This window comes from Salmo salar, chromosome 10 (assembly GCF_965601325.2).
Source record: "Salmo salar chromosome 10, fSalSal1, whole genome shotgun sequence".
Lineage (NCBI taxonomy): Eukaryota > Metazoa > Chordata > Actinopteri > Salmoniformes > Salmonidae > Salmo > Salmo salar.
Window position 1 is genome coordinate 56,503,661 of NC_138300.1, and position 72,089 is coordinate 56,575,749.

Sequence of the window (72,089 nt, forward strand, 5' to 3'; positions counted from 1 at the left end):
CAGTAGTCCATCATGACTTAACAACAGTAGTCCATCATGCCCTAACAACAGTAGTCCATCATGTCCTATCAACATTAGTCCAACATGCCCTAACAACAGTAATCCATCATGCCCTAACAACAGTACTCCATCATGCCCTAACAACAGTACTCCATCATGCCCTAACAACAGTACTCCATCATGCCCTAACAACAGTACTCCATCATGCCCTAACAGTAGTAGTCCATCATGCCCTAACAGTAGTCCATCATGACATAACAGTAGTCCATCATGACTTAACAACAGTAGTCTATCATGCCCTAACAACAGTACTCCATCATGCCCTAACAGTAGTCCATCATTCCCTAACAGTAGTAGTCCATCATGCCCTAACAGTAGTCCATCATGACATAACAGTAGTCCATCATGACTTAACAACAGTAGTCCATCATGCCCTAACAACAGTAGTCCATCATGTCCTATCAACATTAGTCCAACATGTCCTACCAACAGTAGTCCATCATGCCCTAACAGTAGTAGTCCATCATGCCCTAACAGTAGTCCATCATGCCCTAACAGTAGTCCATCATGCCCTAACAGTAGTCCATCATGTCCTAACAACAGCAGTCCATCATGCCCTAAAAACAGTAGTCCATCATGTCCTAACAACAGTACTCCATCATGCCCTAACAACAGTACTCCATCATGCCCTAACAACAGTACTCCATCATGCCGTAACAGTAGTCCATCATGCCCTAACAGTAGTCCATCATGCACAAACAGCAGTTGTACAACATGTCCTAACAACAGCAGTCCATCATGACATAACAACAGTAGTCCATCACACCCTAACAACAGTAGTCCAACAAGTCCTAACAACAGTAGTCCATCATGTCCTAACAACAGTACTCCATCATGCCCTAACAACAGTACTCCATCATGCCCTAACAACAGTACTCCATCATGCCCTAACAACAGTACTCCATCATGCCGTAACAGTAGTCCATCATGCCCTAACAGTAGTCCATCATGCACAAACAGCAGTTGTACAACATGTCCTAACAACAGCAGTCCATCATGACATAACAACAGTAGTCCATCACACCCTAACAACAGTAGTCCAACAAGTCCTAACAACAGTAGTCCATCATGTCCTAACAACAGTAGTCCATCATGCCCTAACAATAGTAGTCCATCATGTCATAACAAAAGTAGTCCATCATGCCATAACAACAGTAGTCCATCATGCTCAAACAACAGTAGTCCATCATGCCCTAACAGTAGTCCATCATGCCCTAAGAGTAGTCCATCATGCCCTAACAACAGTAGTCCATCATGCCCAAACAACAGTAGTCCATCATGACATAACAACAGTAGTCCATCATGACTTAACAACAGGAGTCCATCATGCCCTAACAACAGTAGTCCATCATGTCCTATCAACATTAGTCCAACATGCCCTAACAACAGTAATCCATCATGTCCTATCAACATTAGTCCAACATGTCCTACCAACAGTAGTCCATCATGCCCTAACAGTAGTAGTCCATCATGCCCTAACAGTAGTCCATCATGCCCTAACAGTAGTCCATCATGCCCTAACAGTAGTCCATCATGTCCTAACAACAGCAGTCCATCATGCCCTAAAAACAGTAGTCCATCATGTCCTAACAAAGGTAGTCCATCATGTCCTAACAACAGTAGTCCATCATGCCCTAACAATAATAGTCCATCATGTCATAACAAAAGTAGTCCATCATGCCCTAACAACAGTAGTCCAACATGCCCTAACAACAGTAGGCCAACATGCCCTAACAACATTAGGCCAACATGCCCTAACAACAGTAGTCCAACATGTCTTAACAACCGTAGTCCATCATGCCCTAACAGTAGTCCATCATGACATAACAGTAGTCCATCATGACTTAACAACAGTAGTCCATCATGAATTTAAAAAAGTAGTCCATCATGCCCTAACAACAGTAGTCCAACATGCCCTAACAACAGTAGTCCAACATGCCCTAACAACAGTAGTCCAACATGTACTAACAACAGTAGTCCATCATGACCTAACAACAGTAGTCCTTCATTCCCTAACAACAGTAGTCCATCATGACATAACAACAGTAGTCCATCATGCCCTAACAACAGTAGTTCATCATGCACTAACAACAGTAGTTCATCATGCCCTAACAACAGTAGTCCATCATGTGAAAACAATAGTAGTCCATCACGCCCTAAGAACAATAGTAGTCCATCACGCCCTAACAACAATAGTAGTCCAACATGTCCTAACAATAGTAGTCCATCATGCCCTAACAACAGTAGTCCATCATGTCCTATCAACATTAGTCCAACATGTCCTACCAACTGTAGTCCATCATGCCCTAACAGTAGTAGTCCATCATGCCCTAACAGTAGTCCATCATGCCCTAACAGTAGTCCATCATGCCCTAACAGTAGTCCATCATGTCCTAACAACAGCAGTCCATCATGCCCTAACAACAGTAGTCCATCATGTCCTAACAAAGGTAGTCCATCATGTCCTAACAACAGTAGTCCATCATGCCCTAACAATAATAGTCCATCATGTCATAACAAAAGTAGTCCATCATGCCCTAACAACAGTAGTCCAACATGCCCTAACAACAGTAGGCCAACATGCCCTAACAACAGTAGTCCAACATGTCTTAACAACCGTAGTCCATCATGCCCTAACAGTAGTCCATCATGCCCTAACAGTAGTCCATCATGCCCTAACAACATTAGTCCAACATGCCCTAAAAACAATAGTAGTCCAACATGCCCTAACAACAGTAGTCCATCATGCACTAACAATAGTAGTCAATCATGCACTAACAATAGTAGTCCATCATGCACTAACAATAGTAGTCCATCATGCCCTAACAACAGTAGTCCAACATGCCTTAACAACAGTAGTCCAACATGTCCTATCAACATTAGTCCAACATGCCCTAACAACAGTACTCCATCATGCCTTAACAGTAGTCCATCATGCCCTAACAGTAGTCCATCATGCCCTAACAGTAGTCCATCATGCCCTAACAGTAGTCCATCAAGGCCTAACAACAGCAGTCCATCATGCCCAAACAACAGTTGTACAACATGTCCTAACAACAGTAGTCCATCATGACTTAACAACAGTAGTCCATCATGCCCTAACAACAGTAGTCCATCATGTCCTATCAACATTAGTCCAACATGCCCTAACAACAGTAGTCCATCATGCCCTAACAACAGTACTCCATCATGCCCTAACAACAGTACTCCATCATGCCCTAACAGTAGTCCATCATGCCCAAACAGCAGTTCCACAACATGTCCTAACAACAGCAGTCCATCATGACATAACAACAGTAGTCCATCACACCCTAACAACAGTAGTCCAACATGTCATAACAACAGTACTCCATCATGCCCTAACAGTAGTAGTCCATCATGCCCTAACAGTAGTCCATCATGACATAACAGTAGTCCATCATGACTTAACAACAGTAGTCTATCATGCCCTAACAACAGTACTCCATCATGCCCTAACAGTAGTCCATCATTCCCTAACAGTAGTAGTCCATCATGCCCTAACAGTAGTCCATCATGACATAACAGTAGTCCATCATGACTTAACAACAGTAGTCCATCATGCCCTAACAACAGTAGTCCATCATGTCCTATCAACATTAGTCCAACATGTCCTACCAACAGTAGTCCATCATGCCCTAACAGTAGTAGTCAATCATGCCCTAACAGTAGTCCATCATGCCCTAACAGTAGTCCATCATGCCCTAACAGTAGTCCATCATGTCCTAACAACAGCAGTCCATCATGCCCTAAAAACAGTAGTCCATCATGTCCTAACAAAGGTAGTCCATCATGTCCTAACAACAGTAGTCCATCATGCCCTAACAATAATAGTCCATCATGTCATAACAAAAGTAGTCCATCATGCCCTAACAACAGTAGTCCAACATGCCCTAACAACAGTAGGCCAACATGCCCTAACAACATTAGGCCAACATGCCCTAACAACAGTAGTCCAACATGTCTTAACAACCGTAGTCCATCATGCCCTAACAGTAGTCCATCATGACATAACAGTAGTCCATCATGACTTAACAACAGTAGTCCATCATGAATTAAAAATAGTAGTCCATCATGCCCTAACAACAGTAGTCCAACATGCCCTAACAACAGTAGTCCAACATGCCCTAACAACAGTAGTCCAACATGTACTAACAACAGTAGTCCATCATGACCTAACAACAGTAGTCCTTCATTCCCTAACAACAGTAGTCCATCATGACATAACAACAGTAGTCCATCATGCCCTAACAACAGTAGTTCATCATGCACTAACAACAGTAGTTCATCATGCCCTAACAACAGTAGTCCATCATGTGAAAACAATAGTAGTCCATCACGCCCTAAGAACAATAGTAGTCCATCACGCCCTAACAACAATAGTAGTCCAACATGTCCTAACAATAGTAGTCCATCATGCCCTAACAACAGTAGTCCATCATGTCCTATCAACATTAGTCCAACATGTCCTACCAACAGTAGTCCATCATGCCCTAACAGTAGTAGTCCATCATGCCCTAACAGTAGTCCATCATGCCCTAACAGTAGTCCATCATGCCCTAACAACAGTAGTCCATCATGCCCTAACAACAGTAGGCCAACATGCCCTAACAACATTAGGCCAACATGCCCTAACAACAGTAGTCCAACATGTCTTAACAACCGTAGTCCATCATGCCCTAACAGTAGTCCATCATGACATAACAGTAGTCCATCATGACTTAACAACAGTAGTCCATCATGAATTAAAAATAGTAGTCCATCATGCCCTAACAACAGTAGTCCAACATGTCCTACCAACAGTAGTCCATCATGCCCTAACAGTAGTAGTCCATCATGCCCTAACAGTAGTCCATCATGCCCTAACAGTAGTCCATCATGTCCTAACAACAGCAGTCCATCATGCCCTAACAACAGTAGTCCATCATGTCCTAACAAAGGTAGTCCATCATGTCCTAACAACAGTAGTCCATCATGCCCTAACAATAATAGTCCATCATGTCATAACAAAAGTAGTCCATCATGCCCTAACAACAGTAGTCCAACATGCCCTAACAACAGTAGGCCAACATGCCCTAACAACAGTAGGCCAACATGCCCTAACAACAGTAGTCCAACATGTCTTAACAACCGTAGTCCATCATGCCCTAACAGTAGTCCATCATGCCCTAACAGTAGTCCATCATGCCCTAACAACATTAGTCCAACATGCCCTAAAAACAATAGTAGTCCAACATGCCCTAACAACAGTAGTCCATCATGCACTAACAATAGTAGTCCATCATGCACTAACAATAGTAGTCCATCATGCACTAACAATAGTAGTCCATCATGCCCTAACAACAGTAGTCCAACATGCCTTAACAACAGTAGTCCAACATGTCCTATCAACATTAGTCCAACATGCCCTAACAACAGTACTCCATCATGCCTTAACAGTAGTCCATCATGCCCTAACAGTAGTCCATCATGCCCTAACAGTAGTCCATCATGCCCTAACAGTAGTCCATCAAGGCCTAACAACAGCAGTCCATCATGCCCAAACAACAGTTGTACAACATGTCCTAACAACAGTAGTCCATCATGACTTAACAACAGTAGTCCATCATGCCCTAACAACAGTAGTCCATCATGTCCTATCAACATTAGTCCAACATGCCCTAACAACAGTAGTCCATCATGCCCTAACAACAGTACTCCATCATGCCCTAACAACAGTACTCCATCATGCCCTAACAGTAGTCCATCATGCCCAAACAGCAGTTCTACAACATGTCCTAACAACAGCAGTCCATCATGACATAACAACAGTAGTCCATCACACCCTAACAACAGTAGTCCAACATGTCATAACAACAGTAGTCCATCATGCCCTAACAACAGTAGTCCATCATGCTCAAACAACAGTAGTCCAACATGCCCTAAAAGTAGTCCATCATGCCCTAAAAGTAGTCCATCATGCCCTAAAAGTAGTCCATCATGCCCTAACAGTAGTCCATCATGCCCTAACAGTAGTCCATCATGCCCTAACAACAGTAGTCCATCATGCCCTAACAACAATAGTAGTCCAACATGCCCTAACAACAATAGTAGTCCAACATGCCCTAACAACAGTAGTCCATCATGCCCTAACAATACTAGTCCATCATGCCCTAACAACAGTAGTCCATCATGCCCTAACAACAGTACTCCATCATGCCCTAACAACAGTACTCCATCATGCCCTAACAACAGTACTCCATCATGCCCTCACAGTAGTCCATCATGCCCTAACAGTAGTCCATCATGTCCTAACAACAGAGGTCCATCATGACATAACAACAGTAGTCCATCACACCCTAACAACAGTAGTCCATCACACCCTAACAACAGTAGTCCAACATGTCCTAACAACAGTAGTCCATCATGTCCTAACAACAGTAGTCCATCATGCCCTAACAATAGTAGTCCATCATGTCATAACAAAAGTAGTCCATCATGCGCTAACAACAGTAGTCCATCATGCTCAAACAACAGTAGTCCAACATGCCCTAACAACAGTAGTCCATCATGCCCTAACAGTAGTCCATCATGCCCTAACAACAGTAGTCCATCATGCCCTAACAACAATAGTAGTCCAACATGCCCTAACAACAGTAGTCCATCATGCCCTAACAATAGTAGCCCATCATGCCCTAACAATAGTAGCCCATCATGCCCTAACAACAGTAGTCCAACATGCCCTAACAACAGTAAGTCAACAAGCCCTAACAACAGTAGTCCATCATGCCCTAACAGTAGTAGTCCATCATGACTTAACAACAGTAGTCCATCATGACATAACAACAGTAGTCCATCATGACATAACAACAGTAGTCCATCATGACTTAACAACAGTAGTCCATCATGCCCTAACAACAGTAGTCCATCATGTCCTATCAACATTAGTCCATCATGCCCTAACAACAGTAGTCCATCATGCCCTAACAACAGTACTCCATCATGCCCTAACAGTAGTCCATCATGCCCTAACAGTAGTCCATCATGCCGTAACAACAGTAGTCCATCATGCCCTAACAACAGTACGCCATCATGCCCTAACAGTAGTCCATCATGCCCTAAGAGTACTCCATCATGCCCTAACAACAGTACTCAATCATGCCCTAACAACAGTACTCCATCATGCCCTAACAACAGTACTCCATCATGCCCTAACAACAGTACTCCATCATGCCCTAACAACAGTACTCCATCATGCCGTAACAGTAGTCCATCATGCCCTAACAGTAGTCCAACATGTCCTAACAACAGTAGTCCATCATGTCCTAACAACAGTAGTCCATCATGCCCTAACAATAGTAGTCCATCATGTCATAACAAAAGTAGTCCATCATGCCATAACAACAGTAGTCCATCATGCTCAAACAACAGTAGTCCATCATGCCCTAACAGTAGTCCATCATGCCCTAAGAGTAGTCCATCATGCCCTAACAACAGTAGTCCATCATGCCCAAACAACAGTTGTACAACATGTCCTAACAACAGTAGTCCATCATGACTTAACAACAGTAGTCCATCATGCCCTAACAACAGTAGTCCATCATGTCCTATCAACATTAGTCCAACATGCCCTAACAACAGTAATCCATCATGCCCTAACAACAGTACTCCATCATGCCCTAACAACAGTACTCCATCATGCCCTAACAGCAGTACTCCATCATGCCCTAACAACAGTACTCCATCATGCTCTAACAGTAGTAGTCCATCATGCCCTAACAGTAGTCCATCATGACATAACCGTAGTCCATCATGACTTAACAACAGTAGTCTATCATGCCCTAACAACAGTACTCCATCATGCCCTAACAGTAGTCCATCATTCCCTAACAGTAGTAGTCCATCATGCCCTAACAGTAGTCCATCATGACATAACAGTAGTCCATCATGACTTAACAACAGTAGTCCATCATGCCCTAACAACAGTAGTCCATCATGTCCTATCAACATTAGTCCAACATGTCCTACCAACAGTAGTCCATCATGCCCTAACAGTAGTAGTCCATCATGCCCTAACAGTAGTCCATCATGCCCTAACAGTAGTCCATCATGCCCTAACAGTAGTCCATCATGTCCTAACAACAGCAGTCCATCATGCCCTAAAAACAGTAGTCCATCATGTCCTAACAAAGGTAGTCCATCATGTCCTAACAACAGTAGTCCATCATGCCCTAACAATAATAGTCCATCATGTCATAACAAAAGTAGTCCATCATGCCCTAACAACAGTAGTCCAACATGCCCTAACAACAGTAGGCCAACATGCCCTAACAACAGTAGTCCAACATGTACTAACAACAGTAGTCCATCATGACCTAACAACAGTAGTCCTTCATTCCCTAACAACAGTAGTCCATCATGACATAACAACAGTAGTCCATCATGCCCTAACAACAGTAGTTCATCATGCACTAACAACAGTAGTTCATCATGCCCTAACAACAGTAGTCCATCATGTGAAAACAATAGTAGTCCATCACGCCCTAAGAACAATAGTAGTCCATCACGCCCTAACAACAATAGTAGTCCAACATGTCCTAACAATAGTAGTCCATCATGCCCTAACAACAGTAGTCCATCATGTCCTATCAACATTAGTCCAACATGTCCTACCAACAGTAGTCCATCATGCCCTAACAGTAGTAGTCCATCATGCCCTAACAGTAGTCCATCATGCCCTAACAGTAGTCCATCATGCCCTCACAGTAGTCCATCATGCCCTAACAGTAGTCCATCATGTCCTAACAACAGAGGTCCATCATGACAAAACAACAGTAGTCCATCACACCCTAACAACAGTAGTCCATCACACCCTAACAACAGTAGTCCAACATGTCCTAACAACAGTAGTCCATCATGTCCTAACAACAGTAGTCCATCATGCCCTAACAATAGTAGTCCATCATGTCATAACAAAAGTAGTCCATCATGCGCTAACAACAGTAGTCCATCATGCTCAAACAACAGTAGTCCAACATGCCCTAACAACAGTAGTCCATCATGCCCTAACAGTAGTCCATCATGCCCTAACAACAGTAGTCCATCATGCCCTAACAACAATAGTAGTCCAACATGCCCTAACAACAGTAGTCCATCATGCCCTAACAATAGTAGCCCATCATGCCCTAACAATAGTAGCCCATCATGCCCTAACAACAGTAGTCCAACATGCCCTAACAACAGTAAGTCAACAAGCCCTAACAACAGTAGTCCATCATGCCCTAACAGTAGTAGTCCATCATGACTTAACAACAGTAGTCCATCATGACATAACAACAGTAGTCCATCATGACATAACAACAGTAGTTCCATCATGACTTAACAACAGTAGTCCATCATGCCCTAACAACAGTAGTCCATCATGTCCTATCAACATTAGTCCATCATGCCCTAACAACAGTAGTCCATCATGCCCTAACAACAGTACTCCATCATGCCCTAACAGTAGTCCATCATGCCCTAACAGTAGTCCATCATGCCCTAACAACAATAGTAGTCCAACATGCCCTAACAACAGTAGTCCAACATGCCCTAACAACAGTAGTCCAACATGCCCTAACAACAGTAGTCCATCATGACCTAACAACAGTAGTCCTTCATTCCCTAACAACAGTAGTCCATCATGACATAACAACAGTAGTCCATCATGCCCTAACAACAGTAGTTCATCATGCACTAACAACAGTAGTTCATCATGCCCTAACAACAGTAGTCCATCATGTGAAAACAATAGTAGTCCATCACGCCCTAAGAACAATAGTAGTCCATCACGCCCTAACAACAATAGTAGTCCAACATGTCCTAACAATAGTAGTCCATCATGCCCTAACAACAGTAGTCCATCATGTCCTATCAACATTAGTCCAACATGTCCTACCAACAGTAGTCCATCATGCCCTAACAGTAGTAGTCCATCATGCCCTAACAGTAGTAGTCCATCATGCCCTAACAGTAGTCCATCATGCCCTAACAGTAGTCCATCATGCCCTAACAGTAGTCCATCATGCCCTAACAGTAGTCCATCATGTCCTAACAACAGCAGTCCATCATGCCCTAACAACAGTAGTCCATCATGTCCTAACAAAGGTAGTCCATCATGTCCTAACAACAGTAGTCCATCATGCCCTAACAATAATAGTCCATCATGTCATAACAAAAGTAGTCCATCATGCCCTAACAACAGTAGTCCAACATGCCCTAACAACAGTAGGCCAACATGCCCTAACAACAGTAGGCCAACATGCCCTAACAACAGTAGGCCAACATGCCCTAACAACAGTAGGCCAACATGCCCTAACAACAGTAGTCCAACATGTCTTAACAACCGTAGTCCATCATGCCCTAACAGTAGTCCATCATGCCCTAACAGTAGTCCATCATGCCCTAACAACATTAGTCCAACATGCCCTAAAAACAATAGTAGTCCAACATGCCCTAACAACAGTAGTCCATCATGCACTAACAATAGTAGTCCATCATGCACTAACAATAGTAGTCCATCATGCACTAACAATAGTAGTCCATCATGCCCTAACAACAGTAGTCCAACATGCCTTAACAACAGTAGTCCAACGTGTCCTATCAACATTAGTCCAACATGCCCTAACAACAGTACTCCATCATGCCTTAACAGTAGTCCATCATGCCCTAACAGTAGTCCATCATGCCCTAACAGTAGTCCATCATGCCCTAACAACAGCAGTCCATCATGCCCAAACAACAGTTGTACAACATGTCCTAACAACAGTAGTCCATCATGACTTAACAACAGTAGTCCATCATGCCCTAACAACAGTAGTCCATCATGTCCTATCAACATTAGTCCAACATGCCCTAACAACAGTAGTCCATCATGCCCTAACAACAGTACTCCATCATGCCCTAACAACAGTACTCCATCATGCCCTAACAGTAGTCCATCATGCCCAAACAGCAGTTCTACAACATGTCCTAACAACAGCAGTCCATCATGACATAACAACAGTAGTCCATCACACCCTAACAACAGTAGTCCAACATGTCATAACAACAGTAGTCCATCATGCCCTAACAACAGTAGTCCATCATGCTCAAACAACAGTAGTCCAACATGCCCTAAAAGTAGTCCATCATGCCCTAAAAGTAGTCCATCATGCCCTAACAGTAGTCCATCATGCCCTAACAGTAGTCCATCATGCCCTAACAACAGTAGTCCATCATGCCCTAACAACAATAGTAGTCCAACATGCCCTAACAACAATAGTAGTCCAACATGCCCTAACAACAGTAGTCCATCATGCCCTAACAATACTAGTCCATCATGCCCTAACAACAGTAGTCCATCATGCCCTAACAACAGTACTCCATCATGCCCTAACAACAGTACTCCATCATGCCCTAACAACAGTACTCCATCATGCCCTCACAGTAGTCCATCATGCCCTAACAGTAGTCCATCATGTCCTAACAACAGAGGTCCATCATGACAAAACAACAGTAGTCCATCACACCCTAACAACAGTAGTCCATCACACCCTAACAACAGTAGTCCAACATGTCCTAACAACAGTAGTCCATCATGTCCTAACAACAGTAGTCCATCATGCCCTAACAATAGTAGTCCATCATGTCATAACAAAAGTAGTCCATCATGCGCTAACAACAGTAGTCCATCATGCTCAAACAACAGTAGTCCAACATGCCCTAACAACAGTAGTCCATCATGCCCTAACAGTAGTCCATCATGCCCTAACAACAGTAGTCCATCATGCCCTAACAACAATAGTAGTCCAACATGCCCTAACAACAGTAGTCCATCATGCCCTAACAATAGTAGCCCATCATGCCCTAACAATAGTAGCCCATCATGCCCTAACAACAGTAGTCCAACATGCCCTAACAACAGTAAGTCAACAAGCCCTAACAACAGTAGTCCATCATGCCCTAACAGTAGTAGTCCATCATGACTTAACAACAGTAGTCCATCATGACATAACAACAGTAGTCCATCATGACATAACAACAGTAGTCCATCATGACTTAACAACAGTAGTCCATCATGCCCTAACAACAGTAGTCCATCATGTCCTATCAACATTAGTCCATCATGCCCTAACAACAGTACTCCATCATGCCCTAACAACAGTACTCCATCATGCCCTAACAGTAGTCCATCATGCCCTAACAGTAGTCCATCATGCCGTAACAACAGTAGTCCATCATGCCCTAACAACAGTACGCCATCATGCCCTAACAGTAGTCCATCATGCCCTAACAGTACTCCATCATGCCCTAACAACAGTACTCAATCATGCCCTAACAACAGTACTCAATCATGCCCTAACAACAGTACTCCATCATGCCCTAACAACAGTACTCCATCATGCCCTAACAACAGTACTCCATCATGCCGTAACAGTAGTCCATCATGCCCTAACAGTAGTCCAACATGTCCTAACAACAGTAGTCCATCATGTCCTAACAACAGTAGTCCATCATGCCCTAACAATAGTAGTCCATCATGTCATAACAAAAGTAGTCCATCATGCCATAACAACAGTAGTCCATCATGCTCAAACAACAGTAGTCCAACATGCCCTAAAAACAGTAGTCCATCATGCCCTAAGAGTAGTCCATCATGCCCTAACAACAGTAGTCCATCATGCCCTAACAACAGTAGTCCATCATGCCCAAACAACAGTTGTACAACATGTCCTAACAACAGTAGTCCATCATGTCCTATCAACATTAGTCCAACATGCCCTAACAACAGTAATCCATCATGCCCTAACAACAGTACTCCATCATGCCCTAACAACAGTACTCCATCATGCCCTAACAACAGTACTCCATCATGCCCTAACAACAGTACTCCATCATGCCCTAACAGTAGTAGTCCATCATGCCCTAACAGTAGTCCATCATGACATAACAGTAGTCCATCATGACTTAACAACAGTAGTCTATCATGCCCTAACAACAGTAGTCCATCATGCCCTAACAATAGTAGTCCATCATGTCCTAACAACAGTAGTCCATCATGTCCTAACAACAGTACTCCATCATGCCCTAACAACAGTACTCCATCATGCCCTAACAGTAGTACTCCATCATGCCCTAACAGTAGTCCATCATTCCCTAACAGTAGTCCATCATGTCCTAACAACAGCAGTCCATCATGCCCTAACAGTAGTCCATCATGCCCTAACAACAGTAGTCCATCATGTCCTAACAACAGTAGTCCATCATGTCCTAACAACAGTAGTCCATCATGCCCTAACAATAGTAGTCCATCATGTCATAACAAAAGTAGTCCATCATGTCATAACAAAAGTAGTCCATCATGCCCTAACAACAGTAGTCCAACATGCCCTAACAACAGTAGGCCAACATGCCCTAACAGTAGTCCATCATGACATAACCGTAGTCCATCATGCCCTAACAGTAGTCCATCATGACATAACAGTAGTCCATCATGACATAACAGTAGTCCATCATGAGATAACAGTAGTCCATCATGACTTAACAACAGTCGTCCATCATGCCCTAACAACAGTTGTACAAAATGTCCTAACAACAGTTGTACAACATGTCCTAACAACAGTTGTCCATCATGTCCTAACAAGAGTAGTCCATCATGCCCTAACAATAGTAGTCCATCATGTCCTAACAACAGTAGTCCATCATGTCCTAACAACAGTACTCCATCATGCCCTAACAACAGTACTCCATCATGCCCTAACAGTAGTACTCCATCATGCCCTAACAGTAGTCCATCATTCCCTAACAGTAGTCCATCATGTCCTAACAACAGCAGTCCATCATGCCCTAACAGTAGTCCATCATGCCCTAACAACAGTAGTCCATCATGTCCTAACAACAGTAGTCCATCATGTCCTAACAACAGTAGTCCATCATGCCCTAACAATAGTAGTCCATCATGTCATAACAAAAGTAGTCCATCATGTCATAACAAAAGTAGTCCATCATGCCCTAACAACAGTAGTCCAACATGCCCTAACAACAGTAGGCCAACATGCCCTAACAGTAGTCCATCATGACATAACCGTAGTCCATCATGCCCTAACAGTAGTCCATCATGACATAACAGTAGTCCATCATGACATAACAGTAGTCCATCATGAGATAACAGTAGTCCATCATGACTTAACAACAGTCGTCCATCATGCCCTAACAACAGTTGTACAAAATGGCCTAACAACAGTTGTACAACATGTCCTAACAACAGTTGTCCATCATGTCCTAACAAGAGTAGTCCATCATGCCCTAACAACAGTAGTCCAACATGCCCAAACAACAGTAGTCCAACATGTCCTAACAACAGTAGTCCAACATGTCCCAACAACAGTAGTCCAAACAATGTGTCCTAACAACAGTAGTCCATAATGACATAACAAAATTAGTCCATCATAACAGTTGTCCATCATGTCCTAACAACATCAGTCCATCATGACATAACAACAGTAGTCCATCAAGCCCTAACAACAGTAGTCCAACATGCCCTAACAACAGTAGTCCAGCATGCCCTAACAACAGTAGTCAATCATGTCATAACAACAGCAGTCCATCATGTCCTAACAACAGTAGTCCATCATGCCCTAACAACAGTAGCCCATCATGCCCTACCAACAGTAGCCCATCATGCCCTAACAACAGCAGTCCATCATGTCCTAACAACAATAGTCCATCATGCCCTAACAACAGTAGTCCATCATGCCCTACCAACAGTAGCCCATCATGCCCTAACAACAGCAGTCCATCATGTCCTAACAACAATAGTCCATCATGTCCTAAAAACAGTATTCCATCATGCCCTAAAAACAGCAGTCCATCATGTGACAACAACATTAGTCCATCAAGCCCTAACAACAGCAGTCCTTCACGCCCTAACAACAGTAGTCCACAATCAAATAACAACAGTAGTCCATCATGCCATTACAAATGTAGTCCATAATGACATAACAACAGTAGTCCATCATGCCCTAACAGTAGTCCATCATGCCCTAACAACAGTAGTCCATCATGCCCTAACAACAGTAGTCCATCATGCCCTAACAACAATAGTGGTCCAACATGCCCTAACAACAGTAGTCCATAACATCCTAACAACATTAGTCCATAATGCCCTAACAATAGTAGTTCATCATGCAATTACAATAGTAGTCCATCATGCCCTAACAACAGTAGTCCAACATGCCCTAACAACAGTAGTCCAACATGCCCTAACAACAGTAGTCCAACATGCCCTAACAACAGTAGTCCAACATGTCCTAACAACAGTAGTCCATCATGTCCTAACAACAGTAGTCCATCATGCCCTAACAACAGTAGTCCATCATGCCCTAACAACAATAGTGGTCCAACATGCCCTAACAACAGTAGTCCATAACATCCTAACAACATTAGTCCATAATGCCCTAACAATAGTAGTTCATCATGCAATTACAATAGTAGTCCATCATGCCCTAACAACAGTAGTCCAACATGCCCTAACAACAGTAGTCCAACATGCCCTAACAACAGTAGTCCAACATGTACTAACAACAGTAGTCCATAATGACATAACAACAGTAGTCCATCATGACCTAACAACAGTAGTCCATCATGTGAAAACAATAGTAGTCCATCACGCCCTAACAACAATAGTAGTCCATCACGCCCTAACAACAATAGTAGTCCAACATGTCCTAACAATAGTAGTCCATCATGCCCTAACAACAGTAGTCCAACATGCCCTAACAACAGTAGTCCAACATGCCCTAACAACAGTAGTCCAACATGCCCTAACAACAGTAGCCCATCATGCCCTAACAGTAGTAGTCCATCATGCCCTAACAGTAGTCCATCATGACATAACAGTAGTCCATCATGACTTAACAACAGTAGTCCATCATGCCCTAACAACAGTAGTCCATCATGTCCTATCAACATTAGTCCAACATGTCCTACCAACAGTAGTCCATCATGCCCGAACAGTAGTCCATCATGTCCTAACAACAGCAGTCCATCATGCCCTAACAACAGTAGTCCATCATGTCCTAACAAAGGTAGTCCATCATGTCCTAACAACAGTAGTCCATCATGCCCTAACAATAGTAGTCCATCATGTCATAACAAAAGTAGTCCATCATGCCCTAACAACAGTAGTCCAACATGCCCTAACAACAGTAGGCCAACATGCCCTAACAACAGTAGGCCAACATGCCCTAACAACAGTAGGCCAACATGCCCTAACAACAGTAGTCCAACATGTCTTAACAACCGTAGTCCATCATGCCCTAACAGTAGTCCATCATGACATAACAGTAGTCCATCATGCCCTAACAGTAGTCCATCATGCCCTAACAGTAGTCCATCATGAGATAACAGTAGTCCATCATGACTTAACAACAGTAGTCCATCATGCCCTAACAACAGTTGTACAAAATGTCCTAACAACAGTTGTACAACATGTCCTAACAACAGTTGTACAACATGTCATAACAACAGTTGTCCATCATGTCCTAACAACAGTCGTCCATCATGCCTAAACAAAAGTAGTCCATCATGCCCTAACGGTAGTCCATCATGCCCTAACAGTAGTCCATCATGCCCTAACAGTAGTCCATCATGCCCTAACAACAGTAGTCCAACATGCCCTAAAAACAATAGTAGTCCAACATGCCCTAACAACAGTAGTCCATCATGCACTAACAATAGTAGTCCATCATGCACTAACAATAGTAGTCCATCATGCCCTAACAACAGTAGTCCAACATGCCTTAACAACAGTAGTCCAACATGTCCTATCAACATTAGTCCAACATGCCCTAACAACAGTACTCCATCATGCCCTAACAGTAGTCCATCATGCCCTAACAGTAGTCCATCATGCCCTAACAACAGCAGTCCATCATGCCCTAACAACAGCAGTCCATCATGCCAAAACAACAGTTGTACAACATGTCCTAACAACAGTAGTCCATCATGACTTAACAACAGTAGTCCATCATGCCCTAACAACAGTAGTCCATCATGTCCTATCAACATTAGTCCAACATGCCCTAACAACAGTACTCCATCATGCCCTAACAACAGTACTCCATCATGCCCTAACAGTAGTCCATCATGCCCAAACAGCAGTTCTACAACATGTCCTAACAACAGCAGTCCATCATGACATAACAACAGTAGTCCATCACACCCTAACAACAGTAGTCCAACATGTCATAACAACAGTAGTCCATCATGCCCTAACAACAGTAGTCCATCATGCTCAAACAACAGTAGTCCATCATGCTCAAACAACAGTAGTCCAACATGCCCTAACAGTAGTCCATCATGCCCTAACAGTAGTCCATCATGCCCTAACAGTAGTCCATCATGCCCTAACAACAGTAGTCCATCATGCCCTAACAACAATAGTAGTCCAACATGCCCTAACAACAATAGTAGTCCAACATGCCCTAACAATACTAGTCCATCATGCCCTAACAACAGTAGTCCATCATGCCCTAACAACAGTAGTCCATCATGTCCTATCAACATTAGTCCAACATGCCCTAACAACAGTACTCCATCATGCCCTAACAACAGTACTCCATCATGCCCTAACAGTAGTCCATCATGCCCAAACATCAGTTCTACAACATGGCCTAACAACAGCAGTCCATCATGACATAACAACAGTAGTCCATCACACCCTAACAACAGTAGTCCAACATGTCATAACAACAGTAGTCCATCATGCCCTAACAACAGTAGTCCATCATGCTCAAACAACAGTAGTCCAACATGCCCTAACAGTAGTCCATTGCGCCCTAACAGTAGTCCATTGTGCCCTAACAGTAGTCCATCATGCCCTAACAGTAGTCCATCATGCCCTAACAACAATAGCAGTCCAACATGCCCTAACAACAATAGCAGTCCAACATGCCCTAACAACAATAGTAGTCCAACATGCCCTAACAATAGTAGTCCATCATGCCCTAACAACAGTAGTCCATCATGCCCTAACAACAGTACTCCATCATGCCCTAACAACAGTACTCCATCATGCCCTAACAACACTACTCCATCATGCCCTAACAACAGTACTCCATCATGCCCTCACAGTAGTCCATCATGCCCAAACAGCAGTTGTACAACATGTCCTAACAACAGAGGTCCATCATGACATAACAACAGTAGTCCATCACACCCTAACAACAGTAGTCCAACATGTCCTAACAACAGTAGTCCATCATGTCCTAACAACAGTAGTCCATCATGCCCTAACAATAGTAGTCCATCATGTCATAACAAAAGTAGTCCATCATGCCCTAACAACAGTAGTCCATCATGCTCAAACAACAGTAGTCCAACATGTCCTAACAGTAGTCCATCATGCCCTAAGAGTAGTCCATCATGAGATAACAGTAGTCCATCATGACGTAACAACAGTAGTCCATCATGCCCTAACAACAGTTGTACAACATATCCTAACAACAGTTGTACAACATGTCCTAACAATAGTTGTCCATCATGTCCTAACAACAGTAGTCCATCATGCCTAAACAAAAGTAGTACATCATGCCCTAACAGTAGTCCATCATGCCCTAACAGTAGTCCATCATGCCCTAACAACAGTAGTCCATCATGCCCTAACAACAATAGTAGTCCAACATGCCCTAACAGTAGTCCATCATGCCCTAACAATAGTAGCCCATCATGCCCTAACAACAGTAGTCCAACATGCCCTAACAACAGTAAGTCCATCATGCCCTAACAACAGTAGTCCATCATGCCCTAACAACAGTAGTCCATCATGCCCTAACAACAGTAGTCTGTAATGACATAACTGACCATACAAAGCCTACTCAAGCACATATGACATGGAGTAGGGATGGGGGGGGGGGGTCATACATACAGTAGAGTATCGCAATATCATTTTTGAATATATAATATTGATTGTATGACTCCAAGTATCAATTCTGCCCCCCAAAATAGCTTTTTTTGCTAAGTAGTTAAAGTTAGCTAGAGATTAGTCAGCTGTTCTACCTGCAGCAAAAATCCGTTATTTCCCCTTCTATAGCTTGGCATCAATCTTCTTTTTCTTATTTTGTTTTCAGCACTTTAATTACCATGACTGATCAAAACTCCTGTTCTCATGACTCTCTCGTGAACCCTCTGTACCAGTCATGGTGAGCAATATGTTTGAAACATCGAATCGAAATAAAAAATGACATTGAGACACAGTACATATAGAATAGCAATACATATCGTATCGTAAATATCATGATAATACTGTATTGTGAGGTTCCGCGGTAAGTTGATAATACTGTATTGTGAGGTTCCGCGGTAAGTTGATAATACTGTATTGCGAAGTCCATGGCAATTCCCAACCCTAACTTGTGCTTGGTGGCAAATCAGCTTTAAAATTTGCCACATTACACCTGGTGCTGTGATCTTCCTACTGTGGATTGTGATCACATTTATATTACATTACATTTTTATTCAAGAACTGAATGTGTACTCTGTAGGACCTACACTACATGGTCAAAAGTATGTGGACACCTGCTTGTTGAACATCTCATTACAAAATCATGGGCATTAATATGGAGTTGGTCCCCCCCTTTGCCGCTATAACAGCCTCCATTCTTCTGGGAAGGCTTTCCACTAGATGTTGGAACATTGCTCTGGGGACTTGCTTCCATTCAGCCACAAAAGCATTAGTGAGGTTGAGCACTGATTTGGGGCGATTAGGCCTGGCTCACAGTCGGCGTTCCAATTCATCCCAAAGGTATTTGATGGGGTTGAGGTCAGGGCTCTGTGCAGGCCAGTGAAGTTCTTCCACACCGATCTCGACAAACCATTTCTGTACGGACCTCGTTTGTGCATGGGGGCATTGTCATGCTGAAACAGGAAAGGGCCTTCCCCAAACTGTTGCCACATAGTTGGAACCACAGAATCATCTAGAATGTCATTGTACGCTGTAGAATTAAGATCTCCCTTCACTGGAACTAAGGGGCCTAGCCCGAAACATGAAAAACAGCCCCAGACCATTATTCCTCCTCCACCAAACTTTACAGTTAGCACTATGCATTAGGGCAGGTAGCGTTGTCCTGGCATCCGCCAAACCCAGATTCGTCCGTTGGACTGCCAGATGGTGAAGCATGATTCATCACTCCAGAGAACGCGTTTCCACTGCTCCAGAGTCCAATGGCGGCGAGCTTTACACTACTTCAGCCGACGCTTGGCATTGCGCATGGTGATCTTAGGCTTGTGTGCGGCTGCTCAGCCATGGAAACCCATTTCATGAAGCTCCCGACTAACAGTTCTTGTGCTGAGTAGTGAATGTTGCAACTGAGGACAGACGATTGATACAGGCTTCAGCACTCAGCGGTCTTGTTCTGTGAGCTTGTGTGGCCTTCCAATTCTCAGCTGAGCCACTCCTAGAAGTTTCCACTTCACAATAACAGCACTTACAGTTTACCGGGGAAGCTTTAGCAGGACAGAAATTTCACAAACTGACTTGTTGGAATGGTGGCATCCTATGACGGTGCCACTTTGAAAGTCACTCAGCTCTTCAGTAAGGCTGATGGAGATTGCAATACTGTGTGCTCGATTTTATACACCTGTCAGCAACGCGTGTGGCTGAAATAGCCAAATCCACTCATTTGAAGGGGTGTCCACATACTGCTGTTATGTTCTAGTTCCTTTCTGTGGGAACTAACTTGTATGTATTTTCCTAAAAAATTGCGAAGCATTTTAAAATGATATAAAATGCAAAACCACTTGCATTTGCAGTCTTACCTTACATCATTTGGAACAAGATATTTCAATTTCACCAGTGTATTTTGTGCAACCGTTTGGCTAGGTTATGAATTAGATTGGCATAGAAAGAAACTGTAAGGCTGTGCTGTATCTGTGTACTTAAAGACCAGAAAAGGCCTTGTACTGAGGGGACTTAACAAAGGTCTTGTGATGGAAAAACAAGATGGCGGGCTGGTGATGTGATGCGGTTAAGGTTTACCTTAAAGCCAGGGCGTCCTGAGGAGGTTTTGAAGCCTCTCAGTTTTCCGCTAGTGTGCTGGGCCCCTGCGGCGGGGAGGGGGGGACGGGGGGTGTTTAGCAGTCAGTGTCTGTCTCCTGGCTACTCCCATCCAGGCATCAGCTTTGACAGATCCCCTTAGCACGGTAGTGTCCCAAATGGTACCCTATTCCTTATATAGTGCACTACTTTTGACCAGAGCCCTATGGGGAATAGGGTGCCATTTGAGACGTAATCAGTGTCTAACCTCCATATACGACTACAAGGTCAGCCTCCTGAAAAGAGGAGGGATTACGGCTAGTTGTGACACTGACACACTTTGTATTTTCTCAGAATATTGTATTTGAGTAGAAGAAAATGATATGAAACGGAAAGTCAAAATGAAAGTAAAATCTATAGCTAAATGCAAGCGTCGCTATTTGTTACAATGCCAGACGTGAATCAATCGCTCCAACTATAACAGCTCACTGACATATTGCAATCACAAAGACAACATCATTTAAAAGATGCACCACAGCCTCCCTAGCAACATCATTTAAAAGATGCACCGCAGCCTCCCTAGCAACATAATTTAAAAGATGCACCGCAGCCGTCCTAGCAACATTATTTAAAAGATGCACCGCAGCCTCCCTAGCAACATCATTTAAAAGATGCACCGCAGCCTCCCTAGCAACATCATTTAAAAGATGCACCGCAGCCTCCCTAGCAACATCATTTAAAAGATGCACTGCAGCCTCCCTAGCAACATCATTTAAAAGATGCACTGCAGCCTCCCTAGCAACTCATTTATCACCTGCTTTACTTAAAGCTCCAATATGTCAATTTTTGGGCAACCCGACCAAATTCACATAGAAATGTGTGTTATCATGTGTGACATTCTCATTGAAAACAAGTCTAATAAGCAGTAGATATATTCTATGTGCATTGTTTCTATGCTTTGCGTTCTTAAGCTTCGTTTTTTGCGTTTTTTAATTTCGGTTTTGTGCACCAGTTTCAAAATAGCTGAAAATAAAATATTTTTAGTTATGGAAAATCTATTTTACAGCAGTTTAGATGGCAGAGCGATTTCTGCATAGCGCAGCTTTAACAAAAGGCACATCTCAATAGGTTGTCCAGGTATCATGACATGGCACATGTGTGTGTACTTTACTGTATTTCCACTTGAAATAGTTTTTCAACCGAAAAAGTGCAACAACAACAATAACAAAAAATAAACAAAAAAAATGTAATCGCTGGAGTGCGTCTCTAAGTTGGAATTCAGTTGCGTTGGTCGGGAATTGAAACCCGGGTCAACGACCACTGCTGCTGCGGATTCGTGTGGGATCGAACCGCGTCTTAAAAAGCAGAAGAAAAGGTCAAAATAAGGTCACCAAATTGTCTGCTGCAGCAATATATGTCTGGCTGCGGTGCTGACCGCCATACCACCAACGCATGAGATCTGTTGAGAATGTTCCTAGTTGAATGTGTGCAGACGTTGTCTCCACAATAATAATTCACATGATCTTAGTATCATGAGATTCCATAAAAACACATCAATTTGATACAGCTACGACCGGAAGTGACTTTTTCGTAGCAGGTTAGGAGAACTTACGCAGCAGGTTAGGATAATTAACGTAGCAGGTTAGGAGAATTAGGTTAAGGTTAGGAAAAGGGCTATGAAAAGCCAACTGACATTTACTCCTGAGGTGCTGACCTGTTGCACCCTCTCCAACTACTGTGATTATTATTTGACCCTGCTGGTCATCTATGAACATCTTGGCCATGTGCTGTTATAATCTCCACCCGGCACAGCCAGAAGAGGACTGGCCACCCCTCATAGCCTGGTTCCTCTCTCGGTTTCTTCCTAGGTTCCTGCCTTTCTGGGGAGTTTTTCCTGGCCACAGTGCTTCTACACCTGCATTGCTTGCTGTTTGGGGTTTTAGGCTGGGTTTCTGAACAGCACCTTGTGACATCGGCTGATGTAAAATGGGCTTTATAAATACTTTTGATTGATTGATTGATTATGGAAAACGCTCTCCTAACCTGCTACAAATAAGTCACTTCCGGTCGCAACTGTATCAAAGTGGCGTGTTTTTAGGGATACCCTTAGCATAATAGCTATCTAAATAGTATGATCTTTTCAAAAACTTTGATTTTTTAATGTACATGTTGAGGCTTCAAAATATTGGGCTCGTCCGGGATTTGAACCCGGGACCTCTCGCACCCAAAGCGAGAATCATACCCCTAGACCAACGAGCCAATACAACCTTATCACGATAAAATGGTTAAGAATACATTACAACCAGAGATACTTAGAATTAATCCAAGATAGACAACTGCCTGTCGTTTTTAACGGAAGCAAATTACTCCAAGCGGGCAGAGGAGCCTATTGGCACATTTCCGTTGCAATGACTCAATTCGCCCTCTTTCTAAACAACGGAAGTCCACTCAGTTCGTTACAGATTTTAGTTTTGGAAACAGAAAACTGTACTGATATTAAAATGTTTCATCGATGAGAAAATTTGGCCAAAAAGTCGTCCAAAATCCATCTCGCTCTATCTTCTCCCACTGCCGGACACTGAGTTTCCTATCACCACCATAAAACAACAACCGGATGCTTCGCATGTATACATTCGGGTGAAATATCTGTGTCATTGTTCTGTGTTTTGATACATTATATAATTAATTATATAACATTTGGCTTTGTTCTACTAGTTAATTGAAGTGATTGGATTGCGCCTTTTGCCAATGTGATTCCGACCGAATATATGGGATAAGGGCACTGCTGGCTACTGTCTATGTTCGGTACATTATATAATTACATTTGCCTTTGTTCTCTGCTAGCTTTGAAGTGACCGAGTTGTGCTTTAAAAAAAATATTTATATATATATATATATATTTATAGCAACTTGCTAGTAGCCTCTGTCACAGGTTTTCATCGCGTATATTTGTTTCAATGTGAAATGGGAGCCGAGGCGAACTTGATAACTAGCTATCAAGATAAGATGATGAATCCGTTGTGCTTTGATTCGCGGCTCTCTTGTGGCTAAATGCAGTTGCATTCGCTAGCAAGTTGTCTTTGGCTACCTAGCTAGCTACAAGCATTACAGTATACGAACAGGTTGTTTTTACCCTTTAGTTAGTTAGTAAACTAACCGTTTGTGATTGGTTAGCTGGCTGTTAGCCTAAAAAAAAATGTTTTCGCCATCGAGTGGAGTTTAGTCCACAGAGTTAGCCGTTTGCTTACTAGCGCTAACTTGGCTGGCTAGTCTGGCCTTTTTATCAACTCGGGTCTTTTGAAATATTCACTCGGGGAAGTTACACTACAATTAATATAACATTATGATGATATACCATGTGTTACACATTCGCCTACCATTGCATGTCTGTGACTCCAGGCAGACAGTTTTACTTCTGTCAGCTTCCACTGCAGGTGCAGGTAGTGTTAGTACGCTGGACGTACATCAAATCAAATTGTATTGGTCACATGTGCCGAATACAGCAATCCAATCACTTCAATGCTGGTAACAGGAAATAGGAAAAAACAGGAAACGGCCTTCCCCAAACTGTTGCCACAGAATCGTCTAGAATGTCATTGTATGCTGTAGCATTAAGATCTCCCTTCACTGGAACTAAGGGGCCTAGCCCGAACCATGAAAAACAGCCCCACACCATTATTCCTCCTCCACCAAACTTTACAGTTAGCACCATGCATTACGGCAGGAAGCGTTTTCCTGGCATCCGCCAAACCCAGATTCTTCCGTCAGACTGCCAGATGGTGAAGTGTGATTCATCACTCCATAGAACGTGTTTCCACTGCTCCAGAGTCCAATAGCGGCGAGCTTTACACCACTTCAGCCAAGGCTTGGTATTGCACATGGTGTTAAGCTTGTGCGTGGCTGCTCGGCCATGGAAACCCATTTCACGAAACTCCCGGTGAACAGTTCTTGTGCTGACATAGCTTCCAGAGGCAGTTTGGAACGCGGTAGTGTGTTGCAACCGAGGACAGACGATTTTTTACACGCTACGTGTTTCAGCACTCGGCGATCCTGTTCTGAGCTTGTGGCCTACCAATTCTCAGCTGAGCCACTCCTAGAAGTTTCCACTTCACAATAACAGCACTTAGTTTACCAGGGAAGCTTTAACAGGACAGGTATTTGATGAACTGACTTGTCAAAAAGGTGGCATCCAATGACTGTGCCACATTGAACGTCACTGATCTCTTCACTACAGCCCATTCTACTGGGGCCTCATGCAGCCTCAACTGTAGTAAAAGTAGCTCGCTACATGTTCAACAAAAAAAAAAAAATCACAATTTTCAATTTTTATTGACTTTTTGGACAATTTCATTTCCAGTGTCATCCATAATTGTTTCACTTCTTGTATGGTTTTTGCATAATCTTTCATATAAGGCTAGAATGATATAGACCAGGATTAGACAATGATGTCATATCTTTCAGGAAGTGTATCTGCACCACCGGGAGAAAAATTAAACACCACCCACTGCCAGGAACTGAATGAGATGATTGAACATTTCATCCACAGCGTTGTACTGTACGCCTCCTGATCTCCTCAGGACTGTGACATCAACTCTGGGGTCTGGTTTATATCACTCTAGAGCTAAGGCTGATAAGAGGGCCATTGCTATGGTTACAGAACATATCTGCATAGCAACTGGAAGACAAAGAGGGACTGGACACTGACCCCAGTAGGTAGCAGGATGAGTAACACGTCACTAGACAGAAGACAGTTCATTGGCACAGAATGGTCTGCTCTTTTGCTTCCAAAAGCCATGAGTAAATAGAGAGTTAAAACTTCATTTTCAAAATGTCACAAAAAAGAAAAAGAACTACAGTATGGAACAAGTATGGTACTTTAACAGTTAGTGTGTGGGGTATTGAAAGTTCTGGAGCTCTAGTGTTGCCGGCGGATGATACAAGATCCAGTACAATCTCCAAAAGCATCTGGCAGTTTGAGAGAGTGTGTAAGAGTATATCTGTAGTGAATCACCCCTCCAAAAAAAACAAAAAAAGTTCAACAAATAAGGCTGCATGATGCAACACATCACTACCTGGCCATACACTCACAAGCACAGTAACAAGCAGACAGAATGAAAGACTGAGGACAGAACCACTCAGATGCAGCAATAAGACTGAGAACTGAATGAGATGACGTACACAGTTCCATGAGAAGTGGAGGAGAGTAGTTGAAACGGACAGCTGGCCACCATGGTGGTCAAGCTTCTTCACTTCAAATCAAAAGCTGAAAATGGACAGACATGCGCTAACATGTCGCCAGAGGTAAGTCAACTACTCCCCCCCCCCCCCCAAGCCCCACACACCCTGCGAAGGCAACTAAGGGGCAGCTCAGTAAACCTAAGAAGCGTTGCTCGGTTCCCTTAACAGCTTTGGATTTGGTAACACATTTCAAAATCATTATGAAATGTCAAGTCTCGGAAAACAACATTGAACGTCTACCTGAATATAGACATAACCCAACAACGTTTCTTATAATAAGTATAATTTGTGTTGCAGAAAGACGCATTACTGAATGCAAGAAGATACAAAGCTTAAGTTACAGGTCCAAATACAGTTTGGTTGAAAGCATTTCAGACTACACCGTAAAATCTACAAAAGGCAAACCAAGTTATGTAGACAGAAGAGAGAAGCATGAAACATTTCCAGGACTGCAGAGACTTTGTGTGGGAGGGGGTCAGCGGTCAGTCCAGGTCCATAGGGTTGGGGCAGGCGATGGAGGGGAAGATTGTGTCGTCAGGTGGAGGTGAGGGCCGTCTTGTCTCCTTCGTAGCAACACAGCTCTGCTCAGAAGCGCTTGGGACCCCAGGGAGAGGCCTTGTTGGTGGCCGCCACAGGAGCACCGAAGCTGGGGAAGTCCTCTGAGCTGCTCATGTCTGGGGCCTGGAGAGGAAAAACAAGTACGTCAGTGATCATTGAACTACAAATGACTGCATTCCAAAACTACAAGAAAGACAACACACAAAAGTAGCCTGGGTGGTCGCAGATCTGTGCTAAATACAATGACCACAGGAAAAAGTATGGAAAGACAGTATAAACAGATATGGGACCAGACTAGCACAAAAAGGTAATGGTCAGATTTGTCAAAGGACAAAAAAATAAAATAAAGATCTGTCACCTCTCTCACCTTCTCACTGCCGGTTTGCCACGGTGCCTCCCTCACCACGAAGCCTTTGGAGGAGCCTCGCTCTCGTCCTCCCTCATCCATCGAGGACGCACCACGGTCACCAGTGGGCTTCATGTACGTCATCTTAGATTCATTCTCATTCACGTCAGCCATCTGAACACAGGAAACCAGTTTGATTTTTAAAAAGCTATATGAAAATGGGGGGGGGTGTTGAAGGTACACAACAGTCAAATGAAGAGCCAAAGATTACCGAGGGGGGAAAAAAACTAGGTAAATGCTTTATCAATGATACAGATCAATCAATAAACTGACCAATAAAGACTAAACTTATCACTGACCAGACAAAAAAAAGACAGTAAATTACAAAGCATCAGAGGCTATGGAGAGCCATGGTGGGGCTAAGAGGCCAAGAGGATTAAGTCAAGTAAGGATGCCCAAAATGGCTTTGAAAGTCCAGGGTGAAGTTTCCCCTAAGTATAGATGGAGGATCGGCTTCCCTTCCTGAAATCCTAACCTTAACCATCAGTGGGGAAAATGGCAAAAAAATAAAATAAAACTGACCCAAGAGCAGCATTTAGTGGCAAATTCACCCTGCACCACTTTGAAAGGAGTACTTACGTATTCCTCTTCCAAGTTGAGGAGGTGGTCGATGGCTTCATCCACCAGCTCAGGACGTCCAGTAACAAACACCTGATTGGGGTCAGCAGCTCCGGGCTGGGGGAATCTCAGATCAACCTAAAAACAGGAAGTATACTAAACGCATCCAATAGCATGTACAGACAGAATACGTTCAAATGGATTCCCAGAATTAAAAGGGACAAGGCAAGACGACCCTGTAAGATTTGTTTTTACAACCTTATCCGAGACGATGAATAAAATAAAAATAAATTAAGCCTAGTCCGAGACAGATAACCTTGCCCTGGACTAAAATCCTATTTCAATAGACAATTTTCATTGCGCATGCTTCTAAGTCCAAGACTGGGCTTTATGTATCAGGGAAACTGGCCCACTGATAAGGGCCCCCCCCTCACCTTGAACTCATCCATGATCTTGCGGATGCCCTTGCCACGGGCCCCAATGATGCGGGCGTGGACACGGGCGTCCAGGGTGATATCCTCAGAGATCATCTCCTCCAGCTCATCCACGATGGCCTGGATGGCATCCTTGGCGGCTGTAGCCTTGTGCTCATACCCCGTGATGGTGATCTGGTCCTGGGGGGGGGGGGGGGGGTGGTGCATGTCAGGACTATAGAACTTACATGAGGGAGGATCCAAGACCACTCTCCTGACTTTCTCCAATGCTTTTTGTAAAGGACAAGGATTTGAGGACAAAGGCAGAAGAATTGACAACAGAAGGTGTAACCCTGTACCTGGTTGTCGTCGTTCTTGTCTGGGAACTGGATGTTAACGTCGTGCTCTGTGCGGATGTTGGTTATTATGGCCCCCTTACGGCCAATGATCTTGGGGTGATACTTAGGGTCCACAGTGATGGTCAACTTGAAGCTCCTGAGGGACTGCAATGAATAACAAGTACAAACATCACCAGTCAGAACCATGTCACTCTTCGCCTGGTCTTTCTGCCGGTATGGGCTGGATGCCAGATGGCATAACAATGACTAGGCAACAAACAGATCCGAGACCAGACTAACTTGTGATTGACTAGTCAACACTTTTAATACTGTGGTTCTGTGATGTAAAGCGCAGTGAAGAGAGAGTAACATGTACCCGATCCTCCTGCTCAGCAGTCAGCTCTTTAACACGCTCCAGGAGACCCTCCTTAGCGCGGTCCAGGTGATTGGCCAGGCCAGTAATGGAGATTATATCGGACTGCAGCTCAGGAGCAGGCACTTGAATATTAACCTGGCGGTGGAGGCAATAGTAAAACACTACAATGTTGAATAAAACATCCAGACAGAAGAGACTGTATCCTGAATGAGTACCATTTCAGCTACTCCCCTAACGTAAAAAAAAATAAAATAAAAAAAGACAATGAAACTACTCTTACGTACCTCAAACTCATCCATCATCTTACGAATTCCACTTCCCTTCTGCCCAATGATGTAACGGTGAAGCTCAAAAGGCACTTCCACTTCAGTGGTGACAGGGACCAAAGCCTGAGGATAAAGGAGGAGGTACTGAAACATCAGTTCAACTATACATGGGGGGAAAAAAAAAAGAAAAGTGAAAAACACACTGCTCTATACAAGTCACAAATAACCTCCGTAAAGAGTTCTGACAGTACAGACAGTCAGATGATTTCAATGTGGAAATTCCAACGTTCAAGAAGACTGACCTTGAGTGCCTCCACAGCAGCCTCGCATCGCTCCTTGCGGCCAGAAAGCACGATGATGTCACACTTCTTAGGTGCATTGGGATCCACATGTGCTGCAGGCTCTTCAACCACCTCCCCGTTAGCCTCTCCGTTCTCCTGCACTGCAGCCTCGGCCAGGGGAGCTTGGGAAGAACAGAGGGAAAACCAAAAAGGTTGATAAGAGAGAATAAACCAGGCAGTTGAACAGCAGAAATCTGAAAGACTTGCTTCAAGCAGCCTTGAAGTAAGAGACATCTCTTAACAATCTAGGATCATTACATTTTAGGTCATTTGCCTGTAAAGTACGAGTGCTGATTTTAAACTAGTCAAAATTGATCCCATATCAGCACTCCTGTGACTGAATACTGCCTGAGAAAGACAGGTTGCTTTACCCGCTGAGCCTCCTTTCCCCGGACCATCCACTCGCTCAGGGAATTTGATCTGCACGTTGTGGTCCCTGGTGATGCCCTGGATACGGGAACCTTTGGGCCCCATGATGGAACGGTGGAACTTCTGAGGAATCACACACTCCATGGTCACCTGGGCATCCTGGAGACAGAGGAGAGGACTGTTAGCCAATCAGAGGACAGGCTAGTTATGACATGGGCATCATGGTACTGGGTGAACGAGACTAAAGGGTTTTTGCATCGTTATGTCCCAGGAGATGAGTATGAGGCACTCCCACCCGACTTCCCCCTCACCAGTATGAGGCACTCCCACCCGACTTCCCCCTCACCAGTATGAGGGCCCGACGTCCACAGGTGGGGGTTGTGCTTACAGCCCAACACCGTGCAGGACGTTTGGCATTTGCCAGAGAACACCAAGATTGGCAAATTCGCCACTGGCGCCCTGTGCTCTTCACAGATGAAAGCAGGTTCACACTGAGCACGCGACAGAGTCTGGAGACGCCGTGGAGAACGTTCTGCTGCCTGCAACATCCTCCAGCATGACCGGTTTGGCGGTGGGTCAGTCATGGTGTGGGGTGGCATTTCTTTGTGGGGCCGCACAGCCCTCCATGTGCTCGCCAGAGGTAGCCTGACTGCCATTAGGTACCGAGATGAGATCCTCAGACCCCTTGTGAGACCATATGCTGGTGCGGTTGGCCCTGGGTTCCTCCTAATGCAAGACAATGCTAGACCTCATGTGGCTGGAGTGTGTCAGCAGTTCCTGCAAGAGGAAGGCATTGATGCTATGGACTGGCCCGCCCGTTCCCCAGACCTGAATCCAATTGAGCACATCTGGGACAGCATGTCTCGCTCCATCCACCAACGCCACATACTGTCCAGGAGTTGGCGGATGCTTTAGTCCAGGTCTGGGAGGAGATCCCTCAGGAGACCATCCGCCACCTCATCAGGAGCATGCCCAGGCGTTGTAGGGAGGTCATACAGGCACGTGGAGGCCACACACACACTACTGAGCCTCATTTTGACTTGTTTTAAGGACATTACATCAAAGTTGGATCAGCCTGTAGTGTTGTTTTCCACTTTAATTTTGAGTGTGACTCCAAATCCAGACCTCCATGGGTTGATAAATTGGATTTCCATTGATTATTTGTGTTTGTTGTCAGCACATTCAACTATGTAAAGAAAAAAGTATTTAATAAGATTTTCATTCAGATCTAGGATGTGTTATTTTAGTGTTCCCTTTATTTTTTTGAGAGATATAGATATATACACACACACACAGAACAAAAACATGTTTTCCTTACGTACAAAAAGCTACTCAAATTTTGGGCACCAATTTCTTTACATCCCTGTTAGGGAGCATTTCTCCTTTGCCAAGATAATCCAGGTCACCTGACAGGTGTGGCATATCAAGAAGCTGATTAAACAGCATGATCATTACAGGTGCACATTGTCCACAGCACAAGAAAAGGCCACTAAAATGTGCAATTTTATCACAACGCCAAAGATGTCAAGTTGAGGGCATGCGCAATTGGCATGCTGACTGCAGGAATGTCCACCAGAGCTGTTATCAGAGAATTTATTATTTTTTCTCTACAATAAGCCGCCTCCAACATCATTTCAGAGAATTTGGCAGTACATCCAACCGGCCTCACAATCTCAGACCACATGTATGGCGTCGTGTGGGCGAGTGGTTTGTGAACAGTGTCCCAACGTTGTAAATAGTGTCCCGTGGTGGAGGTGGGGTTATGGTATGGGCAGGCATAAGCTACAGACAACCAACAATACACAGAGATACAGTGACAAGATCCTGAGGTCCATTGTCGTGCCATTCATCTGCTGCTATCACCTCACGTTTCAGCATGATAATGCACCCCCCCCCCCCCAAGGATCTGTACACAATTCCTGGGAGCTGTAATTGTCCCAGTTCTTCCATGGCCTGCATACTCAGACATATCCACCCACTGAGCACGTTTGGTATGCTGGATCGACAGCATGTTCCAGTTCACAGCAATATCCAGCAACTTCACACAGCCATTGAAGAGGAGTGGAACAACATTCCACAAGCCACAATCAGCCTGATGAAGGAGATGTGTTGCGCTGCATGAGGCAAATGGTCTCACCTGACACTGACTGGTTCTGATCCACACTCTTTAAAGGTATAGTATATCTGTGACAGATGCATATCTATTCTCAGTCATGTGAAATCCATAGATAAGGTCTTAATGAATTTATTTCAATTGACCGATTTCCTTATATGAACTGTAACTCTGAACAAAAATGTAAATACAACAATTTCAGTGTAAATGCCAGCTGAAAAGTAAGAGTGGTCAGGCTTTGGCCCCAATTAAGAGCAGGTCCATTGAGGCCATGGCCTAGTGAGACACTGGAGCCATGAATCAGAAGACAGCCTTCTTGGTAAGACACTGGGCTAAGTCTCCAGTGGAAAAGTAGTCATAAATAAGTTCGTAAAGCCCTGTGAACTCACCAGGTCCTCGATGATCTCCAGCATGCGTTTCTTGGCTGCCTCCACACAGTCTTTGGCTCCCTTCAGAGCGACTTTGTCGCTGTTGGCGCCGCTCCTGGGGAAGCTCACCATCACACCGCCGTACTCATCAGCGATGTCCCTCAGCACCTGCCCACGGCGAGCCACAAAGTACCGGTGGTGCTTGGGGTCCACATTCATTACATCCTCCACCACGTTATCCTGAGGGATGACAAGCAAGCATGGGGTTTAATATTCAGCTGTGTCAAACAATACAGTGTATAATCTAAAGGTCGGAGTCAGTACCAAAATGACAGTTTCCTTACACTCCAAAAATGACAAATACACAGGAGAGTTTGATTCTGCTGTAAACACAAGTACGTAACATCAAAACAATACTGCCAGGAGAAACTTTTGATTAGTCAGTTTCTCCTGTTTTCCCTAATCAAATCAACAAAATGTATTGATAAAAAGGTCTTCACCAAGCTCTTGATGAGTTCCTCCAGTTCTTTCTGGGCCTCTCTGACGGCCTCCTCTGTCCCCACCACGGTGATCAGCTCCTGGTCCTCGTCGTCAGGTGTAGGGAAGATAATCCTGGCTCCAGTACTGTCACGTACCTTACGGATGTTACCACCTCCTTTACCGATCAGGAATTTATGGTACTCTGGTTTAGCCTTCAGCTCAGCTGTGTGACTCTTGGTTTGCTAGGGATAGAAAGAGGAAAAATATATATTTCAGAACGTTTTTATTGGAATGTGCTGCAACATAATGGTGGAGCTGATTAGTTCAGTTTACTTCCTTGAAAGGCGTGTACATGGACTACTGACAACCAGGTTTGGGATTAGGGTGACCACGTCCCAGATTGTACAGGACAGTCTCACATTTTGGCCCTTCATCCCCCTACCAAACAATCAGGTGCAGTATTTTACAACTCATTTACAAAACATTTCATTTTTTTGGTGTAGACTCAGGTGACGGTTTTGATTATAGGTGCAACTGTCCCAGAGTTCCTGTTAAAGGACTGATCATCATCATAAGGACACACGAAGAGGAGACTAGCAGTAGGGTAAGTGAGGTAGTGTATAGTGGTTTATGGTCATCCAACCACTAACACAGTTAGGAAGTGTCTAATATTGAGTTGTGTTGCGGTGGTGCAGAGTTCTGACCCGTTGTCTCTCTGGACCTCTGTGTCCAAATAAAGAACAGAATATTGGGGGTTTGAGACACACCACCCACCTACTTATAAAAAGTGTGCTTCTAACGAAGAACTACAATAGCAAGTAGGCCTAAGTAGCTGTAGCCTATTAGACAAAAGAGAAGGTCCTTTACTCACACTTGGTAGGCTGTTTCTACTTGACTCAACACAGTTTAAAAAATAATAATAAATCCTACCAGTTTTACATTCCTTGAGACCAACCAGAATTGTTACTGTGGATAAATATTAGCAAATTTGTAGAAAACAGCCAGTCTCATTTCTGCGTCACCAAATTTCGTGCGCACTAGGCATTTTAAAAAATGTGGTCACCCTAGTTAGGATGATTTCTATTTCAATTGCTTTTTAGTTAAGGAAAATTGGGAATTTCAGTTTACTTCCTGAAATTGAACACAACCCTCATGACAACCATAGCCAATGAACAAAGAAAAACCAACCTGGTCCCTCAACCTACTGATAAGTAAAGCCTAAATAAGACAACTAAGAGCAGGATCAAACCTTATCCTGGGCCAGAGAGAGCAGCTGTTTCTTCGCCTTCTCCACCTCCTCAGCAGGGCCCCTGATGGTGACTGTGTCGATGCCGGAGCCCTCGGTGGGGAAGTGGATATGGACGCCGCCACACTCTTCCATGATGGAGCGGACAAAACGGCCCTTAGAGCCAATCAGGGAGTTGTGCAGCTTTGAGGGAATGGACACCTCCATCTCTGTAATGTTTGCCTAGGAGGGCCAGCGGCAGAGGCATCGGCCAGAGAACCGTGGTTTCATATAGAGACAAATTAGGAACGTACGAACATTCTATCCTTATCTGCATTGACATAGAAGAACACAGGCCATCTTAGAAGGCAATCTCCCTGAGAAAAGCCAGTAAGTTACCAGTTCTTTCTGGATAGCCAGGATGCGGATTCTGGCGGCCTCACAGTTTTCCTTCTTGCCGGTGATGACGATCATCTCAGAGTTGCTGTTCTCGGCAGGCAGGTCAATCCTGGTGTTAGTTTCCTCACGAATCTGGAAATGAAGGAATTACTTTCAGGTAATACCATTTTTTCCCCCATATTTTAAAAAGCCTGAAATTGTGAAAGAACTATCCCCCAAACCAAGTTTAAATTTATATCCTATTAATGACAATATACCTTCTTGATGTTGGCGCCACCTTTCCCAATAATGTTCTTGTGGAATTGTTTGAAGATGGGAACTGAGAGAAAGAAACCATTCTCCACCTGAAAAATACAAAAAAAAATAAAATCTATCATAGATAAAACAGTTAATGTGAAAACATTTTTCAAATCTGCAAAGCAAGATGACATGTTCAATACACTTATGGAAGGGGCTATCAATCATACCAACTCGAATGATGAAGTGCTTTACCCGGCACAACGTCTTGAAAGCCAAATGTACTTAACACATTACACTAACCTCATGCAATGTAAAAAAAGTTAAACCTAGTTGTCACAGAGAGTCAATCATTGAAACTTTTGTTTGATGATCTACATACCATGTCAGCAACCATCTTAGCCATGAACTTGGAGCATTTCTCCACCTCATTTCTTGGACCACGCAGCTGAACGATGTCACTCTTCGCTGCCGGGTCTGGGAAGTTGATGATGACCTGCAAATCGACACATTACTACTTTATGTACAGCTTGGATTTTTTTTTTACATTTTCCTTTTCTCATACAACACCGTGCTTCTACACCTGCATTACTTGCTGTTTGGGGTTTTAGGCTGGGTTTCTGTACAGCACTTTGAGATATCAGCTGATGTAAGAAAGGCTATATAAATACATTTAATTTGATTTAAGTGCCCATCGTAACTAAAATGAACATAGTTGTTTACTGTAATTATACAGCAAAATGTTATAGCTGTATACACTTAAGCATTTACCAGAGCCATACAGGTACAGCTCTTCTAAATATATGGATCTGGCACACGATCATCATGGTTTCTAAGGCTGAGTTTAAAAATCAGGCAGCCCAATTCTGAGCTCCCCCCCCCCCACTAATTGGTCTTTTGAACCATACATTTAATTTTTTTATTTTTAAATTCCACTCTTGTTAATAATTGGACCAAAGAGCAGAATTGGGCTGCCTGTGTAAATACAGCCTTGCTGACCGAAGTTTCTGAGCCACAGTCTCTGACGTCATCAGGTGTGTTCCCACGGCAACATGGTTTGTGACTCACCTCAGGGAACTTGTCACGAACGTCCTTAATCTTCTCCCCTTTTTGGCCAATGATGGCTCTGTGAAAACGCTGTTCAATGATCAGGTCCTTTGTACGCTCGTTCTCCTGCAAGAGAGACGAAAGGTTGAAGGACAACTCCCAATGGGGACGTGTGTGAGGGAGCGAGAGAGAATGTATTGTGATACTCACCATGCGCGACGCTAGCTCAAGCAGCTCCTTACTGGCTTCCTGAACCCCCTGGGGATCCCCCTCGATGCGGATCAGGTGGCTCTTCTCGTTGTCAGGGGGGATACGCACAGACACCTTGTGTAGATCTTTGATGCGGTTTACTGTACAGGGCAGGAAAATAAACAGGTTTTTTAACCACCATTTAGTAATATGTTAAATATCTTAAATACATTTGTGTAACTTTGTATTTATCATCTTACTCTTCCCACTTCTCAAACCAACCTCCGCTTAAAAACATAATACTTACTGTTGGCACCGCCCTTCCCAATCAGGTGTCTGTGGAATCTGGGGTCCACACTGATCTCCCTATAATCCATGCGGCTCACCTAGAAGGAGAAAAGGAAATAAACATGGAATCAAATGAATGATTGTAACTACCAAGTCCTTAAACCAAGGAAACCAGTGTGGTTTACACAGTCTGTCCTTGGGACAATGAAACAAACTAGGCCTAAGCTCAGATTAAAGCCTACTCTTTAACTACAAAGCATGCTCAAGGGAGACTCTCCATTGAATACTCTTCGGCCCAGTAATCTAATAGGCTTAATCTGGTTTTGGTAAACGGGCTTCTGCTTAGAGTGGACGAGGCTAGCCTGGTCCTCTTTATTCAGATGGTCTTTACCAGGTCAGTGACGATGGCTTCCATCTGACTCTGCACCATCTGCATGTCTTTGGTGGGGCCTTCCAGGGTGATTTTATCCTCACCCTCAGTGAACTCAATGTGCACCTGCAAAACACAGAAACACCAAGTCAGGCCTTGAGCTACATCCCCTCTGGAACAAACACATGCCACACACACACCTTGGGCATTTGCTGGGTAATCTTGGCCAGGTTCTGCCCCTTCTTGCCAATGATGAAGCGGTGAAGCCAGGAAGGAGCTACGACTGATGATACAGTATAGCTGTTGGCCTGGGAAACACAAACAGAGTCACATTTAGAAACTGAGAAGCCATTGAGGTCATGGGACATCCTCTTGGACCTGAGGCCCTGAAAAGGTGCTATATGTTAGTCATTTAGCAAGCAGCCTTATAGAGAGCTACTTACAAATCAGTACATTCAACTAAGGCAAAAAAATAAAAATAAAATAAAAAACATTAATTCACATTACAAGTAAAACCTTCAAAAATAAGGCATCTACCTTTGACTAAACATAAGTGAAAACCAGGCCCAGCCAGGTCGGTGTGCAAGGTGCTGCGTATGTCTTATGTAATGTATATCTACCTTGGCCCTAACTTCAGTGAGACCTGTATAGTACGTACTGTGTAGTGTTTGTTGGAATGTGTAACATATCTACCTTGGCGTAAACTTCAGTGAGAGCCTGACCCAGCCGGTCTGGCTCCCCGCGCAGGATGACGGTCTCCGAGTTGCTGTCTGGGGGTGGGATCTCGACCGAGACGCCAGTTTTCTCCAGGATCTCCTGCAGGGTGTTTCCCTTGGGGCCGATCACGTACTTGTGCTGAGATTTCTTCACCTCTACCGCGATGGTGGTGGCATTTTTCTGCTGGGAGAAAAGGGAAGACAGAGCACTGGAAATTAGTGTAAAGATAAAGTGTAACTTGGTGCATTTCACTGTTGCATATTCAAAAATGTTAATTGTATTGGTCCCAATTTGAATGAAATGTTAAGACTGTCTATATTTATTTTCAGTCTAAGACTGCAGTCGTGCCACGGAAGGCTAGTATGAACCTCCACAAGGCCCCTCAACAGCTTCTTGAGACAACCGAAGTCACGCCCTGATACCCTGAGGCTACATGACAACATTCCATACATGTTAAAAATGCAGACATTCAATCATTCCTGTTTAGCTAGCAGGACATACAGTTGAAGTCAGAAGTTTACATACACCTTAGCCAAATACATTTAAACTCAGTTTCACAATTCCTGACATTTAATCCTAGTAAAAATTCGGTCTTAGGTCAGTTAGGATCACCACTTTATTTTAAGAAAGTGACATGTCAGAATAATTTATTTCAGCTTTTATTTCTTTCATCACATTCCCAGTGGGTCAGAAATGTACATACACTCAATTAGTATTTGGTAGCATTGTCTTTAAATTGTTTAACTTGGGTCAAACATTTCAGGTGGCCTTCCACAATCTTCCCATAATTAATTGGGTGAATTTCGGCCCATTCCTCCTGACAGAGCGGGTGTAACTAAGTCAGGTTTGTAGGCCTCCTTGCTCGCACACACTTTTCAGTGCTTGGGGGGGGGGGGTCATTGTTCATTTGGAAGACCCACTAGAGTCCCACCTACCCCAGAGAGGTTAAAAGAGGACAGAACATAGACCTACACACCTTCCCCTCATAAATCTTCTTGATCATAGCCACAGCAAGGGCCACCTGCTCCTTCTCCCCAGTAATGACGATCTCCGTCTTATTGACGCTGGGTGGGGGGACATTGATGCGGGCTCCCGTCTCCTGCATCATATCTGCCACCAGCTTGTTGTAGGCACCAGTGATGAAGGGGTGGAACACCTTGTCGATATTCACCCTCTCCACAGCACGCTTGTCCTGGAGGGGAGGACAGAGAGCGGACAGTCATCAGTTATGTTGTCCAACACTCGGACTGATATAACAATTCACAAATTGAACTAGCTCGCTTCCAAACCGTGTTCATGGCGGTGTAATAACAGCAAGGCTAGTGTTAGTGCTATAGGGGCATGTTCATTAGGTAGGGTGGTTAACTTAAATGGCAGAAATTATAAAAAGAGTTTTAAATATAAGGTAACAGATATGACTGTAGTAGGAAAAAAAAGGTTGTGCCGCAAAGGATTCCATAGTGAGTTAGGAGGTTATTATGTGGTAGTTAAGTCAGCGAGTGGAGAGTAGCTATAGAGGATGACACTAGAGCGATAGCTAGGTAACTCATGACACCAGGTTGGCTACCTGCTCGGCAGAGATGAGCAGAATCTCGTGCTTGGCCTTCTCCAGGCCCTCCTTGGTGCCAGAGATCTTGATATGGTTGCTGGGGTCATCTGGTCTTGGGATCTGGATCTTGGTGGCAGTCTTGAGTTCCAACTCCTGTAGTTTCTCCCCATTCTTGCCGATGACAAAGCGATGGTGTTCTTTGGGGATGGCCACAGTAGCTGAAGCCTGGTGTAAAATTATTTTTATTTTTTTAAATACCAACATGAAAGAAAATGGTTAATATTACCACAAAGGTAAATAAATAATCACAAAGTAGTCACCTTGGATTAACTTTAGTAGCCGTGCATGAATTCATATTGAAATGAGATGACTCATTTAATTTTATTTAGCCATGATAGTCCACTCAGTAAGCATTGCCACTGTTTTCCAGGGAGTCCTGAGGTGGGGTCCTCAAAACAACACACTGATAGTACAACATTTGGGAAATCAAAGGATGATTCTAAATTTAGCTCTGATATACACTGTAACCTACATTGTTATAATGAATACAACAGCCACATAAGGGCTAAATGTGAACCCATTGATCTACACTGACCTGAGTCTGCAGTCGGGACACAATCTCCTTGCGGGCCTTCATCACTGCATCCAGTTTCCCAGACACCATGATGGACAGACCCTGGTCTTTAGCCATGGAGAGTTCCAGGTGGGCTCCAGTCTTATGCATGATGTCCACACAGACCTTTGCCTGATCTCCTTCACCGAACTGGTTGATGTCCTTGTACTTGCGCTCTTCCAGAGGGACGTGGAAAACCTAGCAGGGTCATAAGTTAAAGAGAGCAAACATCACATGTTTGAACAATAGACTTTAGGTCTACACACCCAGGTTTGCCAAAGGCAGAAGGAAGAGTTGTTCGCTACAACAAACATGGGTCGTGTCCCAAATGGCATCCCTATTCCCTACATAGTGCACTACTTTAGACCACAGCTCTATGGGCACTGGTCAATAGTAGTGCACTATATGGAATAGGGATACCATTTGTTACAACAAACAGTTTCTTATTCCTCCAATGCAACAAAGTGTTGCGTAAACTCTGCTGCTGTAGCTACCTGTGTGATGACAGAGGATTTGAGGGGCCGGATCTTGGAGGTCCAGGCGTTGACTGGTTCCTGGGTCCCCTCAGGTGAAGCAGCCTTCTCAGGCAGCGGGGGGAAGGCATCCTTGTAGGCTGGGGCCTCCTCATCTCCAGCAGTACTAGACCCTGTGTCAGAACCATTAGAAACAAGCCACCATATATAAAAACCTCACTGACTACGAGTGTCTGAAATGACTAAAATGGCAGGTACATGATCAGTTCAACAGCAGTTACTACAACTCATGTCTTGTTGTTACTTTAGGTTTTAGTTAGCATATTTGTTGAGATAGCCATCAGTTATCAATGACTAATTTTTAAAAAAAAGCCAGACTAATCTACCCAGAGGAACAGATAAAACAGTAACTCACCGCCTGCCTGCTCTGCAACGAGCCCAGAGCGGTGCTCGTTGAAGCTTTCCTGCGTAAGTACAGCGACTGAGCTCATGGTCGAAATCCCACGTTTACACGGAGTACGAGTGTGTCACTAGTAAAAGAAAAAAGGAGGACATAAGAGTTAAAAGAAAACAAAAATAGCCTGCATAGCTAAGACATGACAGACTCAAAAGACATGATTATTAAGTCGTGATGTCTTTATAAGGCCTTGTCTCATGGCTAGAAAATACAATAAACCATGAAAACAAACAGACCACTTTCATAGTTAGGGTTAAATATAGAGTAGTACAAAACACATTGATCAGTTTGAATGGACTTTGATGTTGGGCCCCATTGTCTTATCTACCGTTATCAAAAGAACCCATGCCTTTCCAGGAGGGATAATCTATGTGCTAGCTATTACCTATTTCACACATCAACAGTTTCTTTGAAAGTCTGACAAATAGCCTCAGTGCACAGAAAAGGCAAATTAAGCATAACCAAGAGGACAAACTGATTCCTTACAGTAGCTACATGTGACGTTGACCCAAGACGCTGATCTCGGTTCAGTTCAGCATTTTCCACACTAGATGTTAAAGGTTAGGATTGGGGGGAGGGGTATCCCAAAGGCCAGCTGATGGCGATATTTATCTGGTGTGGATGGTTTCATTTTACAGTCCAAACACATTGTATGCAGCAAACACTCGTATCCCATGGACCGGTATGTACCTAAGAAACATTCTCCATTCAGGTTGCAAGTGTCGATTTCCTCCTTAACTAGATTTAACGGCGAGAAGAAAAGTGTACTTTCTTAATGAAACACCATTTCCACCCCCATGTTAGTGGCTAATGGTACTTCCTGATGTTGCGCCCTACGTTTAGCAAGAGGTAAACATACTGCTGCAACCTGATTGGCTGAACGCGATACACAACATCCAGAACTAGCATTCCTAGGCATTAGCCACTTTAGCATGGTGGTGGAAATTTTTTTAAAGGAGAGAAGAAAATAAAGCATATTTCCCTGTCTTTAAGTCTAGTTAGAGGAAATTGACACTTTTGCAACCTGAATGGAGAAAGTCTTATGTTTAAACATGTCCACGTGAGATACGAGTATTGCCGGCTGCATACAATCCATCTGGACAGTAAGATGGAAACGACTCAAAATTGACATCTGCCTGCCTTTGGGCTAGGGGAGGGGAAGTTGATCCTAGATCTGTACCAGGGGAAACTTTACCCCGGAGCCCAATCTATGCATAGTCACTTCACCCCTACCTACATGTACAAATGACCTGGACTAACCTGCACCCCCGCACATTGACTAGGTACCGGTACGCCCTGTATATAGCCTCTTAGTTTTAAAACTTTAGTTTATTTCGTAAATATTTTCTTAACACTTCATGAACTGCACTGTTGGTTAAGTGCATGTAAGTAAACATTTCACAGTAAGGGCTACACTTGTTGTATTCGGCACTTGACAAATACATTGATTTCAACAACTAAGTTGAGTTGTTGGCCTAGGCCTTTTCTAAGCTGGGTGAATGAGCTTTCCCAAGGTTAAGAGGATTTCCCCACTGACCCGTTCAGTTCAGCCACCCACTGAAGCTTCCCCTAGGTACAGATCTAGGATCAGCATCCCCCTCACCAGTCCTAACCAGGTAGGTCAGACCTGGGCACGTGCACTAGGCGTAGGGTGAAGTTGTCCCTAGACACTGATCTTGGGTCAGTTTTGTACTTTTCCCACTAATGGTTAAGGTTAGGATTTGGCGAGAGGGGAGTTGACCCCAGAGAACATTTAGACTATTCCTCTGCAAAATTGTTTTGCTTCAAATGAATGAGAAGCAGTGGGTTGGGGGGGGGGGGGGGGCATTATACCATCAAAATAGAATCCTACCAATCACAGAACATCCACTTGATGGGAAGGTCCTATCTAGTAATTATACTTTGTACTGGCACACAGCACAGTCAATGGAGGTGGTGCTTGGGATCCTTAGCAGGGCGTTAGTACAGCTGTTTTCACATGCTTTCCAGAACAGCACCCTTTAAGGGGCCTCTTCCTTCTAGGCTAGGCATCTTTCAGGCTGAGCAGGCCGAATCATTGGTGTGTTAGTTAGCACAGTGAACTACATACAGGCCAGCCCGGGTAAGCCATACTACTGGCGTCTCATTGGTTTAACACGGAGCAAGAAAACAGCATGCACCCAAAATGGAAACGTTGAAAAGATTTCACAAAGTAGACTGAAGTGCATCAAGCCTTCTCTAGAAAGATGATTTGAGAATGTTATATACAGTACCAGTCAAAAGTTAACACGTACTCATTGAAGGGTATCTTTATTTTTTATTGTAGAATAATAGTGCAGACATCAAAGCTATGAAATAACAAATGGAATCATATACAAACCAAAAAGAGAAAAGTCAATACATTTTAGATTCTTCAAAGTAGCCACCCTCTTGCCTTGACAGCTTTGCACACTTGGCATTCTCTCAACCAGCTTCATGAGGAATGCTTTTCCAACAGTCTTGAAGTTCCCAACATATGCTGAGCACTTCTCGGCTGTTTTTCCTTCACTCTGTAGTCCAACTCATCCCAAACCATTTCAATTGGGTTGAGGACAGGTGATTGTGGACGCCAGATAATCTGATGCAGCGCTACATCACTCTCCTTGGTCAAATTGCCCTTACACAGCCTGGAGGTGTGTTATTGTCCCGTTGGGGAAAAAAAACATGATAGTCCCACTAAACCCAAACCAGATGGGATGGCGTATCGCTGCAGAATGCTATGGTAGCCATGCTGGTTAAGCATGCCTTGAATTCTAAATTAAATCACTGAGTGTCACCAGCAAAGCACCCACACGTCCTCCTCCATGCTTCACGGTAGGAACACTTACGGAGATCATCCATTCACCAACTCTGCATCTCACAAAGACACAGCTGTTGGAACCAAAAATCTCAAATTTGGACTCAGACCAAAGGACAGATGTCCACCGGTCTAATGCTCGTGTTTCTTGGCCCAAGCCAGTCTCTTATTCGTGTCCTTTAGTAGTGGTTTCTTTGCAGCAATTCAACCATGAAGGCCTGATTCACACAGTCTCCTGTGAACAGTTGATGTTGAGATGTGTCTGTTACTTGAACTTTGTGAAGCATTTATTTGGGCTGCAATTTCTGAGGCTGGTAACTCTAATGAACTTGTCCTCTGCAGCAGAGGTAATTCTGGGTCTTCCTTTCCTGTGGCAGTCCTCATGAGAGTCAGTTTCATCATAGCTCTTGATGGTATTTGCGACTGCACTTGAAGAAACTTTCAAAGTTCTTGAGATTTTCCGGATTGACCTACCTCCATGTCTTAAAGTAACGATGGACTGTCGTTTCTCTTTGCTTATTTGAGCCGTTCTTGCCATAATATGGACTTGGTCTTTTACCAAATAGGGCCGTGTTCTGTATACCACCCCTACCTTGTCACAACGCAACTGATAGGCTCAAATGCATTATTAAGGAAAGAAATTCCACAAAGTAACTTAAGGCACACCTGTTAATTGAAATGCATTCCAGGTGACTACGTCATGAAGCTGGTTGAGAGAATACCAAGAGTGTGCAAAGCTGTCATCAAGGCAAAGGGTGGCTACTTTGAAGAATCTCAAATATATTTTGTTTAACAATTTGTCACTACCTGATTCCATATGTGTGATTTCATAGTTTTGGTATCACCACTATTGTTCTACAATGTAGAAAACAGTAAAAAGAAAAGGAAAAACCCTGGAATGAGTAGTTGTCCAAACTTTTGACTGGTACTGTATACACCGATTCAGTATTTCAATGAACTCCAGATAAATCTGACAAGCATCTGGTTTGTGATTGACCCAATAATATACAAAATATATAGCCGCCAACCCATCCTAGTATTTAAAAAGTAAAATGTCTGCCTTTGCTCTTTAATTACTGAGCCAGTGGATGTGCCAACAAGGCCATCTATTCCACTGCCTTCCATTTGAAAACTGCAGGTTAGAAAGGACTGCAGCATGGCTATAATTAGGAGCTTAGAGTAGTGTCACTTCTTACCAGCTAAATGGTCAGTTACCAGATAATCCGTCCTGTAAAGCTGCCTGTTCGTGTCAGCCTGCCAGCTTTTGCCTGAAAAGCACAATAAAAAAAACATACTGGTTTCACAGACAGTCGGGTGATAAAATACTGGACATTCAATTAATAGATTAAGTGGTATATTCAAATGTGGGGATTTGGGGGGGGGGAATAAAACATTAAACCAAGCTTTGACATCTAATTAATGGCTGGAGGGATCCCCTATAGAAGAAGCTAGCTTACAAATCTGGGCCTACTTGCTTGAAGGTAAAAGGTAGTTTAGAAAAAGCTAAGAAACCAAACAACATATTCTTGTTTGATATTAGATCAGTGGGAAGTATTATATTCTACTACAGACTTGGCCAGCTTTGTCATATAGCCTAATGAGGTGTACGTTTATGTCTCTTCCAGTGAGACCAGACTCAATTTGATTTGGCCTTTACATCTGACGCCAAATTAGCCTTATTCATATAACAGGCATTTATTGAACTTTCAACCCTAGTTAGTCAACTGTGATAGATCAACGTGGGGTTGCAGCTGAAAAGCAAAAAAAAAGAGACTGCTAGCTAACGTTAGCTAGAACACTGGCCTACTTCTGCCTAATTTACAAGCTAGCTAGCAAAATAGCTAGTTAGCTGGATGGCGTTTAAAAAAGATTGACAGACTATCCCAAGGCCACGATAGCATCAGATGAATATAGGTAGCTAGCTAACTGACCAAAACATAAAATGTTAAATAGATAGCTAATATTCCCTGGTTTCTCGCGACTAGGTACTACGTCGACATGACAAGAAATGTCCGAGGAATTCTTGAAAATGGACGATTACAATAAATAAGCTAACTGAATCTTACTTGAAAATGATTTTTATTTTAATTAAAACATTAATCGTGTATTCCAGTAAAACGCCCCCCCCCCCATTGCGTTTTGCGAGACGCCACTTCTATTGAAAACTTTATGTAGACGCATTAGCTTGCTAGCTAGCTAATAAACTCGTATAAACTTTGACCGTGCGAGATAATGACACGTAGCTGCAGTGCTAGCGCTAAGCTAGCTCCGGCGGCTAACAACCAGTTTAAAATGAAACTCCCTCATGGAAACTTCATTATAAAAAATGTAATTAAAACATTAAATCAATAAACGGTGGTTAGGTCTTACATTTTACACATTGTGTTTAAAAAAAAAAATCTAAAACATGATAGTTAGATATTCTCCCATTTTTAATACGGAACGTTAGCTCCACAATAATCTACACAAAGTCCACGTAGGCATAAGGCAGCCGAACAAGGGGAGAAATGACATGGAGTCGACTCAGGCCAGAGCACATTTTGACAGTGATAATATTTCACCGCATCCTCGACAACTATCAGCCGCCCCGACTGGCTAAATGTCGACGGTAATAACGAGCACATCATCTTTAATGTTCCTGGTACGTGTTACATTTGTGAAACAATTTGTTAGCTACTTACTTGTGTTTATGTTCTCGTCTGCCCTGGGTGGTGCAGAAGCTGTGATGAAACTCCACTGGCGAGAAGGTGGAACTGAAGGCCGAAGGATAGCTATATACCAGCACCACCCTCCAATCGTCTTCTCTAACGTCACGTCAACAGCCTCTGATTACAATTCACTGATTTTTCATACAGTGGAGAAGAAATGTTTTTTAAAAAATGATATTTTTCATGTAACACTTTCACTATGACTACATTTGATTATGATTTGATGGTGTGTATATCTGATATGTTTCAGTTTTATACCCCCGTCCCCCCCCTCCAGAAAAAAAAATGCTACAGCTTGAGAAATCAAATACATTAAACTCTGACGAAAGATGACGTTTCATAAACCCGAGTAGCAACAATTCAGGTTTTTGTCGGTATTTCTGATGCTGTAACTGGAGCCGAAAATTATTCGATGAGTAACAAGTATTCTCAGCTGAAGTTTCATGTGTTTTGCAACATTGTAGCCAACAATGTCGTTTTAAACCAGTTGTTACGTTGTTGTTGTTGTTGTTGTTGCACCGTCGCAAATAGTTAACCTCCAGTTCTCGGGTCGACGATGTGGCTATAGGGTCCATGAAGAAGTCGATGCCGCCTTTTAGTATAATCAAATGTACACGTATGCATTCACTTTTTACTTAACATATCTGTGCTTTACGTGGATCTATCTATTTTTTTATCGTCCAACTCATTCACGTTTCCTTATCAATACGCCATTATAAATGAAGGATGAATTAATAAATGAATGAATGACTAACAAACCTTTGGACAGATACTTTTCTGATAAATAAGTACTGACAATTATAGGCGCCTTAGGAATGGAGCAAACGGAGCAGCTGCATCCCACTTTTAAAATAGGGGTGCAAACGTATGTTTTTTTTTGCCCAACCACTTTTTTACCAGAAAATTATTATCCATTTGGTAGTTTGCCATTTTCAATGACAGGTAATGATTTGAGCTAGTCTGTATTAAAATAGATATGGCCATTTTATATGCAGGGTTCGGTAGGTTACTTTCTAAATGTAATCTGTTACAGTTACCTGTTCAAGTAATCAGTTACATCACTTTTGGATTTCCCCAAACTCAGTAACGTAATCTGATTACATTCCGTTACTTTTAGATTACTTTCCCCTTAAGAGGCATTAGAAGAAGACATAAATGTATGTTGCCAATTGAACGACATCTATTGCAGGATAAATCAATGTTAACGTTAACATAGCTGACCATATATGGATGTTAAATTTTACTTTATGGGTTGGTTATGTAGGCTTCTTCTAACTCATCGCTTTTTACTACACATAATAATACGATTAAATTACAGTTGATGTCGGGAGTTTACATACACCTTAGCCAAATACATTTAAACTCAGTTTTTCACAATTCCTGACATTTAATCCTAGTAACAAATTCCCTGTTTTAGGTCAGTTAGGATCACCACTTTATTTTAAGAAAGTGAAATGTCAGAATAATAGTAGAGAGAATGATTTATTTCAGCTTTTATTTCTTTCATCACATTCCCAGTGGGTCAGACGTTTACATACACTCAATTAGTATTTAGTAACATTGCCTTTCAATTGTTTAACTTGGGTCGAACGTTTCAGGTAGCCTTCCACAAGCTTCCCACAACAAGTTGGGTGAATTTTGGCCCATTCCTCCTGACAGAGCTGGTGTAACCAAGTCAGGTTTGTAGGCATCTTTGCTCGCACATGCTTTTTCAGTTCTGCCCACAAATTTTCTATAGGATTGAGGTCAGGGCTTTGTGACGGCCACTCCAATACCTTGACTTAAGCCATTTTGCCACAACTTTGGAAATATGCTTGAGGTCATTGTCCATTTGGAAAACCCATTTGCGACCAAGCTTTAACTTCCTGACTGATGTCTTGAGATGTTGCTTCAATATATCCACAGAATTCTCCTTCCTGATGATGCCATCTTTTTTGTGAATTGCACCAGTCCCTCCTGCAGCAAAGAACCCCCACAACATGATGCTGCCACCCCCGTGCTTCATGGTTGGGATGGTGTTCTTCGGCTTGCAAGGCTCCCCCTTTTTCCTTCAAACATAACGATGGTCATTATGGCCAAACAGTTCTATTTTTGTTACATCAGACCAGAGGACATTTCTCCAAAAAGTACGACCTTTGTCCCCATGTGCAGTTGCAAACCGTAGTCTGGCTGTTTTATGGCGGTTTTGGAGCAGTGGCTTCTTCCTTGCTGAGCGGCATTTCAGGTTATGTCGATATAGGACTCGTTTTACTGTGGTTACAGATACTTTTGTATCTGTTTCCTCCATCATCTTCACAAGGTCTTTTGCTGTTGTTCTGGGATTGATTTTCACTTTTCGCACCAAAGTACGTTCATCTCCAGGAGACAGAACGCGTCACCTTCCTGAGCAGTATGACAGCTGCGTGGTCCCATGGTGTTTATACTTGCGTACTATTGTTTGTACAGATGAACGTGGTACCTTCAGGCATTTGGAAATTGCTCCCAATGATGAGCCAGACTTCTGACCCACTGGAATTGTGATACAGTGAATTATAAATGAAATAATCTGTCTGTAAACAATTGTTGGAAAAATGACTTGTGTCATGCACAAAGTAGATATCCTAACCGACCAAAACTATAGTTTGTTAACAAGAAATGTGTGGAGTGGTTGAAAAACAAGTTTTAATGACTCCAACCTAAGTGTATGTAAACTTTCGACTTCAACTGTATATCTTTACAATAAAAACTAAAGTCGATCAGAATTCCAGTCATTCCAATAAATGTTATACCCCTTGATCTTCAAGAATAGGACTTGGAAATATGGAAGTATAGATTAGCCTAATTGTTTTACCTGAGCATAACCCCAAAACTAAGGACTTATAAGCCAGTCCTACTCTGTTGTTTATGTTTTTTGTGTTGTTATGGAGGACTGATTGGGCTCATTGATTCTCATAGAATGGCTTTGAGCACTACTGAAAAGTGCTATTTACATGTGAAAAATAAATGCCATATGCTGCATTTGCTATAGGCCTATTGTTTACCTTTTTGTTGGTTACACTTTGATATCTTGATAATATGCAGCTGTTTAAAGGGCAAATCCACAGATGAAACAATAACAAAATAGCCGCCCCGCCTCTGTTTTGGTAAAAAGCAAAGGGATGGGGCCTTGAGAAATGTAACCACTCTCAGATTAGTAGACAGAGCTATGGTTGCAAGGACTGACCATCCATGATATTAAAATTATTGTTTTAACCATGTTATGAGGCTATACAGTGTTTGTTTACATTGATAATGTTCACAAACATTGGAATAAAACAAGTTCACACATATGGAATCAAAAAAGTGTTAAACAAATCAAAATATATTTTAGATTTTAGATTCTTCAAAGTAGCCTCCCTTTGCCTTGATGACAGCTTTGCACACTTGGCATTCTCTCAACCAGTTACGCCTGGAATGCTTTTCCAACAGTCTTGAAGGAGTTCCCACATATGCTAAGCACTTGTTGGCTGCTTTTCCTTCACTCTGTGGTCCAACTCATCCCAAACCATCTCAATTGTGTTGTGGTCGGGTGATTGTGGAGGCCAGGTCATCTGATGCAGCACTCCATCTCTCCCCTTCTTGGTCAAATAGCCCTTTTGGGTCATTGTCCTGTTGAAAAACAAATTATAGTCCCACTAAACCCAAACCAGATGGGATGGTGTATCGCTGCAGAATGCTGTGGGTGGCTATTTGAAGAATCTCAAATATAAAATATATTTTGATTTGTTTAACACTCTTTTGGTGACTACATGATTCCATATGTGTTATTTCATAGTTTTGATTGCTTCCCTACTATTCTACAATGTAGAAAATAGTAAAAAATAAAGATAAAACCTTGAATGAGTAGGTGTTCTGTAACTTTTAACCGGTAGTGTGTGTGTGTGTGTATGTATATATATATATATATATATATATAATTTATAAGTCCAAAAATTGATGTAGCAAATACAGATTACCCCTTTAAGTCTATCCAAAGTGTGCGAGTTTGAGCACGTGTCCATTAGGCCTATGGATTTAAAACATATTTATCAGCATGAATTAGATTGAGCAATAAAAGCCCCACTTTTATTCCATAAGTTTGGCTCTGCACGATTCATCTGTTGCAAGAGCGCATTTTTCACTGGCTGTCCACTGGTTTCTAAAAACAATGATTGATAGTCAGCTTAAACTTCTTGAATTCAACCATCATTAGGTTCAAATGCACATTTAGATTTGTGAACAGCCATCCACAATCCGTAAGGCGCAAATAGCTAAATGAGAGAGCAGCAGTGTGATTCACATCAATGCACTTTGTAGATATCAATAATAAGTAATATCCGTATCGTCATAGACTCCACCACTGCTGTCATCCTTACCTCCAAGTGTTTATTCAAGTTGGATAATAATCTTGCCGACAGCAGTCGAACAATTGGCAGACATCGTTTGGACTGTAGCCTACAAAAGCCTATTCCTGCTCTTTCCCCGCGATCCATCAAACACATTTGGTGTGTCATCATAGAGGTCTCTGACATCATAGAGGTCTCTGACATCATAGAGGTCTCTGACTTGTGGTCAGACTCGCTCAGGTGGAACTAACGTAAATGTGCGCCTTTTTTCAATGCTGATTTGAAGGTCATTGAGAAAACTAGAGAAATGTCGAAGTTTTTTCCCCGCAAACATCCTTTCTGAATTTAAAAGTAATCCTCGATGTAATCATCTAGTTTTTTAAAAGTATCTGTAATCTGATTACAATATTTTAGCTGGTAACGGATTACAGTTGCCGTTTTTTGTAATCTCAGTGCAAGAGGTGTCACGACAGACCCTGGTTCAATTCCAGGCTGTTTCACAACCGGCCGTGATTGGGAGTCCCATAGGGCAGCGCACAATTGGCCCAACGTCGTCCGGGTTTGGCTGGGGTAGGCCGTCATTGTAAATAAGAATTTGTTCTTAACTGACTTGCCTAGTTAAATAAAGGTTAAAAAAATAGTGCAGAATGACTCTGAGTAGCCTTCCGTCAGCCTACCAAAGGTTGCACCTTAGCAGAAAACTGTATTCTAAGCCAAACTGCTATTCAGCATTTTTGTTTTTCATCAATAACTAAGCTACTACTTTCAGCATTTAGTTGTGTATGGCTGCATTCAAATAGGCTGTTTGTAACAGGTGAATTAGCCTATCTATCTTGGAGTCTATATTCATTACCATAACGGCCTTGCTTTAGTGTTTAGGGTGCTTTCCATTGTGCTGATTTATTGTGGTATAGCATTATATAAGCAGAATATAATATAATTGCAATGTAGAACCCCCCCAAAATTGTGCCCCCTCAATGATTTCAACTGCCCCCTTAGTCACTTTATCCTAGGGCTGGGTCTGTCTGCTTAGCTTGGTAAGTAATATCGATCAAATAAGCCATTTCTACCCTCTTTGCATTAATAAATATGTATGCTGCTGAGACAAATTAATTAAAAAAAAAATCATATTGACAGCGCTTCAAACAATGGCACCAAAAAACCCTGCTCCCAAGCTTTTACATCTCTACTTTCAGACAGTCAGGCGTCCATGTTGACAACTGACCTCAAGACCCTAATCCAGTCAAGGTTTAGAAAATCAATCAGAGAGAGGAGTTAGTTCACATCACAGGTGACCACTGACCACTATTTGCTCCTGATAGACTTTAAGATAACTATTTTCATTGGTATTTTGGTTTATATTTAACCAACAGGGCACTGAGGGCAGAAAAGAACACAGAAGATAAAGTTAAATAGCCAAATTGATTATTCACAGGAATAAAGCCAATGCAACGGCCTGTTTTACAAACAGTGGACCTACCACATGGATGGACATTCATAAAACTCCATTGCGGGCCCGCTATGCTAGGCTACACATCAGTAAACGGGGACCGACGCCAATGTCTTTTGGACATCTTTTTTGTTGTTGATATCTTACAAACGGCAGGCCTACCACATAGATGGGCATTCCTAAAATTCAATTTCAGGTAACACTGCAATTTTTGTCTTGCCTAGGGAGCCAAAACGGCCAGGACCGGCCCTGCCTTTATCATATCTAACATTTCCAAATCATTAATTCCAGTCAATCACATATGACCTATGTCTCATCATTAAGTCTGATAGAGTTGGTCATAGACAGGAGATCAGGCCCCCCCCCCTGATAGCACATAAACACTTCAGTTGGGGGCACCCTGGAGGTCAGCCCCCCCAGATACCATATGAACACATCTAAAGCCATGGCAAAATGTGTAGAATTGCAGGAAATGAGCGGTAAAACGTCTAAATCTTCCCTCAGTCTCACAGCTCTAGCTTTTTTGGGGCCCGAAGCGACAGAGAAAAATGTATGTTTTAAATTCTACAGATTTTGCCATGGGCGTAGAGAAAATGTAGCAATTTTATAACCAGTTTCACGCAATTCTACAAATGTTGCCATGGGGCAGAGAGAATGTTTTTGCAGCGGTCCTAGAGGCAAGTTGCCCTAAGCGACCCCTTACTTTACTTTTACTTGGAGTCAGCACTGTTTATGGCAAAATGTGTAGAATAGCAGAAGAAAAAAAAATTGCTTTGAAACTGCTAAATGTTTTCTCAGCTTCATGGCAAAATGTCTAGAATAGTTTAGATATACAACTGCACATCTAGTGCCAAAAAGTGTCCCCCTGCCAAAAATGTAGCTAGCCAGACAGTTGTATTTAGCTAACATTAGCTCGGCAGCTAACTGTTATTGTAGCTTTATGTTTGTATATAGCTTGCATTTCAATGGTTTTCCCTCTAGGAGATTTAACTGTATCTGTCCAACCAGGCAAAGTAGTATGAAGGCACCACTGATCTCGACAAGAGGCACAACATTCGTAGGGGGCAGAGAAATTCACGATTCAGGGAAACCTTAAGCATTTAACTTCTATTTGATAACTGGAAATTCTGTCTTCCCGATTCCTGCTTACAAACTAAAATTAAAGCAGCCAACAAGTGTTCAGCATATGTGGGAACTCCTTCAAGACTGCTGGAAAAGCATTCTAGGTGAAGCTGGTTGAGAAAATGCCAAGAGTGTGCAAAGCTGTCATCAAGGCAAAAGGTGGCAACTTTGAAGAATCTCAAATCTCAAAATTAGTTTAATACTTTTTTGGTTACTACATGATTCCATATGTGTTATTTCATAGTTTTGATGTCTTCACTATTATTCTACAATGTAGAAAATAGTAAAAATAAAGAAAAACCCTTGAGTGAGTAGGTGTGTTCAAATCTTTGACTGGTATTGTATGTACAACCATTTTTCAACAACCGTTGTCCGTCTAGTTAGTTGGTCGTCTACGTGTTACTAGCTATACATGTAGTTAGTTATATGTCTGTCATAATGAGCTATCTAGCTATAAGTTAACCCTGACCATTCAAATGGATAGGTGTAAGCCATTATGGTCATTCCAATTGCCCTTAACTAGGTGTCTTTACTAGACAGACACAGATAGAGAGGGGGGGGGGGGGGGGGATGGGACAGAGAGAGGGGGGAGAGAGAGGGACAGACAGAGGGGGGAGAGAGAGGGGACAGACAGAGGGGGGAGAGAGGGGGGGAGGGAGAGGGGACAGAGAGAGGGGGGAGAGAGAGGGACAGACAGAGGGGGGAGAGAGAGGGGACAGAGAGAGGGGGGAGAGAGAGGGACAGACAGAGGGGGGAGAGAGAGGGGACAGACAGAGGGGGGAGAGAGAGGGGACAGACAGAGGGGGAGAGAGGGGGGGAGGGAGAGGGGACAGAGAGAGGGGGGAGAGAGAGGGGAGAGAGAGAGGACAGACAGGGAGGGAGAGGGGGAGAGAGAGGGGGAGAGAGAGGGGGAGGGAGAGGGGACAGAGTGAGGGGACAGAGAGAGGGGACAGACAGAGGGAGGGAGAGAGAGAGGGTGGGAGAGAGGGGGGAGAGAGGGGACAGAGAGAGGGGACAGAGAGAGGTGGGGAGAGAGAGGGGGGAGAGAGAGGGAGGAGAGGGGGGGAGAGAGAGGGGAGAGAGAGGGGTCAGAGAGAGGGGGGAGAGAGAGGAAGAAAGTAAGAAAAACAGCAGTGCACATTTACTTAGACTTGAGTATTTCAACAACTCTTCTCTTTCAACTTATTAGGCAATCACAAGGAAAGGATGGCCAGCCACACAGGAGGGTGATTTTCACTACAGAGGAGGAGGCCGTGCTGACGGAGATCAATGCTGGCCATTTCGGAGTGAAGCGCATCATTGGCAAAATAAACCTTCTTCTGGAGTGGGATTGTCAAGGATGTGGACAGCTGGGCAAGTGAAATAACCTTTTGTTTATCAATCACATTCTATTATATCTGAAAATGACTATCATATCAGAGAACACACAATGTTTCAATGTGCCACGTTGTGCCTAAAGGTCAGTACCCTGTCTAGTCTGCCAGAAGTTTGAGAGGGTGATGACTGTGGCGCCAGAGTTAAAGCCCATCACTTGTTTCACCGTGGCACATGATTGGTCAGCCCATCAGTTATTTCACCGTGGCACATGATCGGTCAGCCCATCAGTTATTTCACCGTGGCACATGATCGGTCAGCCCATCAGTTGTTTCACCGTGGCATATGATCAGTAAGTGGCACAATTCACATTTTGCTAAGTTGTTTTGTAAAGGCTGCTTTTATTTGACCACAACAGAGTTCCATATTATAGAATGTGTGTGTGTGTGTGTCAGTATCCTTACACATATGAAAATCTGCGTATTGTATGACACAGATACGGGTAAGAATAAAGTCAACTTCTCTGTGACACTTTAAATGTTAGGAGTGGAATTCATCGGACCGTTAAACAAATCCAGGAATGGCAACAGCTGGTGTCTGATGGTGACCAATCACTTTACCTTAGTGGGTGGAGGCAATACCCATTAAAGTCAGTAAAGGAAGAGAACGTGCTTAACTCTCAATTCCCTTCTGTAACCCATTAAAAAGGGTGCTAGGAACCAAACATTTATTTTATTTTATTTTTGTTTTGTATTTATTTCACCTTTATTTAACCAGGTAGGCCAGTTGAGAACAAGTTCTCATTTGCAACTGCGACCTGGCCAAGATAAAGCAAAGCAGTTCGACACATACAACAACACTGTCACGCCCTGGCCATAGAGAGGGTTTTATTCTCTATTTTGGTTAGACCAGGGTGTGACTGGGGTGGGCATTCTATGTCCTTTTTTCTATGTTTTGTATTTCTTTGTTTTGGCCTGGTATGGCTCTCAATCAGGGACAGCTGTACATCGTTGTCGCTGATTGGGAGCCGTACTTAGGTAGCCTGTTTTCCTTTGGGTTTTGTGGGTGGTTAATTTCTGTTTAGTGTGTTAGAATACCTGACAGAACTGTTTGGCTGTCGTTTGGTTTTTCTTTGTGAAGTGCCTTTTTTCATCCAAAATAAAAGATGAGCACTCAATACGCTGCGCCTTGGTCTACTCCCTGCAACAGCCGTTACAAACACAGTTACACATGGAATAAACAAACATACAATCAATAATACAGTAGAAAAATCGTTATACAGCATGTGCAAATGAGGTAGGATAAGAGAGGTAAGGCAATAAATAGGCCATGGTGGTGAAGTAATTACAATATAGCAGTTAAACACTGGAATGGTAGGATGTGCAGAAGATGAATGTGCAAGTTGAGATACTGGGGTGCAAAGGAGCAAGATAAATAAATAAATACAGTATGGTGATGAGGTAGATTTGATGGGCTATTTACAGATGAGCTATGTACAGGTGCAGTGATCTGTGAGCTGCTTGTATGATATCCATCAAGGACGAGACTGGCGAGGACACCTCCAAGGCGATGATGGACATCTTCAAAACCCACGGTTCTCCTGAGGTCATCTTGAGTCACCGAGGTCGTGAACTCTGGAACAAGGTACGGATGTTATAAGTTATATTCTGTCACCAATGGTTTGTTTTATTTTTTTTTACAATTTGTTTTTGTTTTCCATGGTACATAATCAGACATATTTCAATATCTTACATTGTCAGATAGATATCGCTTTCCTACCCCCTCCTCCAGGTTTGGATGAACTGACCAACCAGACCCTCAAGACTACCATGGGCAAGTCCCTTGACGAGTACCAGGAACGGTGGGAGAACAACCTGAAGGTAATTCTCTTTGAACACAACAGCAGCATCCAGGATTCCACCGAGTACTCGCCCTATCGCCTGCTGTACGGACGTGAGCCGTAGCTGTTAGTGAGGTAAACAATGCAATTGTATATACAATTATTGTATGTGCTGTCGTTTTTAAAATGTGTGATTTACTTAGTGTTGTTTATATATTTCTATTTTTGTATAACGTAACTTTCAGATCACTGAAATTCCACCTGATGTGATGGAGGTTGTTGAACCAGATCAGAATTCCTTCCAGGACCACGTTCAGGCACGGCTGAGAAGAATGTGGAGGTTTTTGACCAGGTAAAAATGATTGTCCGCTGTTCATTTATTTTCTGGCCCTCCAAGAGATATGTAAGAAATGTATTTGTAAAAATATTAAATATGATTGCATTTATTTCTGTCATCAAACAAGGTGAGACTGAACATGGACAAGGCACAGGAGAAACAAAAGGAGAGCTACTGGAGGAGAATCAAAAAGGGAACCAAGTGCTCGACATCGAATGACTTGGCTTGCAAGAAGGTCGAAAGGAAGACGAGACCTGGGAAACCTCTGCTCTTTCGCTCCTAGCTAGGGTGACCATCCGTTAAGCTGAATATAAAAATCTCAGATAATAACTATTTACATTTGCACACAAAATAACCTGAAGCTAGTTTTAGTTTTCACTTTGTCTTCCAAGGGTTACCTCGGTGGAAGCCAACAATCTTCTACAGTTGGAACAGTTGGACGGTCAACCACTGAAAGCTCTGTCGCCCTACGCTTCGGTGAAGCCCAATAGACAAAGTATGTTAAACTTTGAGAAAGCAAGAAATGGTAGTTATGCTGAGCTTATAAAAATGGACCTCTTCAATTTACCTTCAAATTACTTTAGGACCATCGACTGTCCGAGCCACCCAGGATGGGTCCACCAGAGCCAGTGATTTTGGAACAGTCTGACTTTCTGTGCTCTGAGTCTGAGGGGGACCAGCTTAACTTCAAAAAACAGTTGAAAAGTACATACAGTATCTCACGTTTATAACACTGCAGTAATTCATCACATTTTCTAATAGCAGAGTGTAACCTGTGTGTTTGCTTGTTTACATCTCTGTCTCCTACCCTGTTCCCTTTAACTCCTGTTCTCCAGGACCTAGGAGTTCTGCCGAACACCCAGACGTGGATCTACCTAATGTCCTCCATTACCAACCACCCTCCAACAATTACATAATCTACAGCTACTGTTACTGTTATGTTGTCATTATCTGTGAATAAAGTTTTCTTGCTCTATCATACTGGGTACATAAAATGTGAGATACACAGGTGAACTAAAAACACTTGCACTGCAAACACTCAGAACAAAGAGAGCATCAGTGCGTGAACTTTGCAGTCTCCCTCTTCAAGTCCCTCTTCCGGCTGCCTGTTGAATGGCAGAACCTCCCACCCACACAGCACCCACCTCCGCTCTATTCCACACACCAGAATTCAGTATATGATTGCCATGTGAGTGTACAAAAAAAAAATCTGTGAAAATAAATGAATGACACAACTGTACAAAAAAAAAGATCACTGCCAGGTTGGTTTTCACAACTCTTTCACAAGGTGTTCATTGTTGTAAATTGGAACTTATCACTTTATGGTATTTGTTTTTTCAACATGATTTATTGTTGTATTCTGGGACCTACAATAGATAAGAGTGGAGGCTCCTCAGAAGAGGAAAGGGAGGACCATCCTCCTCAGTCATTTTTTCATAAAAGAAAATGGTAAAACATTTAACACGTTTTTTTAATAGAAAACTATACTAAATATAATCACATGTAACCAAATAATTGATTAAAACACACATATTTTGCAAAGAAGGTCTACAGTAGCCTCAACAGCACTCTGTAGAGTGGCACCATGGTGCAGCTGGAGGACAGCTAGCTTCCGTCCTCCTCTGGGTACATTGACTTCAATACAAAACCTAGGAGGCTCATGGTTTTCACCCCTATCCATAGACTTACACAGTAATTATGACAACTTCCGGAGGACGTCTTTCAACCAGCACGAACTGACATTTGGTCCCAGAGAATGAATTGAGTACTGAAAGCATAAGCTATAGCTAGCCAGCACTGCTGTGCATAAATTGTGGTGAGTAGTTGACTGAAAGAGAGAGAAAGACAATATTTGAACAGTTTTGAACAAATACATTTTTTCCTAAATGAAGGCGAAGCAAGAGAGAAATAGAGAGAGAGGTTGTCTTTTTTTTCACTTTCACTTACTTAGCTAGCAAATGCAGTTCGCTAGTTTAGCCTACTGAAACACCCTGCTCAAACAGATGTTAGCTAGCTGGCTATGACTTTCCAACACAACACTTCCAAGTCAAGGTAAGCTTTTGGTTTTACTAATTTATTGCCACCGGGGCCCTCAGTGTAACTCCCTCATCCTAAAAGGCACTGACCTCCACTGACAGATACATATACACAACCGTTCAAAAGTTTGGGGTCACTTAGAAATGTCCTTGTTTTTTAAAGAAAAGCACATTTTTTTTGTCCATTAAAATAACATCAAGTTGATCAGAAATACAGTGCAGACATTGTTAATGTTGTAAATTACTACTGTAGCTGGAAACGGCAGATTTTTTTATGGAATATCTACATAGGCGTGCAGAGGCCCATTATCAGCAACCATCACTCCTGTGTTCCACTCGCAGGTTGTGTTAGCTAATCCAAGTTTATCATTTTAAAAGGCTGATTGATCATTGACCCTTTTTTATCACAGATTTTAAAGACTACAACATATATAACAATTCTATATACAATTGCATTGTTTCAGTCAACAGCTGCGGCTCACGTCCGTACAACAGGCGATAGGGCGAGTACTCGGTGGAGGCCTGGATGCTGCTGTTGTGTGCACCGTTCCTGGTACCCGTCAAGGGACCTGCCCATGGCAGTCTTGAGGGTCTGGTTGGTCCATTCATCCAAACCTGGAGGAGGGAGTAGGAAAGCGATATCTATTGACAATGTAAGATATTGAAATATGTCTGATTATGTACCATGGAAAATCATAAACGAATTGTAAAAAACTAAAGCAAACCATTGGTGAAAAGAGGAGTGGGAGGCCCCGGTGCACAACTGAGCAAGAGGACAAGTACATTAGAGTGTCTAGTTTGAGAAACAGACGCCTCACAAGTCCTCAACTGCCAGCTTCATTAAATAGTACCCGCAAAACACCAGTCTCAACGTCAACAGTGAAGAGGCGACTCTGGAATGCTGGCCTTCTAGGCAGAGTTGCAAAGAAAAAGCTATATCTCAGACTGGCCAATAAAAAATAAAAGAATAAGATGGGCAAAAGAACACAGACACTGGACAGAGGAACTCTGCCTAGAAGGCCAGCATCCCGGAGTCGGGATTCTGACTTGGTGATCTGTAAGGTAAGTAACATTAATGTGTCGAGCAGATTACCACTTTTCTTTGCTATTTCCAAAAGGTAGCAATTTTTAAGATATGGATTTCATGTTGAAATGTTAACAAAACACCCAAAAGTAGTTTGAAGTAATGTTTCCATCTTATTAGATTATCAAAACTTGTTTAAACATCAAGATTGGTGCGGAAATCAGCTTTGTTTGGATAGCGGGGATGAAAATAACATAATTTAGGCTGTAATGATCTCCATAATTTGACGTATTAGGTCATCACACCGTTGATATAGCAACAGACGCTAATAGTTTTTTTAATCCCATTGTGACGCGGGGGGGGGGGGGGGGGGGCACCTTTTGGCATGACAGGCCCCCTGGAGGTAGGTGCCCCGGGGCCCCAGATTTTATTTATTCATGTTTTATTTCACCTTTATTTAACCAGGTAGGCATGTTGAGAACAAGTTCTCATTTACAATTGCGACCTGGCCAAGATAAAGCAAATCAGTTCGACACATACAACAACACAGAGTTACACATGGATTAAAACAAACATGCAGTCAATAATACAGTAGAAAAATAAGTCTATATACAATGTGAGCAAATGAGGTGAGATAAGGGAGGTAAAGGCAAAAAAGGCCATGGTGGCAAAGTAAATACAATATAGCAAGTAAAACACTGGAATGGTAGATTTGTAGTGGAAGAAAGTGCAAAGTAGAAATATAAATAATGGGGTGCAAAGGAGCAAAATAAATAAATAAATACAGTAGGGGAAGAGGTAGTTGTTTGGGCTAAATTATAGATGGGCTATGTACAGGTTAAGTGATATGTGAGCTGCTCTGACAGCTGGTGCTTAAAGCTAGTGAGGGAGATAAGTGTTTCCAGTTTCAGAGATTTTTGTAGTTCGTTCCAGTCATTGGCAGCGGAGAACTGGAAGGAGAGAAGGCCAAAGGAAGAATTGGCTTTGGGGGTGACCAGTGAGATATACCTGCTAGAGCGCGTGCTACAGGTGGGTGCTGCTATGGTGACCAGTGAGCTGAGATAAGGGGGGACTTTACCTAGCAGGATCTTGTAGATGACCTGGAGCCAGTGGGTTTGGCGACGAGTATGAAGCGAGGGCGTGAGATGTGGTGTGAGATGTGGTGATCTGGCCCTGGTCATGGACATGCAGTGCTTGAATTGGGCCACTGCTTGGGTACCAGCACCTGGCTTAAAAAATATGACCAGCACCAAAAAATGAAAAATATTTCAGTAGTTTCGACATCATTTAGGAGGATATGTTACTTTACCACCCTGAACCTCATCAAACAAGATCAAGTTTCTTTGCAGGCTTCAATAAAGGTCATAACAACACCAGTTCAGCTGAATTTTCTTGCAGCTCAGTTTCCCTGTAAAAAAAAAATGGGAAGGGCCAGGGTGCGGATCTAGTATCTAGTCCACCCTGTCTTATTCATTATGATCTAAAAGGCAAAACTGATCTTAGACCAGCTGTCACACACTGATCTGTTTTACCTGTCTTTGTGCTTGTCCCCCCCCCCCCCCTCCACCAGGTGTCTACCATCTCCCCCTATCATCCCCTGTGTATTTACATATACCTGCGTTTTCTGTTTGTCTGTGCCAGTTCGCCTTGTACCGTCAAGATCTACCAGCATGTTCCCGTGTTTCCTGCACTCTAATTTTGGGTTTTCATAGCCTTCCCAGTTCTGACCTTTCTGCCTGTCCTGACCCTGATCCTGCCTGCCGTTTTCTACCTGCCTGACTCTGATTTGGATTACGACTCTTTACCTGCTTTGACCTACTTTTTGCCTGCCCCTTATATTATAATAAACTCTGAGACTCGTACTATCCGCCTCCTGGGTCTGGACCCGAGCCTTGATACCAGCACTCTATTCTGAAATGTTTTATGAATATGGGCCCAGAGGTCTCCAGGTCAGGTCAGAGGTCAACCCTGCCCTGTGCAATTGTGTCCTGGACTTCCTGACGGGCCGCCCCCCAGGGTGGTGAAGGTAGGAAACAACATCTCCACTTCGCTGATCCTCAGCACTGGAGCCCCACTAGGGTGTGTGTTCAGCCCTCTCCTGTACTCCCTATTCACCCATGACTGCGTGGCCATGCACGCCTCCAACTCAATCATCAAGTTTGCAGACGACACAACAGTAGTAGGCTTGATCACCAACAGCGACGAGGCAGACTTTCGGGAGGAGGTGAGGGCACTCGGAGTGTGGTGTCAGGAAAACAACCTCTCACTTAACGTCAACAGAACATAGGAGATGATCGTGGACTTCAGGAAACAGCAGAGGGAGCACGCCCCAATCCATATTGACGGGACAGCAGTGGAGAAGGTGGAAAGTTTCAAGTTCCTCTGCGTACACATCACAGACAAACTGAAATGATCCACTCACAACCTCAGGAGGATTCCAGAAATTTGGCTTGTCATCTAAAACCCTCACCGCCTGGTACGGCCATTGACCGCCCACAACCGCAGGGCTCTCTAGAGGGTGGTGCGGTCTGCACAACGCATCACCGGGGGCAAACGACCTGCCCTCCAGGACACCTGCAGCACCCAATGTCACAGAAAGGCCAAAAAGATCATCAAGGACATCAACCACCCGAGCCACTGCCTGTTCGCCCTGCTACCATCCAGAAGGCGAGGTCAGTACAGGTGCATCAAAGCTGGGACCGAGAGACTGAAAAATAGCGTCCATCTCAAGGCCATCAGGGTAGCGCCAGGGTAGCCTACTGGTTAGAAAGGTACCAATCTGTCGTTCTGTCCCTGAACAAGGCAGTTAACCCACTGTTCCTAGGCCGTCATTGAAAATAAGAATTTGTTCTTAACTGACTTGCCCTAGTTAAAAAAAAGTTAAATAAAGGTTAAAAAAAATCTGACTGTTAAACAGCTGTCACTAACATAGAGAGGCTGCTGCCAACATACAGACATGAAATCATTGGCACACTTTAATAATGTTTACATATCTTACATTACTCATCTCATATGTATAGACTGTATTTTATACCATCTATTGCATCTTGCCTACGCCGCTCGGTCATTGTTCATTCATATATTTATATGTATATATTCTTATTCCATCCCTTACTTAGATTTGTGTGTATTAGGTCGTTGTTGTGGAATTGTTAGATTACTTGTTAGATATTACTGTACTGTCAGAACTAGAAGCACAAGCATTTCGTGACACTTGCAATAACATCTGCTAACCATGTGTATGTGACCAATAAAATTAGATTTGATTTGATTTGAGGCTCTATGTGGAGACAAGGCCCCTTCTGGGCGATTTCCTGCCCTGTGGGTCCTCTCATGCCTTTCTTACTCTCTACAACCAAACCCTAGGCTGTTAAGCCAGAGCATTTTAAAAATGGTGGGAGGCAAGGCGGATGTCTGGATAGATTATACCTCTGTAGCTTGGATGTCTGGATGTGAGCCAGCTCGACAGGTAGAGACTAGTCTCCCTCATACTCCATATTCCCATCATTTTTACAGTTAGTCTGCTAGTGTGCAGACATTGGCTGAATCAGGTTCACAGAGAGAGAGACTATACGGGCCTGTGCTGATGCACTATGTTATGTCTGATAGACTAGACTGACTGTTTCATTGTGCTGAACTCAGGGAAAGGGATAACAACATACTGTGAGACAACTGCTACGGAGAACACTGTGGATTTGGACTGTCAGAACCCAAGGTGAGTTTGGGAACCCTGCGGCTGCTGTTTATAACACTGAGTACTGAGCCACATACTAGACGGCTTTACCCCTCAGAGTCCTCAGTCAAGAATCAGCATTGATTGATAGCTGCAGATGTGATATGAATTCAGGTGCAATAGGGTGTACAATAATTAAAGCTATATCTTTAATTCTATAGCTACCACCAAAATGTGTTCTGGCTGTACTTAATCAACAGTAATTACAGTTAAGAACTCAGCAGTAAAGTTGTGTTGGTTGTTTTGTAGCTGAAGTTCATGTCATACTATCCACTTTTTTTTCAAAGAGGCTACTGTTATTTTTAGTCAAATGTTTAGATCCAAGGACACACATGAAAACATTCACTTTCCCTGCCTATCTTATCTCCTGTACTACTTCCTTAGTGAGCGTATAAAAGAGATGCACCCACTGGGTCCATGGACTTACTATTATTATCCTGTCTATGTGGTAGGGTGAAACAGGGCGTTGTGTATTACTATGCTAATATCCTGTCTATGTGGTAGGGTGAAACAGGGCGTTGTGTATTACAATGCTAATATCCTGTCTATGTGGTAGGGTGAAACAGGGCTTTGTGTATTACTATGCTAATATCCTGTCTATGTGGTAGGGTGAAACAGGGCTTTGTGTATTACTATGCTAATATCCTGTCTGTGTGGTAGGGTGAAACAGGGCTTTGTGTATTACTATGCTAATATCCTGTCTATGTGGTAGGGTGAAACAGGGCTTTGTGTATTACTATGCTAATACAGTAGTCATTGGACTGGCTCTTGGCGCAGTAATTGTCTAATTTTGTAGCAGTGTTTTTAGATATTGACAAAGCCACTGAACTTTTGCTTTCATTTCATCTGATATCAGTATTGAATGGTATGACTCCCGTCCCAAGTACAGACACTAAGTACAGACACTAAGTACAGACACTAAGTTCAGACACTAAGTTCAGACACTAAGTACAGACACTAAGTACAGACACTCAGTACAGACACTCAGTACAGACACTCAGTTCAGACACTCAGTACAGACACTAAGTACAGACACTAAGTACAGACACTAAGTTCAGACACTAAGTTCAGACACTAAGTACAGACACTAAGTACAGACACTAAGTACAGACAATAAGTAAAGACACTCAGTACAGACACTAAGTACAGACACTAAGTACAGACACTAAGTACAGACACTCAGTACAGACACTCAGTTCAGACACTCAGTACAGACACTAAGTAAAGACACTCAGTATAGACACTCAGTTCAGACACTAAGTACAGACACTAAGTAAAGACACTAAGTACAGACACTAAGTACAGACACTCAGTACAGACACTCAGTACAGACACTCAGTACAGAAATCTCAGTACAGACACTCAGTACAGACACTCAGTACAGACACTAAGTAAAGACACTAAGTACAGACACTAAGTACAGACACTCAGTACAGACACTCAGTACAGACACTCAGTACAGAAATCTCAGTACAGACACTCAGTACAGACACTCAGTACAGACACTCAGTACAGACACTAAGTACAGACACTAAGTACAGACACTCAGTACAGACACTCAGTACAGAAATCTCAGTACAGACACTCAGTACAGACACTCAGTACAGACACTCAGTACAGACACTCAGTACAGACATCTCAGTACAGACACTCAGTACAGACACTCAGTACAGACACTAAGTACAGACACTCAGTACAGACACTCAGTACAGACACTCAGTACAGACACTAAGTAAAGACACATCCCAATGGGAACAGAGGTCAGTTCAACGTCTAGTTTGGATTTACATTAGATTGAGTTGTTAACTAACGTTTAATTAAACGTGAAATAAAGGTTAAAAGTTCAAAGTTGGGTGGGAAAAAAAGACAAAATGGCCTTACGTTGATGACTTTTAGCAAATCCAATCGGTTTTCCACATTGATACCACATCATCATATGGATTTTTGGGGGGGGTTGAAATCACAACCAGTATTTGCACAGTGGTATTGTATCTGTTTTGATCCACTTGATTTCTATCATACTGTGCAATGTATTTTTTCAGACTACATAAATGGTTATGTGAAAGTGTGGTCTGGAGATGGGGCTTGCAAGTCCATTCGTAATTGAAGATCTATTGTCCTTCTCTGTTATGTCTTGAACCTAAAATCTAATTAAGACAACAACAAAAAAGTATGTTTGGCCATAGAGAAGGGACTTATTTTAGCCTTCGTCACGAGTTTTGTTTTGTTTTGTTATTTAACAGTCTTTGAGCTCCGTAAATGAGAATGAAGCCATTGACTTACAGTACCAGTCAAATGTTTGGACACGCCTACTCATTCCAGGGTTTTTCTTTATTTGTACTATTTTCTACACAAGACTTGCCTAAAGCTCCCCAGTACCAGTTGAAAAAATGTATGGAAGTACTGCATATATGGCTTAGTAGAAAAGTTATTTTATATATACACAATCACCCAACCTCAACCCAATTGAGATGGTTTGGGATGAGTTGGACCGCAGAGTGAAGGAAAAGCAGCCAACAAGTGCTCAGCATATGTGGGAACTCCTTCAAGACTGTTAGAAAAGCATTCCAGGTGAAGCTGGTTGAGAGAATGCCAAGAGTGTGCAAAGCTGTCATCAAGGCAAAGGGTGGCTACTTTGAAGAATCTAAAATCTAAAATATATTTTGATTTGTTCAGCACTTTTTTGGGGGTTACTACATGATTCCATATGAGTTATTTCATATTTCATGTCTTCACTATTATTCTACAATGTAGAAAATAGAAAAAGTAAAGAAAAACCCTTGAATGAGTAGGTGTGTCCAAACTTAGGACTGGTACTGTACGTGCGATATCTCTGTCAAATCCAGCTACAGTATTTGTTTGCCTTCAGCTCAATGCACTTACCGTTCCTACATGTACATGTATTTTAAAAGTGAGAGGAATAGAGGGGCTCCCGAGTGGCTCAGTGCTAGAGATCCTGTTTCGAGTCCAGGCTCTGCCACGACCGGGAGACCCATGGGGTGGCGCGCAATTGGCCCAGCGTCGTCCGGGTTAGGGGAGGTTTTGGCCGGCAGGGATGTTTTTGTCCCATTGCGCACTAGCGACTCCTGTGGCGGGTCAGGCACAATGCACGCTGACACGGTTGCCAGGTGTACAGTGTTTCCTTCGACACATTGGTGCGGCTGGCTTCCGGGTTAAGCGGGCATTGTGTCTAGAAGCAGTGTGGCTTGGCTGGGTTGTGTTTTGGAGGAAGCACGGCTCTCGACCTTCACCTCTCCCGAATCTGTACGGGAGTTGCAGCGATGGGACAAGACTGTAACTACCAATTGGATACCGGGGAGAAAAAGGAGTAAAAATAAATTAAATAAATAAAAAAATATTTACAAAAAAGGGAGAGGAATGAGGAGTTTTCTCTGGGGTAGTATGTATCTAGCATCTCAGAGTAGGAGTGGAGATCTAGGATCAGGTCCCTCCCGTCAATGAAATATGTGATCTAAAATGAAAACTGATCCTAACTCAGCCCTCTTCCTCTGAGGCGATTCATGCATATGGCTTCTCTACACAAAGACCTATTCACAAAAGTGCCGGCTAATTGCTTCCGCAGATGCAAAACTCCATTAGCTCATTCTGAGGGAACTAACCCAGCTGTTCACACCCAGCCACACCAGGCCATTTCACAGTTAAATTCCTCTGTTATTAGCTTTTAATTGAGGGGGTTGGGTTGGAAGCTCCAGGCTACCATAAAATGTTTACCGAAAGATGTAATGTCTCTGTTTACATCCCAAATGGCACCCTATTCCCTAGCTAGTGCACTACTTTTCACCAGAGCTCTATGCACTACATAGGGAATAGGGTGTGATTTGGAACGTATCCTATGACTGTCATTAGAACAGTTGCCAACAAGCAGGGGCAGGGTGAGATCGGCTGTCTGTTACAGTTCCTGGTTGTAAAACTGTGTTGACTGTACAGGCCACTTGCAGGTTTCCTCTGTGGAACTTAGTGGGGGAAGGGACTTTCTGTCCTCTTTCAAATTTGTTATTTAAAAAATATATATATATATTTAACCTTTATTTAACTAGGCAAGTCAGTTAAGAAAAATGTCTTCTTTAGAATGACGGCCTACCAAAAGGCAAAAGACCTCCTGCGGGGACGAGGGCTGGGATAAAAAATAAAAATACACTTAATAAAAATATAGGACAAAACACACATCACGACAAGAGAGACAACACAACTCTACAAAAAGAGAGACCTAAGACAACAACATAGCAAGGCAGTAACATAGCATGACAGCAATACCTATTGCTACCTACAATACCTACAAAGACCCAGTCACTTCATACAAGGAGCCAGTCACCTCATACACAGAGCAAAACTCCTCATACACGGAGCCAATCACCTCATACAGGGAGCCAGTCACTTCATACACGGAGCCAGTCACCTTATACAGGGAGCCAGTCACTTCATACACGGAGCCAGTCACCTCATACACTGAGCCAGTCACCTCATACACAGAGCCAGTCACCTCATACACGGAGCCAGTCACCTCATACACGGAGCCAGTCACCTCATACACAGAGCCAGTCACCTCATACACAGAGCCAAACTCCTCATACACAGAGCCAGAAACCTCATACACGGAGCCAGTCAACTCATACACAGAGCCAGTCACCTCATACACAGAGCTAGTCACCTCATACACGGAGCCAGTCACCTCATACACGGAGCCAGTCACTTCATACACGGAGCCAGTCACCTCATACACGGAGCCAGTCACCTCATACACGGAGCCAGTCACCTCATACACTGAGCCAGTCACCTCATACATAGAGCCAGTCACCTCATACACTGAGCCAGTCACCTCATACACAGAGCCAGTCACCTGATACACGGATTCAGTCACCTCATACACAGAGCCAGTCACCTCATACACGGAGCCAGTCACCTCATACACTGAGCCAGTCACCTCATACACAGAGCCAGTCACCTCATACACAGAGCCAGTCACCTTATACACGGAGCCAGTCACCTCATACACGGAGCCAGTCACCTCATACACGGAGCCAGTCACCTCATACACAGAGCCAGTCACCTCATACACAGAGCCAGTCACTTCATACACAGAGCCAGTCACCTCATACAGGGAGCCAGTCACCTCATACACGAAGCCAGTCACCTCATACACGGATTCAGTCACCTCATACACGGATTCAGTCACCTCATACACAGAGCCAGTCACCTCATACACGGAGCCAGTCACCTCATACACGGAGCCAGTCACCTCATACACATTGTTTCTTCACATTCCTGTAGGTGTTTTTTGGAGATCCAAAAAGGTCTGCATGGGTACTGAGAACACATCAGGGCTCCTACCAACCTCTCTACTTCCTAAAGGCCCGTTTCCCTTCCGGGTTCCACCCAAACCCCAGCCCAGAAGGGAACGATGTCACGTGGCCACAGACACTGTAACTGTCCTGAACAGGAACACCTGTACAGGTGAAGCAGGGGACCATGGTCAGGAGAAGGGACAACTGACCAGGTACAAGTCCCTACCACCCCTCATCAATAGCCAGGGGGACTCTATTTCATCTGAAGTTATGAACTCTGGCTCTTCCAGGATCCAACCTGCATCTTCACCGACGCCTGTGGAGGAACAAGGGGCTTCCATCGGGTTCACACCTGTTCCAAAGCCTCGTCTCAGAGTCGGACCAACACCTGCAGAGGAACAATGGGCTTCCATCGGGTTCACACCTGTTCCAAAGCCTCGTCTCAGAGTCAGACCAACACCTGCAGAGGAACAATGGGCTTCCATTGGGTTCACACCTGTTCCAAAGCCGCCTCGTCTCAGAGTCGGACCAACACCTGCGGAGGAACAAGGGGCTTCCATCGGATTCACACCTGTTCCAAAGCCTCGTCTCAGAGTCAGACCAACACCTGCAGAGGAACAAGGGGCTTCCATCGGGTTCATACCTGTTCCAAAGCCTCGTCTCAGAGTCGGACCAACACCTGCAGAGGAACAATGGGCTTCCATCGGGTTCACACCTGTTCCAAAGCCTCGTCTCAGAGTCGGACCAACACCTGCAGAGGAACAATGGGCTTCCATCGGGTTCACACCTGTTCCAAAGCCTCGTCTCAGAGTCGGACCAACACTTAACCCACACAGCAGAGACTCTGGTAGGACCCTTCATTTATTAAACTATTGTGTCTTTACTGTGAGAGCTCTGGTAAGACTTCCAATGTATTCATTACAGACGGCGCATGAACTTGAAACTTACTAGTGAACACAGTACATTGGCATCTCTAATACTTTGATGGATACAGTATCATGACAGCTTTCTTGTTTCCATAACAGGTCTGGTAGCAGGACATATGGAGGAGCCCTTATGTTTACGCACCAACCCCGTCCAAAGACTTCCTCCCCCTAACAAGCTCCTCCCAACTTTAAAAATAAACAGTATTGTTCAGAGAATGGTCCACATGAACACTGAGAACAGAAACATTGGATACATGGTTGTCATTGACACTGAGGGCTCAGTAGCTGATTTGCATTATACACAGCTTCCAAGAGGCAGCCAGGAGAGGCTGAACACTGCTGTGACAGACAAGCTGAAAGCAAACTGCAGAGAGAAAAACGGATTATTAGAAACCTTGTGGCAGGAACGCAGACTGGTGCAAGAGAGCGGAATACTGCCGTACCTCAACAAGCAAGAGCTGCTGCTACAGGAGGTATACAGTATCATCAGTGTGTTTTCTATACTGTTAGTAAAACATTTATCTAAGCCTTTTTTTCCCAATAGGTGTCTTGTTCATTGTGATTGATGGACACCATTGTATGGATAACTGCATTGGATCTCTCACTCTTTCTCTCTCTCTCTCTCTGTCTCCCTCCCTCCTCTCCTTTTCTCTTCCTATCTCTGTCTTCCTCCCTCCTCTCCCTTTCTCTTCCTATCTCTGTCTCCCTCCCCCTCTCCCTTTCTCTCTCTCTCTGTCTCCCTCCCTCTCTCCCTTTCTCTCGCTCTCTGTCTCCCTCCCTCCTCTCCCTTTCTCTCTCTCTCTGTCTCCCTCCCTCTCTCCCTTTCTCTCGCTCTCTGTCTCCCTCCCTCCTTTCCCTTTCTCTCTCTCTCTGTCTCCCTCCCTCCTCTCTCTCATGTCCCAGAGTATGTATGAGGTGGTGACAACAGAGCAGTCCTACCTGGAGAGGCTGGGTGTCGCTGTGAACCATTTCATGAAGTCATCTACCCTGCGTCTAGCCCTGTCACCCAGAGACCACAAGTCTCTTTTCTCTAGTATTGCCAAGATCAGGGAGATTAGCCAGAAGTAAGCCAGCCTGTTGCACATTGGGCGCCAATCTAAGGGTGCAAGACTTCATTACTAGTCTTACCTGTACAAAGACCAATGCATTAGCTTGTTGTGCCTTTGAGGACTGATCTGAGAAGATCGTTGTGTTGTCAGATTTTTAGATGCGATGAAGAAGGAGCTAGAGTCTAACCTGCTATGTGACATGCTGTGTGATGTCATCCATCGCCACACCAGCAGCCACTTTGGTGCCTATGTGGACTACATCCGTAACATGCCTTACCAGGAACAGACCATGCACAACCTGGGGTATGTGAAGAAAATTGGTTAATATTGCCTCGGCTCTTTCCCAATTCCTCTTTACTTAAATCCTCTTTCCTCATCTTCTCCTCAAAAGACATTGGAGGAGATGGCTAGAGGGGAGGGACATGGGATGTTCTCATCCAATGCGATTTGTGAAGGATGCGAGGAGAGAGGATGCAAGGAATCAAGGAAAAACTTAATTTAGAAAGAGCCCTGGTCTCAGATGTGCTCATTGCATGTGTCAGTTGTATTGGTAGTATCACGTTTCGGGTATGATCCAGATGCAGACAGTGTAAAATAAACAAAAGTGTATTTCTAATACAGGGGCAGGCAAATGACAGGTCAAAGGCAGGCAGGGGTCAATAATCCAGAGAGCGTGCAAAGGGTCCAGAACGGCAGGCAGTCTCAGGGTCAGGGCAGGCAGGGGTCAATAATCCAGTTAGGTGGGGCAATGTACAGAACGGCAGGCAGGCTCAGGGTTTGCAGGATTCCACCCGGAAGGACAGATCTCGGGTGGACAGCCATACCTTCTGCCCGAGACGATACCGGGGAGCCGGGGTCCGGTGGCGATCCGCTTGTCGTCGATACCTGGATGTGGTCTTGAGGAGGGCCGAACGGGTTCTCCTCCAAGTATGACGACAGCAGCGGACAAACATCTGAGCAGAAGGTATGCCGACCTCTTCTTTCTGCTCAGGGAAGAGCTGGGGCTGATACCCCAGGGAACGGTAATAAATCCGTGGCAGAGCAGGGAAGGGTGTTGCGGGCGTATTCGACCCACACAAGCTGCTGGCTCCTGGTGGTGCGGAGACCAGGCAGCGCAGAGTAGTCTCAAGGTCCTGGTTGGCTCGTTTCGACTGGCCGTTGGACTGGGGGTGGAACCCTGAGGACAGGCTGGCTGATGACCCAATGAGGGTGCAGAACCCCTTCCAGAACCGGGACGAGGAGCCAGGGTGCTGTAGCCCCGGGTAAAGCGGCAGTAAAAGTTGGCGAAACACAGGAACCACTGCAGCTGTACTCTGGATGTAGGCTGAGGCCAATTCATCACCGCTCTCACCTTCCCGGGATCCATCTGTACGCTCCCTGCAGCGATGATGTAACCCAGAAAGGGGATGGTGGAGCGATGGAATTCGCACTTCTGCTTTTACAAAAAGCTGGTTCTCCAGGAGGCGTTGGAGAACCTGTCGGACGTGGAGGACGTGGTCTTGGGCAGAGTGGGAAAAGACGAGGATGTCATCGAGGTAGACGAAGACGAACCGGTTCAACATGTCGCTGAGAACATCATTAACCAGAGCCTGGAA

At 43.5% G+C, this 72,089-nt stretch overlaps 2 protein-coding genes and 1 non-coding gene across 6 annotated transcripts in view; 1 reads left to right on the forward strand and 2 right to left on the reverse strand.

The window, feature by feature from the left end:
• Window positions 1-23,293: 23,293 nt before the first annotated feature.
• Window positions 23,294-23,365, reverse strand: trnap-ugg (transfer RNA proline (anticodon UGG)). Its single transcript has one exon. It is a non-coding gene; the product is annotated as a tRNA-Pro (tRNA).
• Window positions 23,366-25,419: 2,054 nt separating this feature from the next.
• On the reverse strand, window positions 25,420-46,147 carry hdlbpa (high density lipoprotein binding protein a). Of its 4 annotated transcripts, none has more exons than XM_014123711.3 (28): window positions 45,991-46,147; window positions 44,506-44,577; window positions 40,453-40,567; window positions 40,059-40,210; window positions 39,547-39,762; window positions 38,970-39,176; window positions 38,379-38,594; window positions 37,379-37,582; window positions 36,886-36,993; window positions 36,707-36,811; window positions 36,335-36,413; window positions 36,049-36,188; window positions 35,860-35,964; window positions 35,174-35,287; window positions 34,812-34,898; window positions 34,555-34,686; window positions 34,180-34,398; window positions 32,951-33,172; window positions 32,472-32,690; window positions 29,972-30,128; window positions 29,562-29,722; window positions 29,278-29,382; window positions 28,994-29,128; window positions 28,639-28,782; window positions 28,301-28,480; window positions 27,888-28,004; window positions 27,261-27,422; window positions 25,420-27,025 (listed from the first exon to the last, which is right to left on the reverse strand). In XM_014123711.3, the coding sequence occupies exons 3-28, from the start codon at window positions 40,526-40,528 to the stop codon at window positions 26,930-26,932; spliced, it is 3,858 nt and encodes a 1,285-aa protein (XP_013979186.3). In that variant the 5' UTR covers window positions 40,529-40,567; window positions 44,506-44,577; window positions 45,991-46,147; the 3' UTR covers window positions 25,420-26,929.
• A 16,886-nt stretch (window positions 46,148-63,033) lies between these two features.
• The window catches only part of LOC106560642 (ephexin-1), a 22,244-nt gene continuing 13,188 nt past the window's right edge, over window positions 63,034-72,089 (forward strand). Inside the window, exons 1-5 of the mRNA XM_014123714.3 lie at window positions 63,034-63,198; window positions 68,506-69,366; window positions 69,545-69,918; window positions 70,349-70,509; window positions 70,645-70,797. Coding sequence (XP_013979189.1) covers window positions 68,535-69,366; window positions 69,545-69,918; window positions 70,349-70,509; window positions 70,645-70,797 — 1,520 coding nt within the window. The 5' untranslated portion in view covers window positions 63,034-63,198; window positions 68,506-68,534. The remainder of the gene's footprint in view (window positions 63,199-68,505; window positions 69,367-69,544; window positions 69,919-70,348; window positions 70,510-70,644; window positions 70,798-72,089) is intronic.

Bases quoted from the DNA above. Each gene is read 5' to 3' on its own strand.
- hdlbpa (XM_045687193.2), bottom strand. From the start codon at position 40,528: ATGAGCTCAGTCGCTGTACTTACGCAGGAAAGCTTCAACGAGCACCGC. The intron at 30,129-32,471 runs GTGAGTTCACAG...CTCTGTCTCCAG, and splicing joins TGGAGATCATCGAGGACCTG to GATGCCCAGGTGACCATGGA. The intron at 27,423-27,887 runs GTAAGTACTCCT...TCCTGTGTTCAG, and splicing joins TCAACTTGGAAGAGGAATAC to ATGGCTGACGTGAATGAGAA.